Below are 60948 nucleotides of genomic sequence, written 5' to 3'. Positions count from 1 at the left end.
CTATGAGATCATGAAAATGATTTACTGGGGAAACAGGAGCTCAACCACTGGAGGGATGCATCAATGTCTATAATAGTTAAGCCAACCATATATATTATCTTGTTATACTCTCAGATACCTATAGCAATGAAGTTTCTTTATTAAGCAATGTCAATGTCTTCTCTGCTCCCTGAGGAGCAAGAGAAGTGCTAAAAGTCTTTCTTTTGCTTAGACATACGAGTGGTCTGGCCGACTGGGACTGGGGAACGAGTAATATAGGGATACTTCAAAAACAATCGACCTCTGGTTTAATTGAGATACAGTAAACCAAGAGCCAATCCAGGTGAAGGGTGTGGTATATCCCTTTAAATAGGTGGTTCTAATGCGTAGGCACAGAATCGAGGACCATCAGAATACTTTGTCCAGTTCGGATACACAACAAGTATTGGTCCAGGAAGGCCTAGATCTGGACCTGCACCATCCCGTTCTCTGCCTCCCTCTAGTTCAGTCCAAAGTGAGGACAGCAGCTGTGCGTAGACCTTTTCATGTCCTCTGAATGGGCTACACTGTTACTGACACAGAACTCCAACAGTCTCTCCAAGCTTTCTGGCTCTGTTGTGCTTTCAAAAGCATAGACAACGATGTCATGTCTCCTCTATCAAAGTAGCCATCGAGTCCAACACAAGGGCTTCTGGGATTCCGTCCGTGGAGACCGAGGGCGATCATGCCGAACCTGGCATACCTGTAGTTCATGATTCCTTGACGACAAAGAATGGACACTGTCTCCAGCCTGCAAAGGAGACTGTCCGTGAATCCTTTGTGAATGGGAGATGCTTGTACTCTTGTTCAAGTCCTCCACTGATGAACTCGTGACTGTGTACCTTCACCATCTTTGCACGGTGCAGGTACTTCAGTATCTCAAACCCCGTACTGTCTCAAACAGCAATGCAGCATGTAGGTCTCCAAGAACCTGGGATCAACGGATCGGCTCCCTGATCCAGTCCTCTTGGTATATATCTGTGATGTGCACATGGGCCCTTGGACAAACCAGTGTAATATATGCAATAGTTAAGACCTTTACTCCGATGTGTTCCACAGTCTACCATGTTCTTTTAGACAATGACCGACCGCAGTGAACCCTCAGCATTCCCAGCCCCTCATCTCCATCTCTGGTCCAGTAATGGAGCTGTGCCTCACGTGTGGCCTGTGGGGTTGTGGCGCTCACTCGTTAGTACTTGAGCCTGACAAGAGAAAAGTCCTCACTTCAGATTTTGCCTTGGTTCTTTATGGAAACCCTCTGCATGTTCTCCCAGTGTTTGTGTGCGTCAAACACGAGTCAGGTTCATTGGAGACAAGCTCATTTACATGAAGCCCCCTCATGTGTCTTGGGAAGATAGCTCTCTGATCTCAAACAAGCCAAGTATACATGCAACCAAGGAGCATTCCGTTAGAAAGAAGGCTTTGAGGCTCCAGGCTACATTAGCCACCACTAGCATCACACACCCGACTCTCATTGGTGACCTAACCGTAACCAACGCTAACTGCAGTTTATTTGCCATGACGACAATCTTTCCCCAACCTTAACTATACCGTAGTTGCCATGCGTTGATATTGTACGAAATTTCTTTTTTTATGTTGCCATTGGATGTAAAAAAAAATGTTTTTAACATTGTCATTGAACTTATATGGGGTTTGACAGAATCATCCAATATGAACAAGATATGATACACTTGAAATGCCAAGTGTATATCGGGCCTGAATTACAGAGGGTTAAAGCATTTCTCTTTTAACACTGAGAACCTATATTATAGGTTATTCACCCAAGGCATGCTGGGATAGGATCCAGCCCCTGAACCCTGAATAGGACTAGTTGGGTGTAGGGAACAGATAAATGCGACCTCTGAAGATTCTGACACACGACCACATGTTTGACTACAGCAGAACCTTTGTCCCTGGTTCAAAGGTCACATTTTTATTGTTTTTCATTTGAAAGACCCAAATGGTGCTTTATTTACTCGTGAACTACAGAAGTTATCTCAATGGGGGTGCGATCTCAGCAACAGAAATACAGGATTTTACCCTTAAATTCTTGCTGAAGTCTATAAATATATATATATATATATATATATATATATATTCAGATAGTATATAGAGATACCATAAATATATCTATATATACGTATATATATATATATATATATTCAGATAGTAGATAGAGATACCATAAATATATCTATATATACGTATATATAGATATATTTCGTCAGATGAGTAGTACTAGTTATCCTAGGCAGTGACGAGGCCTTATCCACGCATCTCTACAACCACGAGGACAAGGCTGTGATTATGTTGCATCTTCCCTCTCTTTGTTTTCTACAATCTTTTGTACTGTTATTTATACTGTATTGTATTTGTAAGTAAGGGGAAGTCCCGAAGCTTCCCTTGAATGTTTTGTTTGTTTGCGTTATTTCTCTTATTTGTTTGACGATATGATCAGAAGAGTTTCCTTCACTTTTGAAGCCTTTGAGTTTTGATACGCGTGTCTTTTCTATTATCTATTAAGCTCGCTGGTCTGTTTCCATTCATATTTCTCTGTTCTATCCACCACTCTCTGTGGTCACATCGTCTGGTTCATTATTGAGGTTCTGTCAATGTTTTCTGGATTTTTTCTTCCATGTCTCTCTGTCATTGAGCTGCATGTATCCAGAAAATACTCTGTGTTGTATGTAATTTGTTGAAAATGTAAAGACTGTGTATGGAAGTCTTGTTTTTATTGGGTTGATAATGTTGAACACATTATTGTGGAAAAGAATTGGTTACCGACACTACCATAACACTTATATGTAAGTGCATTGATAGCAGCTATAGAAATATTTAAATACGCTTATGGAGAGGTGAAGAATCGTGGGGCGTCGACACAAAGGTGAGGTGTTTGTGTCTTTTCAAGCTATTTATTTGTCTAATTTATTTTTGAAAGGGAATTTAACAAAGGGAATATGTGAATGGATGGATGGATGGTGACACTGAAGCATGCGTATTGTTTTTTGTTTCCTGTTTTGTGTGTGTGGATTAAACACATATGTACATAATGTTGGAAGGTACAGTTCTGAATCTGAACGGGTTGCTAAATACTCAGGCTGTGCTATCGCTCCACCACACCATACAACTGTTTATGAATCTCAATAAAAACGGTCACTTTGTTACTCTGCTGCTGTTACTGTGTGGATATATTCTACTGAATGAAACCAAGGAAAGACATGGATGATCACAAGGTAACTGAGTGGCCATCCGCTCAAAGTGAGCATCCATTCTCATTACTTTTGGGAGAAAGTCATTGGCAAAATTAATCTTAAATGACCTGACTTATTTTCCTCTGGGGCTTTCAGCCTCATCTTGTGACACTCATGAGCTGATAGCTCAGTTGTCAGGGAGATCTACATTAGGCCTCAGCAATTGCTTTGATTAGTACAAAGTTATAACTAAATGGGGGCCAAATTTGTGAAAATAATACACAAGTAGTAATAAACCAAAACCCTTAATCTAAAGGAATCCAGCTGTTTGACTCCAGGCAGGGCGGACTGGGATTGAACATTGACTCAGGACTTCTAACAGAGCCCATGTCCCCCTTCACATGGGTTGTGTGGTGAATAAAGATTGGTTTCCTAGTTTTGCATTCATTTCTGATCATTTTGTGGTCATTTATGTTTGTCTTTATGGTCATTTTACATATCTTTATATTGTTTTACATCTGTGTGTGTTCGCGTTGAACATCTTTCTATTATTTTGCACCTAGTAGCAGTGGTGTATAGTCACGAAGTAGAAATACTTCGTTACTGTACTTAAGTCATTTTTTTTGGATATCTGTACTTTACTTTACGACTTATATTTCTGTTGACTTTTACTTCACTACATTTTGCAAAGAAAACTGATACTTTTACTCCGATACATTTCCCCTGAAACCTTCGTTACTCGCTCCAAAATCAAATCTATCTTTAGAAACAAAATGAATCATGAGAGCAGCGTCGGGGACTGTGGTGGAACACAGACTGCAAGCAAGCAGGTTTGGTGAATCAGTGGTCCTAGCAGCAAGTTAAATCATTGGTTAATCACGTTAATGCACAATTGCAAACAAGTGCTCTCAAAGCCGCGGTGTTTTGATTCCCAGTGATGCCCAGGATGCTACATGCTATAAGCTAGCGGGCGACTACATGAGTAGAGTTCCACTCAGGACGGGTGGGATGAGGAGAGGTGGATGGGTCAAACTAACACTGTGTTTCCTCCAGGAGGCCGCAGTTTGTGCCGTGTGTGAAACGAGAAGCCAATGTTGATTTATTTGTGACGTGACTTCTGTACTTAAGCAACGCCACTTCCGTAGATATTTTAATGCAAACCACGATCTTTTCCTAAACCTAACTAAGTATTTTCATCGCCTAAACCTTAGTTGTTTCCTGTGAAGATGGAAGTTTATTTTGAAAAGACAGTATGCATGTAACAAGCCAAAACAGACTCATGTTGCTGGACTTTTGCAGGAAAAACGCACGAAAAATGAGGAGTAACTTTTCGTAAGATATCAATAAAACGGGGATGAATTTATATCATTGTATAAAGAGAGTGACATGTGAAGATCAATCTCATGTCTGTAAGTTAAATCAGCTATAATCACTCTTTTAAAGTGATTAGTGACTCGTCTAAAACATTTAAAAAATAAATAACTTCAATAGAATCATTCTATACACTGTAGCTTATTTACATTCGATTAGAATGTAACTTCTTTACATTGTAATACAATGTAAAGAAGTTACATTGTATTAGAATGTAACTTCTTTACATTGTAATACAATGTAAAGAAGTTACATTGTATTACAATTTAACTTCTTTACATTATATTAGAATGTAAAGAAGTTACATTGTAATACAATGTAACTTCTTTACATTCTAATAGAATTGTCTTTTGAAGATGAACAGGACATTTTTCACCCCATTGGTCAGCCCGTCTGTCAATCAGCACGAGCTCCCATGGTTACTGAACGCGCAGCACCGGAGCGGTGTGTCAGTGAAGAGCGAGTGGAGGACCGCTGACTACCGAGCAGCCGACAGCAGACCGGACCACATCAAAATGAGCTCGTCAGTGACGGTAATAAATAGAAAGGTAAACTATGCGGAAGCGTTGATGTGCCTTCCCGCCATACAGTGACACTTTTCTGTCGCGCGAATGTTGTTTTAAAGTTGTTGCTCGTTCGGTCGGTCGTGTCCCGTTAGTGCGCTGCTGTTTGTTAAACTTTTCTCCTCGATGTTTGACAACTAACTAACGTCAACTAACTAACTAACCGACGTTAAAACGACGCCATGATCCGCGAATGTCCACGCGCCATGGACTCGAGGAGCCGGACCGGCCTCCAGCACAGTCCGGCAGCGGAACCGAGCCGTGGCTGCGGCATCAGCGGCTTGTTGTCCGAGATCCAGACCAGCATCAGCAGCGAGCCTTTCAGCGACCACTACACCAGTGATTTTCAACCTTTTTTGAGCCGCGGCACACTTTTTACATTTACAAAATCCTGGGGCACACCACCAACCAAAATGACACAAAAAGACACTAACACAGTACATATAATACATATAGTTAATAATATAGTTTCTAAATGTATTTGTACTCACTTAGTGTGAAACCTGGGCCTGTTTCGATGAACACAACATGGATATCCTGGCAGGAATGGTAGAAAGACACACACGAAGCTCTTCCTCAACAGCTCTCAGTCTCTCTCTGTTTTTAGTTTTTATCGCTGTCAAGCTTGAGAAGCTCAGCTCACACAGATATGTGGTTGAAAACGGGAGCAATGTCAAAATAGCTTTGTTGGCCAGAATGGGGAACTCCTTGGCAACAGCTAACCAAAAACTGTCCAAAGGAAGATCAGCAAAGTTTAGCTTTAAACCACGATCTTGTTTCAGTTCAATGAGTTCCTCTTGCTCCTTTAAAGTCATGTCCTTTCCAGCAACGGATGCTGAGCTGTATGGGTCCCTAACCCAGTCAAGGCATTCTGTGAAGGCTGAAGAGAAATAAAATGACAACTTCTCCTCCAGAGTTTTCAAATGTTTGCCAATCACCTCGCACATTGCAGCAGTGTTGCCATCCTGCAGTTTCTCGGTGAGTGGGAACATCTCAAGGTTGCCACGCTGCACATGTTGTTGCCAGAGCTGCACCTTTAAACGGAATCCGTTCATTTTGTCAGTGCTTGTAAGCAGGTTTTCATTTCGGCCTTGCATCCGTGTGTTCAGTTCATTCAGATGATGAAATATATCAGCCAGGTATGCCAGCTTTGCACACCACTGATCACTTGCAAGCAGCTTTGAGAAATCGGGCCTCTCGTCTGTCAGAAACACTTTAAGTTCCTCTCGGAGCTCATACACACGGGTCAGCACTTTGCCGCGCGACAGCCACCGGACCTCCGTGTGGAGCAATAACACTTTATGTTCCGCTCCCATTTCCTCACACAGAGACGCAAATAAGCGAGATTTCAAAGGTCGCGTCTTCACAAAGTTCACTAAGCGCACAACATCATCCAACACAGGACCTAGATCTGCTGGTAAGGTCTTTGCAACGAGGGCCTCGCGGTGCAAAAAAACAGTGCGTAACAGTAACAGCTGGGTTTCTTTCTTTGACCCTACTTACGAAGCCTTTGATGCGCCCGACCATGGCTGCGGGACTTTTTTGTTTTAGCTACAAGTTCAGCAACAAGGTAGCTAGCTTTGAGGGCTCTCTCGTTTACCTTTGTGGTTTTTCTCAAAACAGTTGCCTGTGTCTCATTGTTTGTACGTAAGCGTACAAAATAGTCCATCGACTTGTTTTGAACGGAAGGGTGTTTCGTTTGGAGATGACGTTTAAGCTTGCTTGGCACCATGGCGCTATTGGATAGCTTCTCACCACACACCAAGCACAGCGGACTCGGTGCCGTTGCATCCCCGGTGAACGTAAATCCAAATGAAAGATAGCTTTCGCTGTATTGCCTCGAGCTCACCGTCTTGTCTTTTTTCTTTTGTCGACCACTCATACTTGGGCCTTCATCTGGGTCAGAATTTTGTCCAGGGCCCTGTTCGGCATTTGCATTTTCCCTTCTCAAAAACTTCTCCATCACTGTCACCTTTTTTTGTTTTTGTTTTTCATCACTGTCACTTGCTCGTCTTGCTTTGATCCCAAACTGTCACTGTCACGTGTCGCAGCACTAACTCTATTGTCTTTACAGGTATTTAAATCCCTCTGCTGCCACCCACTGCCATAGAAGAGTATTACATTATCTGCGACACTTTATTACAGCACAGACACCCGACAATGGTTAATTAGGTGATATTAGAAAATTTCCCACGGCACACCTGACGATCTCTCGCGGCACACTAGTGTGCCGCGGCACACCGGTTGAAAATCACTGCACTACACCATCATCCCCGGCAAAGAGCTCGGAAGGTAGGACCGACTGTGCAACCGGTTCAAATCACTTCATAGCATTGTGCTTAAAGTCATAGAAAATTGGTAATTGTGACTTTATTTGAGTTATTTTTTATCTGGACAACATGACACTGCCATGCTATAAAATCCTGCACGTGATTATTTGTTGTACAAATATCATTTCAGCCACATAAGGTAGGTTATTGAGCTCATAGGAGGACAGAATGCCCTTCATTCATTAACGTCAATACATTTACCAAGTTAATGAGATTTGTCTTTGCTTAGTTAAGTTGAAAAAGTATGTTTAGATATGCAAAGTAGACAAAATCTTTAAATATGTGCTCATTTGCATGCAATTCCAGAACAGAAATCTGAACATTGATTTATTTTGTTCGCATATTAAAGTCAAAGGTTTTTATTGAGGGGATTTTGGATATATCATTGTATCAGAATAATGTTCACAGCCATAAAAAAAATCTATTTACTCCATGTTTTTATTAATATAATTTATAAATCAGTCTAATGAATGAATGATATGTGTAGAAAGTCCTCTGTAGAAAGCTTCAGAGTATAGAGAGGAATGAAATGTATAAGAGCTGCTGAAGTGGAGATTTCTGGAGCAGAGTCTGAGAACAAACTCATTCAGAGGAAACGTCCTTTAAAGAGATGTTTTGTTAAATTACAGACATTTAGAGACTCTACAGGAGAATAGGGTCAAAACATGAACTCATAGATATCACCATTAAACTTCACCACTTGATCACTCACATTAAGACGATTATTTTGTATATTATATACATATATAATGTGTAATAGTAACTTTTGGTGAATTTAGGAGAAAACTCATGCAAACGCAAACAGACAACATGTTTTGGAAGCATTATGATTCTTATTGTCAACAGTAACCAGTGCATGAACCCAATGCTGTTGTTGTGGCGTGTCCCCTGTGGAGGGAAAAACTCCTCACGATGAGAGTGGAGCAGGCCAGCACATGTGGTCTGATAGCTTTTCAGACACACGGCGCTAAAAACGTTACCGAAACTGGTTTACCGTCAGAAAGGATTTTAATCCTGCTGTTGCAATTACAGTTATGCAATGGTGTACATTAATCTCATGAAATATTACACAATCAACCCACTTTGGAAAAAACTCTTCCCAGTCCCAGGAGAACACGTCTTCCCCAGGACCGCTACCTAACAGAAGAGAAAAACGCTTTGCTATATCCCTCCCTCATATTCGTTCGCGACTCCTCCCCTTTCGTCTATCTCAATTTTTATTGGCTACCTACACTCACACCTCAGTAAACGCCTGTCTTCACATCTCGCTCTACCTGCAACAAACACATTCAAATCCTGTCAGTTATGACTTACTCCCTTCTATAATCCTACAGCACTTTATGTTTATCTTAATTATGCATCCCCAAAACCATTATGATTATGACTAATTATGAATCTTAATTATGAATTATTAAACACTTTATTATATCTACTAACCACCCCGGTTTTTGCTCAAATTTCTTACACCCCTTGATATATGTTGTTGTTGTTGTTTACTTGTAGCTCGGTCCCTGAGCACAACTGGTAGGGGGTACAGGTACCACAGGGGTACTAACAGTCAGCCAATCGGTGCCGTGGGCGGGACTAAAGCTGCTGTCAGCCTTACGACTGGAACCAAATAGTAATAATAAGAACAATGGAGACTGAGGCTGTTCTAAATAGATTAAAAGTAGCGAACATCACTCTGCTGTCACGTCTGGAAACATTTATTTTCCACCGCTGTGGTTTTGCTGAAAGATGCCGGGTTGAGATTCTTCTCTTCTCCAGCCTTTCTCTCTGTGTTCATAACATCACTCGCAGACACTCGTAACCCTTGTGGATTCTGCAAGCACAAGTCACCCTTTAGCTAGTAGCTAGTAAGCTAATGTAAAACGTACTACTCGTGCTCCCAGAACAGACGGTCTACAATCACCCCACATCTCTGACCGCTCAATGGCGCCTCTTTAGCATTTGGGTTGCTGAATAATAGTTTTAAATTTGAGATTAAAAAATGTTTTTACACTCAACATGGTAGGCTTCTGTTCGTTTAACTCGTTCCACTCTTAAAACACCGGCACAAAGTACGTTGTCATGGCAACACATCAAAATGACGTTACACTGAACTTGAGTTTTGGTTCAAAGCCTTATCAGTATGATGGGATATTACTTTGATCTTCAGCCGTTTATGGCATTATCATTTTGTGATCTTTTTCCCGGTGTGTCATTGAACACATATCTTCATCAATACAGTGAGTGAATGAGGTGATGAGGTGATTTGTCTTTGACATTTAGTTATTTATTCTGTTTTATTGAGATGTTCTGTGTCTTGCACTTTATTTCCTGCCTTTGTCTGTCTCACCCCTGTGAGGGTCTGCCCTTCCCCTAATTAGACACTGCTGCGTTCAATCACCTGCACCTCCTCAGTCTGCTTCACTTCACTTTCTGCCCCTCTCTGTTCCTCTCGTGATCGTCTGCCCCGCCCTTAATTGAAACCTGCTGTGTCTAATCACCTGCACCTTCCCTGTGTATCTAAACCCTGTGTGTCCCTTGGGTCCAGCCCTTTGTTTTCTGCAACCTTACACAAGTGAAATCCAGCCCATCGTCTGATAGCAGGGAACTGGAATCTTTGTTAATGTTTCACAAGGTTTCTTCAAAGGTAATGAGTAGAGGAAATGCCCTCCATCCTGCTGGATAAACTGATCTGGGATCTGTCCCCCTACAGAGTCACAAGGCCAATCCCCGGTTGATTAGAACATGCTTTTACCTCCACTAATAGTCACATTGAACAGGTTCTCCATCAGCTCTTTAATAAAGCTAACCGTGTGTGTGTGTGTGTGTGTGTGTGTGTGTGTGTGTGTGTGTGTGTGTGTGTGTGTGTGTGTGTGTGTGTGTGTGTGTGTGAGTGTGTGTTGACTCAGGTACAGCTTCAGAGATAAGAGCTCAGTTTACACTTCACTACTAAAGTTATTCCAGCCAGCAACCTCTTGTTATACCAGTTGTGTGTGTGTGTGTGTGTGTGTGTGTGTGTGGCTTTGCATTGCATGAGCTGACATTGTGACTGAGATTAGCTTCTACAGAACAACATGAAAGGGTACATTAATCTCAGCAGCAGTGTGATTGCAGTGGGCAGGTCGGCTGACACGCGTTCATGTGCACAACGGTCACCTTGGATCAAACTCTTTCTCCCTCTTGCATAATATTTCTAGATGATCTTATGATCAGGGTTTATCTATCTCTGGTGATGGCCAGCTGTGGACACATTTCTGGTTGATCATGTCTGAGTGTGCTGTTGATGATGTTGATGGTTTGAGCTGAGCTGTAGCGGCATGAGCTAAGATCAGTGGAACAGGCTGACAGCACAGACTGCTTCACACATCCTGGACGTCTCAAGTTGAAACTTTTAAAAGAGGAATTTTTGTCAGGTGGCTTTTTTGTTACAAAAGTCCCTCTTTTGGTTCCGATCCCGGGCTCATGGAAACCCTTTTATTTATTCCACATCCCCCCATTCCACAGAGTCCACCCCTACTTCTTTTTAAAGTTCACTGCTGATAAAGAAGACTGATGGGTCAATAGGTTTAACTGAGATGTGAATGTTTTCATGAAGATGGCAGAATTCTTGTACAGTGCTCTAATAGAAATACATTGTCCTGATTATGGGAGAAAAATGTTTTTTTAATTTTTTTAAACTGCCTATATTGACGGAATAAAATGACAGATCTGTTGGAGAGTTACATTTAGATGTGAGCAGCTGCGGTCCTGGTTTGGTTTCCCACCACAGATCCGTTGGCCTTCAGCATTCAGGTCTTGTATTGTGAGTCCCTTAAGAGACACAGACGTCATCTCTACTTTAACATACAGCTGAAGTTAGATGTTAGTGTGGGCACAGCTCTAAAACATGCATTTAAACAGCACACCACCCTGCTTTGGCAGTAAAGGCCTTCACTTGAATCCAGTTCTCTGGTTCTGCTTCTGACTGTAACAGAAGTTGTTAAATGTCATGAATATTACAACTATGAATACAAGTATTTATTTTGCTGCATGTTTTACTGCTTGCTGTCCCTACTTTATAAATGTTAAAAGGTGGTGTAGAGAATACTGGCTTCCTATTGGTGCGTTGTGAGGCCCTTGTTGTGCTCTAATCAGTGTAATAACAGATGAAGGGGCCGCACCACTTGTTGTTTACTCCAGGCTGACTCCGGCTGAGCCTTGAACTCAGCGCTGCAATTCCATTCATTCATTCAGATTAAAGCCCCAACCCCTCCCGCCCGGTTTGTTGTTTTCACCTGCACTACAAACATCATCGTCTGAAAGTAGATGCACTCGTTCATTCTCGAGGACTCAGTGTTACGTCTATCTGTTGAGCTGACTGTAATGCTCAGGTCTGTGGAGGGTCTGGTCACATTGGGCCTTTGGGTGAAAACTGGAGCAGGATCCTGAAACCAGCGGGCAGAACATTCTGCCCGTTCTGGCAGCGCGTGTGTTCATAAAGTGTGTGAGGGGGAATGTCCCTGCATGTGTGGACTGAACCCACTCAGTGAGGGCCACGTTCATGCTCCAGACAGACACATGACATCACTTCCTCTGAGCAGTAATGACAAGACCCCTTCTTTTTGACTGTAAGAAAAAATACTGAATGCTTTGGACATGGTTTAGTTTGTATGCGTTTTGAATGTCCATTTTGCTGGACAGCCTTCCATTGAGTGGACAGCCCGTCTATACCAGCTCTTACAGCAGGGCTCCTGCTATTTACTGTAGCAGAGGCCTGGGGTGAAGACGGCTCCATGACCATGTACTGAAAGGACTGCTTAGTCTCTGGTCAGACTCCGGGCTGAAGTCAGTTTGATGAGTGTCTGCTGGACACACGTTCAACCCAACTGAGTCTGTGTGGAGTTGAAGTCAGTTAATATAAAGAAGGAAAACCCTCAGCCTGTAGGAGGGGATGCATTTCAAGTTCCCACCCACAGCAACTATCAATTCAATTCACTTCAATATGTCACAACTCACACATTTCTGTTAGAGGGCTAATTTCCAAATCCAAGAAAAATATCAAATCCATGATAGTGCTGTCTGACCGAGACAGTGAGACAGACAAGATGTGTCAATCACGCTAGATCATAGAGGAAAGCTCTATGTATGTTTAAGACGAGGTTTAACCTGAGCAAGACAACAATGATGGCACTTATGTCACATCCATACACAGCTAATGGTGCACAGCTGTTTAAATGATAATAATATATAATATGTGTGTTTGTTTTTAACACACGAGTGTTGGGTAGGTACTCGGTACTCGATACACAAGTTGATGTATTGGAATCGTTGAGAACAATGGAGACGTAACATCATGTCAGCTGCTCACAATAAGGGCTTCTGTCTCACAGATCCTAAAATGCCCTGAACTGTTCGGAAACGTCTGTCTCTCTCTCTCTCACATTTAATCCATTGGTTTTTATAAATGTTTGGACAATTTCCAAAATGTCTCATCCTTATTTTAACAAAACATCAACTGAACAACATGCAACAGGAGTCCAATATTCAGCTACAGTGATAGCAGGATGTCCTCACATCACAGAGACGTGGAATGTTTTTCCATATTTAGCTTGAACAAAGAATGGAACGATTGATTGTTAAAGTATGTGATGACTATTTTTCTGTCAATGAACTAAAAAGGATGAAAAGGTTGAGAATGCGGTTGTTGTTTGACCCCCGTTAGCTGGATACTTTTCACATTTAGGAGTGGAAGTAGTCTGAGGATGGTGGGGGGGTTTAAGGTAATACTCTCCAATAGGTCTCTGCACTGGGAGTCCCAGATGGCCCACAGCCAAGCTCCTTTAGAGACTACCACAATGGAGAAGTCATTGAATTCCATCTGGTTAAGACCCAAAGCTGTTTCCATGAGGGGTCTTAGTGACAGACATGGCAGCTCTCTTATTAGCCCAGATGGTGCTGCCACAGCTCTTTAGTGATTGCCACCAGTCCAACATAGCAGTTACTTCTCTGGGATAAATTAGCTGATTGCTTCCATTTTTGAGGAAGGTTTGAGGTAAAGCTCAAATCAACTCTAGACAATGAAACACTACATCCCTGCAGCGATGATGATGAGATGATGATCATACATGGAGTGTCTTGATATTCAGAAGTAACACAAAAAGGAGAGGCCTCCTTTGTATTTAATTAATTAATGGGTTCCACCCCCATTGGTGAGGTAGGGTGTTTTATCATAATCTGTGTTAAATAGATCTAAACGTCTATTTCCACAATCCAATTATTTGACCAAATACCTCAATGTCAATATTGTGATGATATAGTGTATACACAATGATACTTTTGAGAACAGCTAGAACAGTCCGGTTACTGTAATTCAGCCCAACCAGTAAAAGACAATAGTTATGCCACGTTACGATATTACGGTATCCGACATCTAAGACGATTTCTACTCTGGTACCACGATATTTATATATGGATATACTGATGTCATCCAGCTGTGTCTCAAACATGTTCTCCTTGAGTAGCTGTATAGTCTTTCACTGTATATATGTTGTTGTACACTGTAGGCAGTGATGGAATCAGACTGTCTGAAGACCATAGACTGTATAAGAAGTGGAGGTAGTCATGGTGACATCACTCATTGGTTTCTGGACTGATGTTTTGAAGCGTCGAGGTCAGTGATTTCTCCGTCGCCATCTTGGATTTCGGCCGTTGCCATGTTGTTGTTTTTTGCCACCGATGGACAGAAGTGACCATATTTGGAATGCAGAGGAGTGACGTAGAGACTCTGTATACATTTCTGGTAGCTGCAGCGACCTGTCAATCACAGTATCCCCGCCCTAAAGCATCCCCTGCTTTATGGTCTGTTTGACTCTAAATGGACCATAAGTTACTAAATTAACATCATGCTGTATTGAAGAAGACTTGAAACTAGAGATTGAGACATAAACTCATGTTTACAATGTTTACTGAGGTAATAAATCAAGAGAGAAGTAGAGTCATTTTCTCATAGACTTTGTTTTAAGTTTTAGGACACTTCCACATCAGCTTCACTCAGCCTGGTGCAGACCTGCAGTATATGGTGGCCTCTCCTTGTAGAAGCCACCATGTTGATCAGCTCCTTGGGTTCATCCAGCCTACAGTGTGTCATCGTCCCTGACCTCAGGAGGATGCCCACTGTCAGCGCAGCACATGGGGAATCTGTAGATTTGGCCCCGTGCCACTTTATTTCATTAAATGCCCAGCTATGAGACTGCAGACCGTGTGTGGTCTGTTTCACTGAGACCACTGATAGCTCATACGCTGTTGTGGTAGGAAACACTAGAGCATGGGACACTCAGATTGTCCATCAAAGATGAAGACAAGGAACAGCTTCATCGTTCCAACCATACATCAGTTGTACCATAATATGACTTCAAAGGCATTTGACGACATCATAATCATCATATCGCTGACGGCAACCTCGGAGCGGGCGCAGAAAACAAGTGCAGCGCTCAGAAACAGACCCTGGATCAGCAGCTTTTCTCCAGGCGCTCTCTCCTTATGGGAACATAAAACCTGATAGAACAGGGTTTGAACCTGTGCAACGATATCTAAGCAGGATTACATTTCTCAAGTCACTTCACCTGAGTAATAAAGGCGGTACACACGCTTTTTTTTTTTCTTTTTTCATGCGATTAAGATGTCAGTACATTTTTGTCGTGGATACACAGAATGCAAATGATATGCCGAGGAATCAACCAATCACGTCGTGCGGAACGGGTCGAGTTGCGCCTATGTTTGTGAAACGACAGCATGAAGGCTCCGTAGTCAGAAACCAAGACAACAAACTGTATTACCCTTATAAATGTTGACAAAGCAGCGCAGACCACGTCCACTCCTTCCAGCCTTTCACAATAAAAGCCCTGGACATATAATATTTGCATAGGAATATTTTCAGTTTTAAAGCAGTAGTAGTTTCTGTGGCGATGAAATGGTTGATGCATACATCTTGTCTTTCATGTGGAGCAGCTGGTGCAACCTGCAGCAGCTCTCTACATGTACTTGTTAGTGTGCTAGTGCACACAGAGCACTGTACAGCTTGACCTCAGGCTGGAACAACCACCGCATCCATTAAAGCACTTCTCCACACACACACACACACACACACACACAGAGCCGTCTCTTTCAGGGTGTAGTCTGTGAATGGGGCGGCTGGCTTTGGAAATGTGCTGAGGCTGCTTTAGAATAGGCTGTGGTGGCTCAGTATGGTTTCTAAAGAGCAGGCCCAGACCCCTCAAACCAAACATGGCCACACCCACACACACCGCTGTCAGGTGACCTGGAGAAGGATGCTGAACTATGACAAGTGGAACATTAAAACCCGTTAGAGGACTTGTGAAAAAAAGACCGCTCTGTCCGCCTCAGCACGACAGATCAGACTGGCTTCAATACATGTTCTACTGCCTGTCCCGGCACATCAGCAGACACATTGATTCGTGGGCAAATGTCGAATGGAAAAATCTATTTACAAGAGATTATTTAGTTCTACAGTCAGTGTGTTGTATGTGTGTACGATCGATGCAGGCACGCACGGATCAAACTGTGGCCTGCAGCCATCTCTCTTCTCTTTCCTCACTATAGTCACCAGTCAGTACTCTGAGAGGTCCGCTCCACTTTTACCTTCATTGGTGGAATGTCACCAAATTCAAAAAGGTATATTCCAGAAACTTGATCTGCTGTCCCAAACAGTCTGAATCCAGAAACCTTCTCTTGATCTGATTGGACTGACAAGGCAAATGAGGATACATATTTCATATTATGGTATGATATAGTTCTACACTGTGCAAATAATTGTCATAAATGTCATACCTACATTTACAAAGCTGTGAGAGTTGAGTTTAATGTATCGAGTCATTTTTGGAAGTTATCTAACATGACTGATATTGCTAGAGATGGGAAGTGATACGATATCATCATCATGGATGGCGCTCATCGTTTCCTGATGAATTGTCGGGTAGTAGAAGAGAAGATACAGGCGAGGTGAACTTTACTTTACGTCCCCACACGGTACAGGCCGGGCTCTGTCAAAAAGAATAAAGAAGTCAAAGAGGTTTATTAGCGCCATTCTTTGGAGTATTCCTTAACTCTCCACCATGGCTCTGGTCCAGCTCAAAGACTGTATCTGAGAAGAGGACGTAGTCATTGCAATGCACGCATTCAAATTCATTTTGCAGATGGAGAAATCCGCTCTGATTAGAAAACCTGTCTCAATGTTTGAATGTGTAGCTCCCAGCTGCAGCAGCCCCATGACTGTCACATGAGGCCAGCTGAGGATGAAGCAGCCGGTCCAGAACTCCAGGCCACGGCTGCTGCTCATGCTCCACACTCACACAGTCCTACTGGATCCACACACTCCTAGTGGACCCACACAGTCCGAATGGATCCATACACTCCTAGTGGACCCACACAGTCCTACTGGATCCACACACTCCTAGTGGACCCACACACTCCTAGTGGACCCACACAGTCCGAATGGATCCATACACTCCTAGTGGACCCACACAGTCCGAATGGATCCATACACTCCTAGTGGACCCACACAGTCCTACTGGATCCACACACTCCTAGTGGACCCACACAGTCCGAATGGATCCATACACTCCTAGTGGACCCACACAGTCCTACTGGATCCACACACTCCTAGTGGACCCACACAGTCCGAATGGATACATTTACACCTAGTGGACCCACACAGTCCGAATGGATACATTTACACCTAGTGGACCCACACAGTCCGAATGGATCCATACACTCCTAGTGGACCCACAGAGTCCGAATGGATCCATACACTCCTAGTGGACCCACACAGTCCTACTGGATCCACACACTCCTAGTGGACCCACACAGTCCTACTGGATCCACACACTCCTAGTGGACCCACACAGTCCGAATGGATCCATACACTCCTAGTGGACCCACACAGTCCGAATGGATCCATACACTCCTAGTGGACCCACACAGTCCTACTGGATCCACACACTCCTAGTGGACCCACACAGTCCGAATGGATCCATACACTCCTAGTGGACCCACACAGTCCTACTGGATCCACACACTCCTAGTGGACCCACACAGTCCGAATGGATACATTTACACCTAGTGGACCCACACAGTCCGAATGGATACATTTACACCTAGTGGACCCACACAGTCCGAATGGATCCATACACTCCTAGTGGACCCACACAGTCCGAATGGATCCATACACTCCTAGTGGACCCACACAGTCCGACTGGATCCATACACTCCTAGTGGACCCAGACTGTCCTACTGGATCCACACACTCCTAGTGGACCCACACAGTCCGAATGGATCCATACACTCCTAGTGAACCCACACAGTCCTACTGGATCCACACACTCCTAGTGGACCCACACAGTCTGAATGGACCCACACAATCCTAGTGGACCCACACAGTCCGAATGGATCCATACACTCCTAGTGGACCCACACAGTCCTACTGGATCCACACACTCCTAGTGGACCCACACAGTCCGAATGGATCCATACACTCCTAGTGGACCCACACAGTCCTACTGGATCCACACACTCCTAGTGGACCCACACTGTCCGAATGGATACATTTACACCTAGTGGACCCACACAGTCCGAATGGATACATTTACACCTAGTGGACCCACACAGTCCGAATGGATCCATACACTCCTAGTGGACCCACAGAGTCCGAATGGATCCATACACTCCTAGTGGACCCACACAGTCCTACTGGATCCACACACTCCTAGTGGACCCACACAGTCCTACTGGATCCACACACTCCTAGTGGACCCACACAGTCCGAATGGATCCATACACTCCTAGTGGACCCACACAGTCCGAATGGATCCATACACTCCTAGTGGACCCACACAGTCCTACTGGATCCACACACTCCTAGTGGACCCACACAGTCCGAATGGATCCATACACTCCTAGTGGACCCACACAGTCCTACTGGATCCACACACTCCTAGTGGACCCACACAGTCCGAATGGATACATTTACACCTAGTGGACCCACACAGTCCGAATGGATACATTTACACCTAGTGGACCCACACACTCCGAATGGATCCATACACTCCTAGTGGACCCACACAGTCCGAATGGATCCATACACTCCTAGTGGACCCACACAGTCCGACTGGATCCATACACTCCTAGTGGACCCAGACTGTCCTACTGGATCCACACACTCCTAGTGGACCCACACAGTCCGAATGGATCCATACACTCCTAGTGAACCCACACAGTCCTACTGGATCCACACACTCCTAGTGGACCCACACAGTCTGAATGGACCCACACAATCCTAGTGGACCCACACAGTCCGAATGGATCCATACACTCCTAGTGGACCCACACAGTCCTACTGGATCCACACACTCCTAGTGGACCCACACAGTCCGAATGGATCCATACACTCCTAGTGGACCCACACAGTCCTACTGGATCCACACACTCCTAGTGGACCCACACAGTCCGAATGGATACATTTACACCTAGTGGACCCACACAGTCCGAATGGATCCATACACTCCTAGTGGACCCACAGAGTCCGAATGGATCCATACACTCCTAGTGGACCCACACAGTCCTACTGGATCCACACACTCCTAGTGGACCCACACAGTCCTAATGGATCCACACACTCCTAGTGGACCCACACAGTCCGAATGGATCCATACACTCCTAGTGGACCCACACAGTCCGAATGGATCCATACACTCCTAGTGGACCCACACAGTCCTACTGGATCCACACACTCCTAGTGGACCCACACAGTCCGAATGGATCCATACACTCCTAGTGGACCCACACAGTCCTACTGGATCCACACACTCCTAGTGGACCCACACAGTCCGAATGGATACATTTACACCTAGTGGACCCACACAGTCCGAATGGATACATTTACACCTAGTGGACCCACACAGTCCGAATGGATCCATACACTCCTAGTGGACCCACACAGTCCGAATGGATCCATACACTCCTAGTGGACCCACACAGTCCGACTGGATCCATACACTCCTAGTGGACCCAGACTGTCCTACTGGATCCACACACTCCTAGTGGACCCACACAGTCCGAATGGATCCATACACTCCTAGTGAACCCACACAGTCCTACTGGATCCACACACTCCTAGTGGACCCACACAGTCTGAATGGACCCACACAATCCTAGTGGACCCACACAGTCCGAATGGATCCATACACTCCTAGTGGACCCACACAGTCCTACTGGATCCACACACTCCTAGTGGACCCACACAGTCCGAATGGATCCATACACTCCTAGTGGACCCACACAGTCCTACTGGATCCACACACTCCTAGTGGACCCACACAGTCTGAATGGATACATTTACACCTAGTGGACCCACACAGTCCGAATGGATCCATACACTCCTAGTGGACCCACACAGTCCGAATGGATCCATACACTCCTAGTGGACCCACACAGTCCGAATGGATCCATACACTCCTAGTGGACCCACACAGTCCGAATGGATCCATACACTCCTAGTGGACCCACACAGTCCTACTGGATCCACACACTCCTAGTGGACCCACACAGTCCGAATGGATCCATACACTCCTAGTGGACCCACACAGTCCTACTGGATCCACACACTCCTAGTGGACCCACACAGTCCGAATGGATACATTTACACCTAGTGGACCCACACAGTCCGAATGGATCCATACACTCCTAGTGGACCCACACAGTCCAAATGGATACATTTACACCTAGTGGACCCACACAGTCCGAATGGATCCATACACTCCTAGTGGACCCACACAGTCCGAATGGATCCATACACTCCTAGTGGACCCACACAGTCCGACTGGATCCATACACTCCTAGTGGACCCAGACTGTCCTACTGGATCCACACACTCCTAGTGGACCCACACAGTCTGAATGGATCCATACACTCCTAGTGGACCCACACAGTCCTACTGGATCCACACACTCCTAGTGGACCCACACAGTCTGAATGGACCCACACAATCCTAGTGGACCCACACAGTCCGAATGGATCGATACACTCCTAGTGGACCCACACAGTCCTAATGGATCCACACACTCCTAGTGGACCCACACAGTCCGAATGGATCCATACACTCCTAGTGGACCCACACAGTCCTACTGGATCCACACACTCCTAGTGGACCCACACAGTCCGAATGGATACATTTACACCTAGTGGACCCACACAGTCCGAATGGATCCATACACTCCTAGTGGACCCACACAGTCCGAATGGATCCATACACTCCTAGTGGACCCACACAGTCCAAGTGGACCCAAACAGTCCTAATGGATCCACACAGTCCTAGTGGACCCACACAGTCCGAGTGGACCCAAACAGTCCTAGTGGACCCACACAGTCCTAGTGGACCCACACAGTCCGAATGGATACATTTACACCTAGTGGACCCACACAGTCCGAATGGATCCATACACTCCTAGTGGACCCACAGAGTCCGAATGGATCCATACACTCCTAGTGGACCCACACAGTCCTACTGGATCCACACACTCCTAGTGGACCCACACAGTCCTAATGGATCCACACACTCCTAGTGGACCCACACAGTCCGAATGGATCCATACACTCCTAGTGGACCCACACAGTCCGAATGGATCCATACACTCCTAGTGGACCCACACAGTCCTACTGGATCCACACACTCCTAGTGGACCCACACAGTCCGAATGGATCCATACACTCCTAGTGGACCCACACAGTCCTACTGGATCCACACACTCCTAGTGGACCCACACAGTCCGAATGGATACATTTACACCTAGTGGACCCACACAGTCCGAATGGATACATTTACACCTAGTGGACCCACACAGTCCGAATGGATCCATACACTCCTAGTGGACCCACACAGTCCGAATGGATCCATACACTCCTAGTGGACCCACACAGTCCGACTGGATCCATACACTCCTAGTGGACCCAGACTGTCCTACTGGATCCACACACTCCTAGTGGACCCACACAGTCCGAATGGATCCATACACTCCTAGTGAACCCACACAGTCCTACTGGATCCACACACTCCTAGTGGACCCACACAGTCTGAATGGACCCACACAATCCTAGTGGACCCACACAGTCCGAATGGATCCATACACTCCTAGTGGACCCACACAGTCCTACTGGATCCACACACTCCTAGTGGACCCACACAGTCCGAATGGATCCATACACTCCTAGTGGACCCACACAGTCCTACTGGATCCACACACTCCTAGTGGACCCACACAGTCTGAATGGATACATTTACACCTAGTGGACCCACACAGTCCGAATGGATCCATACACTCCTAGTGGACCCACACAGTCCGAATGGATCCATACACTCCTAGTGGACCCACACAGTCCGAATGGATCCATACACTCCTAGTGGACCCACACAGTCCGAATGGATCCATACACTCCTAGTGGACCCACACAGTCCTACTGGATCCACACACTCCTAGTGGACCCACACAGTCCGAATGGATCCATACACTCCTAGTGGACCCACACAGTCCTACTGGATCCACACACTCCTAGTGGACCCACACAGTCCGAATGGATACATTTACACCTAGTGGACCCACACAGTCCGAATGGATCCATACACTCCTAGTGGACCCACACAGTCCAAATGGATACATTTACACCTAGTGGACCCACACAGTCCGAATGGATCCATACACTCCTAGTGGACCCACACAGTCCGAATGGATCCATACACTCCTAGTGGACCCACACAGTCCGACTGGATCCATACACTCCTAGTGGACCCAGACTGTCCTACTGGATCCACTAACTCCTAGTGGACCCACACAGTCCGAATGGATCCATATACTCCTAGTGGACCCACACAGTCCTACTGGATCCACACACTCCTAGTGGACCCACACAGTCTGAATGGACCCACACAATCCTAGTGGACCCACACAGTCCGAATGGATCGATACACTCCTAGTGGACCCACACAGTCCTAATGGATCCACACACTCCTAGTGGACCCACACAGTCCGAATGGATCCATACACTCCTAGTGGACCCACACAGTCCGAATGGATCCACACACTCCTAGTGGACCCACACAGTCCGAATGGATACATTTACACCTAGTGGACCCACACAGTCCGAATGGATCCATACACTCCTAGTGGACCCACACAGTCCGAATGGATCCATACACTCCTAGTGGACCCACACAGTCCAAGTGGACCCAAACAGTCCTACTGGATCCACACACTCCTAGTGGACCCACACAGTCTGAATGGACCCACACAATCCTAGTGGACCCACACAGTCCGAATGGATCCATACACTCCTAGTGGACCCACACAGTCCTACTGGATCCACACACTCCTAGTGGACCCACACAGTCCGAATGGATCCATACACTCCTAGTGGACCCACACAGTCCTACTGGATCCACACACTCCTAGTGGACCCACACAGTCCGAATGGATACATTTACACCTAGTGGACCCACACAGTCCGAATGGATCCATACACTCCTAGTGGACCCACAGAGTCCGAATGGATCCATACACTCCTAGTGGACCCACACAGTCCTACTGGATCCACACACTCCTAGTGGACCCACACAGTCCTAATGGATCCACACACTCCTAGTGGACCCACACAGTCCGAATGGATCCATACACTCCTAGTGGACCCACACAGTCCGAATGGATCCATACACTCCTAGTGGACCCACACAGTCCTACTGGATCCACACACTCCTAGTGGACCCACACAGTCCGAATGGATCCATACACTCCTAGTGGACCCACACAGTCCTACTGGATCCACACACTCCTAGTGGACCCACACAGTCCGAATGGATACATTTACACCTAGTGGACCCACACAGTCCGAATGGATACATTTACACCTAGTGGACCCACACAGTCCGAATGGATCCATACACTCCTAGTGGACCCACACAGTCCGAATGGATCCATACACTCCTAGTGGACCCACACAGTCCGACTGGATCCATACACTCCTAGTGGACCCAGACTGTCCTACTGGATCCACACACTCCTAGTGGACCCACACAGTCCGAATGGATCCATACACTCCTAGTGAACCCACACAGTCCTACTGGATCCACACACTCCTAGTGGACCCACACAGTCTGAATGGACCCACACAATCCTAGTGGACCCACACAGTCCGAATGGATCCATACACTCCTAGTGGACCCACACAGTCCTACTGGATCCACACACTCCTAGTGGACCCACACAGTCCGAATGGATCCATACACTCCTAGTGGACCCACACAGTCCTACTGGATCCACACACTCCTAGTGGACCCACACAGTCTGAATGGATACATTTACACCTAGTGGACCCACACAGTCCGAATGGATCCATACACTCCTAGTGGACCCACACAGTCCGAATGGATCCATACACTCCTAGTGGACCCACACAGTCCGAATGGATCCATACACTCCTAGTGGACCCACACAGTCCGAATGGATCCATACACTCCTAGTGGACCCACACAGTCCTACTGGATCCACACACTCCTAGTGGACCCACACAGTCCGAATGGATCCATACACTCCTAGTGGACCCACACAGTCCTACTGGATCCACACACTCCTAGTGGACCCACACAGTCCGAATGGATACATTTACACCTAGTGGACCCACACAGTCCGAATGGATCCATACACTCCTAGTGGACCCACACAGTCCAAATGGATACATTTACACCTAGTGGACCCACACAGTCCGAATGGATCCATACACTCCTAGTGGACCCACACAGTCCGAATGGATCCATACACTCCTAGTGGACCCACACAGTCCGACTGGATCCATACACTCCTAGTGGACCCAGACTGTCCTACTGGATCCACACACTCCTAGTGGACCCACACAGTCTGAATGGATCCATACACTCCTAGTGGACCCACACAGTCCTACTGGATCCACACACTCCTAGTGGACCCACACAGTCTGAATGGACCCACACAATCCTAGTGGACCCACACAGTCCGAATGGATCGATACACTCCTAGTGGACCCACACAGTCCTAATGGATCCACACACTCCTAGTGGACCCACACAGTCCGAATGGATCCATACACTCCTAGTGGACCCACACAGTCCTACTGGATCCACACACTCCTAGTGGACCCACACAGTCCGAATGGATACATTTACACCTAGTGGACCCACACAGTCCGAATGGATCCATACACTCCTAGTGGACCCACACAGTCCGAATGGATCCATACACTCCTAGTGGACCCACACAGTCCAAGTGGACCCAAACAGTCCTAATGGATCCACACAGTCCTAGTGGACCCACACAGTCCGAGTGGACCCAAACAGTCCTAGTGGACCCACACAGTCCTAGTGGACCCACACAGTCCGAATGGATACATTTACACCTAGTGGACCCACACAGTCCGAATGGATCCATACACTCCTAGTGGACCCACACAGTCCTACTGGATCCACACACTCCTAGTGGACCCACACAGTCCTAATGGATCCACACACTCCTAGTGGACCCACACAGTCCGAATGGATCCATACACTCCTAGTGGACCCACACAGTCCGAATGGATCCATACACTCCTAGTGGACCCACACAGTCCTACTGGATCCACACACTCCTAGTGGACCCACACAGTCCGAATGGATCCATACACTCCTAGTGGACCCACACAGTCCTACTGGATCCACACACTCCTAGTGGACCCACACAGTCCGAATGGATACATTTACACCTAGTGGACCCACACAGTCCGAATGGATACATTTACACCTAGTGGACCCACACAGTCCGAATGGATCCATACACTCCTAGTGGACCCACACAGTCCGAATGGATCCATACACTCCTAGTGGACCCACACAGTCCGACTGGATCCATACACTCCTAGTGGACCCAGACTGTCCTACTGGATCCACACACTCCTAGTGGACCCACACAGTCCGAATGGATCCATACACTCCTAGTGAACCCACACAGTCCTACTGGATCCACACACTCCTAGTGGACCCACACAGTCTGAATGGACCCACACAATCCTAGTGGACCCACACAGTCCGAATGGATCCATACACTCCTAGTGGACCCACACAGTCCTACTGGATCCACACACTCCTAGTGGACCCACACAGTCCGAATGGATCCATACACTCCTAGTGGACCCACACAGTCCTACTGGATCCACACACTCCTAGTGGACCCACACAGTCTGAATGGATACATTTACACCTAGTGGACCCACACAGTCCGAATGGATCCATACACTCCTAGTGGACCCACACAGTCCGAATGGATCCATACACTCCTAGTGGACCCACACAGTCCGAATGGATCCATACACTCCTAGTGGACCCACACAGTCCGAATGGATCCATACACTCCTAGTGGACCCACACAGTCCTACTGGATCCACACACTCCTAGTGGACCCACACAGTCCGAATGGATCCATACACTCCTAGTGGACCCACACAGTCCTACTGGATCCACACACTCCTAGTGGACCCACACAGTCCGAATGGATACATTTACACCTAGTGGACCCACACAGTCCGAATGGATCCATACACTCCTAGTGGACCCACACAGTCCAAATGGATACATTTACACCTAGTGGACCCACACAGTCCGAATGGATCCATACACTCCTAGTGGACCCACACAGTCCGAATGGATCCATACACTCCTAGTGGACCCACACAGTCCGACTGGATCCATACACTCCTAGTGGACCCAGACTGTCCTACTGGATCCACTAACTCCTAGTGGACCCACACAGTCCGAATGGATCCATATACTCCTAGTGGACCCACACAGTCCTACTGGATCCACACACTCCTAGTGGACCCACACAGTCTGAATGGACCCACACAATCCTAGTGGACCCACACAGTCCGAATGGATCGATACACTCCTAGTGGACCCACACAGTCCTAATGGATCCACACACTCCTAGTGGACCCACACAGTCCGAATGGATCCATACACTCCTAGTGGACCCACACAGTCCGAATGGATCCACACACTCCTAGTGGACCCACACAGTCCGAATGGATACATTTACACCTAGTGGACCCACACAGTCCGAATGGATCCATACACTCCTAGTGGACCCACACAGTCCGAATGGATCCATACACTCCTAGTGGACCCACACAGTCCAAGTGGACCCAAACAGTCCTAATGGATCCACACAGTCCTAGTGGACCCACACAGTCCTAGTGGACCCACACAGTCCGAGTGGACCCAAACAGTCCTAGTGGACCCACACAGTCCTAGTGGACCCACACAGTCCTAATGGACCCACACAGTCCTACTGGACCCACACAGTCCTACTGGACCCACAGTCCTAATGGACCCACACAGTCCTAGTGGACCCACACAGTCCTAATGGACCCACACAGTCCTAATGGACCCACACAGTCCTAGTGGACCCACACAGTCCTAATGGACCCAAACAGTCCTAGTGGGCCCACACAGTCCTAATGGACCCACACAGTCCTAGTGGACCCACACAGTCCTAATGGACCCACACAGTCCTAGTGGACCCAAACAGTCCTAGTGGACCCACACAGTCCTAGTGGACCCAAACAGTCCTAATGGACCCACACAGTCCTACTGGACCCACACAGTCCTAATGGACCCACACAGTCCTAATGGACCCACACAGTCCTAGTCATCCTGGCTTCTCTTCCTGCTCTCAGCAAGAATGATGTGAATTATTCTCAATCTGAGACAGGCCAGCTCGTCACAACTGTAACTACTGTTGTGACGGCCTCAGTATCTGGGGGTTAAATGTGATGAACGCTCTGTTTGGATGCTTTTGATGCCCTCTAGCACCTTGTTTACAGTAAAGTACACGTCTTAATATTGAAAAACGTAAACTGGTCTACTACACTAATACTTTCAGGATTATAGTGAGCTCCACCTTCACCAGCTGCAACATTAAAGGGATTAACATATTAATGCATCCATGGTTATAATCTAGTGATAAAATATATATAATTCTGCATAATGAGTACTTTTACTTTTGGTACTTTAAGTATACTTTGATGCTCGTACTTTTGCTTAAGTAATGTTTTGAATGCTGGACTTTTACTGGTATTTTTACACTGTAGTATTTATCTACTTTTACTTTAAGTGGTGTTCTTCCACCACTATGTTCACATGATATTATTAAAATATGAATAACACAACTTTTCAGATAGAGTTGAGGCACTGTTTCCCTCTCCTGCTGCTCTCAGTGTCTGCTGGCATTGAGGAGCTTCCAGTGGATTGTTTAAGACATGTACAAGCTTCACATGTCATGAGTGGGATATTTACTGACATGTTTTATGTGCCAGGCCAAAACCTTACAATGTTTTAAGACTTGGACCTCATTTCAGGCATCTAACCCAAAAGGTTATTAAAATAAACCACTATATTTCCAACGTTAGATTAACGATGACATGTCAACTGTATTGAAAGTGTATTTTTCAATTATCAGTTGCCCTTTTCCGCCCTGTGAATTCTCACAGCTTGGGTAAAATTTTAACACTTTCTCGCCCAAAGTGTAAAGGAGAGAAAAGATACTCATCATACTGAATGTAAAATGTTCTGAATGTTCCCGCTGGCTAAATGTCTGCTCAGATATGTCCGTGAACTTAATATCAGTGTTATATCGTAGAGGATTTGGGACACAGTGGCCGACAGGAACAGGAGAATGGCTTGGTATCCAGCAGACAACTGTGCTGCTCTACATTAAACTCCCCTGATCATTAATAAGGCTAACATTAGTTGGAACGTAACACTATTTCTCTTTTGGTGGATCCATACCTGATGTAGTTTATTAAATCTGCTCTTTCTGCATCTGGTAAAAGTAAGTTCAATCAGAAGCACATTTGTGCTTCTGACAACATTTAAGACATAGTTGTTGTTTTTTGCAATACTCTTTATATTCCGCCGTTAAAAGAAGAAGGAAAGCTGTTTTTGGTGAGTCTTGGCTGTGGATTGGTCCGGTTCAGTCAGGCTTCTGCTGCTGATTATTGGAGCATTGGCTGCCAACAGTAGCCAGAGGGGGAGTCACAATGTGGGCTTGCCATCTCAATCACCGGCTACATTTCAGAGGATTTCCCCTGGGCAGCATGCACATGTGCACGCACAGCGCCGGGGTCGTCGCACGAGAACACCTTCCAGCCAGAAATAAAAGTGGGTCAGGCCAGGAGAGAGAGAAGAGAAACAGTGCCAGCTACATCCACGAAATGATTGAACGCACCAAATCTCAATTCTCTTCATACATCAATGGTGTAGAGCAGTGATTCTTAACCATAGGGCCGCGGCCCATGATAGGGCCGCGGCCCATGATAGGGCCGCGGCCCATGATAGGGCCGCGGCCCATGATAGGGCCGCGAGCGCCACCTAGAGGGCCGCGAAAAACTTTCAGTTTTGCACCTGTGGGCCGCGAGGGCCGCGGGACCGCATAGGTCAGGGATTCCCAAAGTGGGGTGCGCGAGCTGCCTCTAGGGCAGCGGTTCCCAAACTTTTTAGGCCGCGCACCCCCTTCTACATCCCGACTGGGTTCGCGCACCCCCCCCCCCCCTTAATAAAAAAAAAAAAAGAAGCAACAGAGCCTTTTAAGCCTTCATAGCCGCATAAGAATCGGACCAATGAGAGAACAGTTTGCTCGCGCGTGGCATTTGTTTACAAGATTTAGTCCGCTGTTAAATGTTGCAGTGTGAACACAAACCGAACAAAGGAGCAACTGCAACATTGTATCATATTAATCCCTGAATCAGAACAAAGCAAACGAACTGAAGGTGTGAAAACGCCCTGAAACACTGCAACAAAGTTTCAATAACTTTCAGTGACACAAGGCGTCACTTTTAAAGAGCAATCAGGATGCGAGGGCACAGGCTCAGAGGCAGATTATCACATTTAATTTACAATTAATGAGCGACTAATGTAGCCAGGATGTCTTCGGACAAAGCATCGATGCGGCGCGACACAGTGTTGTTGGACACCGGGATCATGTCCAACTTTTTTGCTTCTTTCTCCCCAATCATACATTCCACCATCTCTCTGGCAGCTGGCAAGCTCACGTCTTCGGCGATTGTGTGCGGTAGCCCCTTTCTCGCTATTCTGTAACCAGATATGAAGCCCGTAGTGCGTAATTTATAGACCCAACATGAATGAGACTGCAGTTGTTTTTGGCTGTTTTGTAACTCCTCCAATTTCGATATTAAAATATGTAAGGGGCTTTTGACTTGCACTGGCATGCTTGGTGTTCAGGTGGCGACGTAAATAAGAGCTTCAGACTGTTAGCCAGAACCTCACTGCACACCACGCACTGTGGCTTTGGGGAATCTGCGTTGCCAATCCAAGTGAAGCCCAGACACACATACTTTTCATCATATTTCCTCTTTTTTTCCCAGTCTGCGCCGTCTCATCTTCCTCTGACTCTGGCTCGATTTCTTCTCCCGGTCTCTCCCCAATAACGCACCTCTCCGTTCCCCTCGCCTCCTCTCTCTCTCTCTCTGTCCCTCTCCTCTTTTACGACTGATAGCTTCAGATGTCCCACCTGACAGTTTTTAAATTAAAATTACATTTTTTTTTTATATTTAATATTATTACACCATCAGACCGCCATTACACTTTTCCTCTCGCGCACCCCCTAGAGGCAGCTCACGCACCCCCAGGGGTGCGCGCACCCCACTTTGGGAATCCCTGCTCTAGGGGGTGCGCGAGAGGAAAAGTGTAATGGCGGTCTGATGGTGTAATAATATTAAATATTTTAAAAAAAATGTAATTTTAATTTAAAAACTGTCAGGTGGGACATCTGAAGCTATCAGTCGTAAAAGAGGAGAGGGACAGAGAGAGAGAGAGGAATCGGAGGCGAGGGGAACGGAGAGGTGCAGCACAGACAAATCGGGAGCACATCGGCCCATCGCGGAGTCAAGGTGAAAAAGAGGAAACGAGAGTGAGCATCAGACTGGGAAAAAAAAGAGGAAATATGATGAACAGTATGTGTGTCTGGGCTTCACTTGGATTGGCAACGCAGATTGCCCAAAGCCACAGTGCGTGGTGTGCAGTGAGGTTCTGGCTAACAGTCTGAAGCTCTTATTTACGTCACCACCTGAACACCAAGCATGCCAGTGCAAGTCAAAAGCCCCTTAATGTTTATATCCAAATTGGAGGAGTTACAAAACAGCCAAAAACAACTGGAGTCTCATTCATGTGTTGGGTCTATAAATGACGCACTACGGGCTTCATATCTGGTTACAGAATAGCGAGAAAGGGGCTACCGCACACAATCGCCGAAGACGTGAGCTTGCCAGCTGCCAGAGAGATGGTGGAATGTATGATTGGGGAGAAAGAAGCAAAAGAGTTGGACATGATCCCGGTGTCCAACAACACTGTGTCGCGCCGCATCGATGCTTTGTCCGAAGACATCCTGGCTACATTAGTCGGTCATTGATTGTAAATTAAATGTGATAATCTGCCTCTGAGCCTGTGCGTGTGTCCTCGCATCCGTATTGCTCTTTAAAAGTGACGCCTTGTGTCACTGAAAGTTATTGAAACTTTGTTGCAGTGTTTCAGGGTGTTTTCACACCTTCAGTTCGTTTGCTTTGTTCTGATTCAGGGATTAATATGATACAATGTTGCAGTTGCTCCTTTGTTCGGTTTGTGTTCACACTGCAACATTTAACAGCGGACTAAATCTTGTAAACAAATGCCACGCGCGAGCAAACTGTTCTCTCATTGGTCCGATTCTTATGCGGCTATGAAGGCTTAAAAGGCTCTGTTGCTTCTTTTTTTTTTTTTTTATTAAGGGGGGGGGGGGGGTGCGCGAACCCAGTCGGGATGTAGAAGGGGGTGCGCGGCCTAAAAAGTTTGGGAACCGCTGGCATAGGTTATCAATTGAAGACACCAGAGATATCACTGTTATCCATGAGACGCTCAGTTACAATATAGCTTCCCGCCACCTGGTGGCGGTAATGCGTCAGTCAGTTGTTTAACAAGCTGCAATAAGCAGAAGAAGACACTCAGCTAGCCGCTAGCCTGTAGCGAAAGTTATGGATAAGTTATTGAAAAGAAAAAATTAAGATGACAGTGGTGCCATACCCCCCAAAAGTCTAAATGTGTGCGCAAGTACAATCCTGACTTTATAAAGTACGGCTTTGTGAACGGAGGTAGTAACGAGGCAGAGCCGAGTGCTCAGTGTGTGGAATGTGGGCTAATGCTGTCAAACTAAGCACTGAAGCCTTCGAAACTAAAGCGACACGTAGCGACGAAACATCCAACGCTCGTGGGAAAGCCGGTGGAATTTTTCAAGAGAAAGGAAAATGGGCTACAAATGCAGAAACGGTCTGTCGTGTTACTGACTGGTAACTCAAAATGTGCTTTGAAAGCCAGCTACCTCGTAGCCAGACGTGTGGCACAAAGTAAGAAAGCATTCACCATAGCGGAGGAGTTGGTTCTGCCTGCCGCTGTGGATATGTGCCGTGAGATGATTGGGGAGGCTGCTGCAAAGAAGCTGCTGACTATCCCACTCTCAAACGACACCGTGAGTCACCGTATCGCGGACATGGCCTCAGACATAAAGCTTCAGCTTCTGGAAAGAATAAAAAGTAGCCCATTTTACTCTTTGCAACTAGACGAGTCCACTGATTTCACGAATGCCGCACTGCTGCTGGTTTTTGTTCGCTATCGCTGGGACAGTAGTTTGCACGAAGACATACTGTTTTGTGGAGAACTACCAACACGAGCTACGGCTCAGGAATGTTTCGGCTGCATGGATAACTACTTCACTGAGAACGGCCTGGACTGGCAGAACTGTGTTGGGGTGTGCAGTGATGGTGCAGCGTCAATGACCGGCAGGCATAACGGCGTCGTCGAGCAGATACTTGATCGTGCACCAGAAGCTAAATGGACCCACTGCTTTCTCCACCGTGAAAGCCTTGCAGCTAAAAATATGTCCCCAGAGTTCCATGAGGTGATGGATGTGAGTGTGAAAACCATCAACTTCATTAAAAGTAGAGCTGTGAACTCCAGATGTTTTGCCAAGCTTTGTGAGGACATGGAAGCAGATCATGTCCAGCTGCTCTAACACAGTGAGGTGAGATGGCTCTCAAGAGGACTGGTCCTCAGTCGTTTGTTTGAGCTGAGGAATGAGGTCTTCTCTTTTCTCACTGAGAAAAAATCTCCTCTGGCACATTACTATGCTGACACAAAGTTCACAGCTAAACCTGCCTACCTCTGTGACATTTTTTCACTGCTGAACCAGCTGAACATCTCACTTCAAGGGAGAAATACCAACATATTTGTTGTTGCAGACAAAGTTCAAGCTTTCCAAAAAAAACTTGCTTTGTGGACAAAGAGGGCCAGGAAAAGAGGATGTACATGTTTCCACTTTTGTCTGACATTTTGGAAAACTCTCCTCAGGTGCAGATCAGTGACTCAGTCTCTCAGCACCTCTCACAACTGGCAGAGAAATTCGATGACTACTTTCCTGAGGATCCCAGAGACGGACACATGTGGATTTTGGACCCATTTTCTATGGATCCTACTGAAGAAGATGTTGCTTTGCCCTCACATCTGGAATCCCAGCTTCTGGAAGTTTCCACCGACAGCACTTTAAAGTTGCAGTGGGACAAACTGGACCTGGGCTCCTTCTGGATTGCTGTCTCAAAGGAGTACCCATGTCTATCACTGAGGGCTGTGAAACACCTTCTCCCATTCACGACCACATACCTGTGTGAATCAGGATTCTCCAGTGTGGCCACAACTAAGACCAAAGCCCGAAACAGACTCAGAGCAACACTGGAGGCTACTCTGAGAGTGAGCCTTTCCCCCATTCCACCCAGACTGGATCTGATCGTGTCTGAGAGGCAGGCCCAAGTGTCTCATTAAGAGGTGGACACATATATGAGTTCACGTGAGGCTATATTTTCATTTGCACTTTATTAAAATTTTATTTATAGTTTAATTTAATTTGAAACTTATTATTTTGAATGTATTTATTTTATTACAACATATTATTTATCAAATTTCCATTTTGTTCTCAGATTTTTTGAGAGTCCCTCTTTTTTTCTGTAGTGAAATCTAATTATTGATTATTTTTGAGTTAATAAGCCTGACTTGAGCCTTTCAATTTGTTCTTGTATTGCTTGATTTGTTCCATGATTTGTTAGCCTGTTGGGCTTCTTGTTGTGTATGCAGGTTTACATACACATGATGAATAAATGTCTTTGTGATCATCACATTGTATCATCTAATTTATTTGACAAGGGTTTTGCTTGTTAAACTGTAAGTGGATTTAATATAGTCATTGAATACAAATCAAACCAAGAGTGACCTCAATTAGTTAAACTCATACAGTGTTAATATTTGAATGGGCCCCGGGCCACTTTGTGCTTGAAAAGTTGGGCCCCGAGGTCAAAAAGGTTAAGAATCCCTGGTGTAGAGTTTTCACGCCTGTGATCCCATTGTGGGATTGTGGGATTTATAAATGAGTGCATAAAGCATTAGTAAAAGGACAATTATCATGGACTCACTGTACGTCTTATTGGTGATTTTCTGTTGTTCCGTTTCAGTCTGGATCAAACCGTAGTTTCCTAATAATTAAGGTGACAGGAACTCATTTGACCAACGAGCCAAAATTGAGAAGAGAAATCTCTGGTGGCTCCATCAGAGGAGGGTAAAGGTCTAGCCCTGGTGTTTACTGCACAGCTGGAGTCCCAGGTCCATCCCTTACAGTGCTGATGGTCCTCTTCTCTTCCAGGGGCAAGTTTGCCGTGGTCAGAAAGTGTGTGGAGAAATGCTCGGGCCACGAGTACGCCGCCAAGTTCATGAGGAAGAGACGGAAAGGCCAAGACTGCCGGATGGAGATCATCCACGAGATCGCGGTGCTGGAGCTGGCCACGGCCAGCCCTCGGGTGGTCAACCTCCACCAGGTCTATGAGATGGCTTCTGAGATGGTGCTGGTCCTGGAGTTGTGAGTATCCAACCTGCACAACTCAAAACGTTCTTTAAATCTTCAACAGAACCATGAGTGGAGGACTTAATAAGGCATGAGGTGAAACAGTGAAAACTTATTGCAAGCAGAAAGTATGATATTCAGCGAGGTAAAATACAATATAATCAGACAATCAAAGGATAATAAGGTGTCCAAACATTAGGAACAATATTCAAATATTAAAAATAAGTGTTGGAATTATGTTATACAGTGCTTTAAATACAGTTGGCAGTTTTGACACACCCATAAGTCTACAGTGAGGAGGAACATAAATGAAATGTTGACATTTGTGTCTTATCTCATGGTGAACCAACTCATTAATAAATGATAATAGTTAAAGGTAAAGAAGGACTGTTAATGCTGCCGAAGCTGAAGATCATTGGAAACCCAGAGTGGACAAAGTGATGCTCAGGATCCATAAAGATGTATGGAATGCTCTCCATTAATCATCACAGCACTACCCAGTCACAACTATTTAGGAATGACGATGCTGCTGACATGTTACCATGGGGATCCATACCTGGGTTTACAATGAGGCACCACAAAACTGAGTTCAACCCAGAGATGGTTGGTGAGGCCACGAACTCCCCTTTTATGGTTTGAAGCGTAAACGCAGTATGACTTCACGTCACCACCACGGAGCTAAAGGTGGACTAGTGTTCAGTCTCAGAAAGCCAAGAGTTCTGCCTCAGAGGGGTATTTACTGACGTATTTAATGTTGTAGAACAAACCTTATTTCATGCTTCTAACTAGAAAGCCATTCAAAGAACCCATTGACTTCCAGACGAGGGAACCAAAATTGGTAGAAAGCGGACTCATTTCTGGGTGTTAGCACTCAGTCCTGAGCTCTCTACTGCTGCCTATAGTAAGTACAAGTAAAAAGCTGCAGTCGTGATTGGTTCACACAGCCATCTTTCACCAGTTCCTTGTGTCTTTGTGTGAGATTATTGGTTTGTAGTTTGCTGTGTAGTTGCTGAGGTGGTGTATATTCTTCATGTCCAGGTCCTTCTTTAGAATACGGCCCATTTGTGTCACAGCTGTTTTCAGTCCTGCACAGCTTCAGGACAAACTTTAATGCTTCAGCAAACACAAGCTATTCCAACAATGTGCCTCACCTTTGTGCATGTATATATATATGTTGGGATCTAAAGGAGCGTGTTTGGGTTATCAGCATTTAAGAAACAGAATTCTTGACATCAATAGAATTATTGATGTATGTAACAATTATTAATGATTATTAATATAAACGGGGCACCACCCTGCGAACAGGGACCAATAACCAAACGATAAAACTAAGTCTCATAATTAGTAGTCACTCATAATGTTAATAGTCTGCGTATGACTATACATTCAGTGACAGTGAAGGGTTTTAAGTTCGAGCACAGGCTACTACATACAGTCTTATCAAATACATATGCACAAGTAATCACAGACGACTGCTCCTTAAAGTATAACAGAGTTTATTAAATCAAAATAATAAATGATCAAATCAATTAATATTGCAACCAACAAACGTTATCATACAATTTATATGCCTAAACTAAAGAATGAATAAAGTGGATGAGGGTGTATGTCTGTGTGTGTATGTGTATGTGTGTGTGTGGGTCTGTGGGTGAACAGGAAGGAGTCTTACAGCTACGCTAAAGACTACAAAGATGGCGGCGTCGAGTGACGCTGGCCAAAGGGGAGGGGCCTTAAGAACTACAGCTAAAAACTACAAAGATGGCGGAGTCGAGTGACGCGGACCAAAATGGCAGTTAGGCTGCTGTATGTAATTCACGTGTGCCTGGGCAGCACGTGATGTGAGGCTCGTTTGAACGAGGTTCCCCAGGGGTAGAACTAGGAGCTGTGTGTGTGTGTGTTTCGTGAAAGGAGGAAAGAGAAAAAAGGAGCGAGAACTCAAAGTGAATCACGCTTCGGCGTGCGATGTGGTAGGGAGCCTGATTGCTGGTTCTATCATGCATAAATATACCGCTGTCGTCTTTGAACTGCCGGTAACTTATGCCGTGATAAACCACGCACCTCAGCTCACTCACCGAGTCGAGTTAATGAAAAGAGAACTTCCACACGGAGTGGAAGACAATGAATGAAAAGAAATCAAATAAATCCCAAGCAAACAGTCATAGTTGATACACAAATACAACGGAACTTCTCTGTTCCGTAATGATTGCGCAATATCTCGATATCACGCGACAGTAATTTAAATACACAAAAACACGGGAATATCAACATATAAATGAATGGCCTGAATTAAACTTAAGTTAATTTAAGCTAAGCTATGCCCAAATGCCAAGAATCTTACTTGTAGATGCTTCATTGCAACGTTGAAGGGTTCGTGAGCAAAGTTGTCCTTTTTCTTCGAGAGGAAGGGGGGGGGGGGGTGCTTCTCAGCGCGGCGTTGAGCTGGCGCTGTTTCGGTCTGTCGTGGCGCAGCTCGCTCTGGAGCAAACGCAGACGTGATCTGTCCTCGCGGCAGGGAGGGTGATCTAACTTCGGCTGACGGCGTGGTCCGTGCGTCTTACCGGGAATCGTCGGTGAAGGAGGGAGGCGTTGTCGTCTTTCCTTCGCCGGAATGTGTGCACCAAAAGAAAAAGGAGCAAAAAGCGCTGAACTGATCGCTGAAGCAGATTCGTTATCGCGGGCTGTTTCATCCAGCGAAACGGCTTGTCAGGGTTTGAGTAGGGTTGAAGGGCCGTTGCTTCCTCGTGGCCTCCGTCGTGCTGGAGGGGGGGGAGGAGAGGCCGATGTGTCTTCATGCGTCCAGGACGAAGGTCCGGGCGAAGAGAGAGTTGTGTGCTCCCTGTCTCAACCGAGGTCGACGGGAAAAAGCAAGGAGGTGTGATCTGCAGGCACTTTTGTTGGACAGTGGTTGAACCACAGGGGTCCTGGGGTCTCTTGGCCTTCGGCCAATGAGATTGCAGCGGTGCATTCAGGTGACTTCAGGAACCATAGTTTTTTGGGGGGAGGGGGAATTCACACCCTAGTGTGACATTCCTTTGCTCTCCTCAAACTACAACTCAGGATGAGACCTTTGCTTGAAACAGTGAAGGCCAGATTCTCTTTGTCCACAGCACATGTTTAAGCCATAGGCCAGAGCCCAACATCCCCCCTTTGTTCTGAAGAGCGAGGTGTTGGCTTCGGTCTTTAGAGCAAACCAAGGGCTGGCATGTGCATCCATGTGGTGGGGAAACCTGAAGAGGTGAGACAGTCCAAGTGTTCCTGAGACCAAAAGCAGTGGTTAAAACAGGCAGTGTTCATTGTTCATAGAGTTCAAGGTTCATAGTGGTCAAGTTCATGGTGTTCAAGTTCAGAGTTCATTGGCATCTGGGCAGATGACTAAGGTGGCATCTGGGCAGATGACTTTAACTACTTCTACCTACATCTACTATCATACACAATTCAAATCATAGGTGAGCAAAACATTATTCCCAAATAATTCAATCGCTATTATGATGTTGTGATAATCTAGCATTGCGGCACAGTGTCAAAGAAAGTAACAACCCAAATAAAACAAAACACAAAACACAAAAGAGAGAGAAGGAAAGAATAGAAAGACAAGAAGCGGGTGAGGGGCAAACAGTGGTTACTGGTTCAACTCCTAGACAGGACTGGAGTCCGTCGGCGGAGCAGTCGTAGGTTGGCTACGTGGTGTTACAAATAGGAGGGAATCCAGTTTAGTCTGTCGCTTCTGGATCTATTGGTACATGATATGTGCGTCTATCTCTCTCTGATCGGTAGATTTAGAGCGAGTCCTGTGTCTAAGTTTTAGAATCTATCGATATTGGAGTTGCGTTGCCAAGACTATAGGCCAGAGGTACCTGTGAGGGTTGCATAACAGTAGTGGTAGCAGATTTACAGATTTCATTAGCACGGCTAGTGTGACTAGCTAGGCTGGTCTTTCGCTGCTCCCGCTGTTGACAGCTGAGCCGTCTCGGATGAGGTCCTGGGTTAAATCGGACTGCTACGGCAGAGGTTATGTCTTCTTTGGTTACTTCTGGTAGAGTCTATAAAGCATGCAAAGGGTTCTCTATGAGAGTGGAGCATCAGTTTACAGTCGCAATGAACGTTTTTCAGGTCATGCAACTGTTCTGGTTCAAGTGGGATGTGTTAGCGGTTAGTGCATGTCTACAGGGTGAGTTGGAGCATGCAGTTAAACGTTAGTAGTCAATAGTAAGCTGCCATTCTGCCGGTTTGTTTCGGCACTGGCGAGATTAGAGTGTACTTCCTGTGACGTACATCTCTCTAAGTTTCTGTTGTCAGAGATCCCACCCCCCTCGCGCTGTTCAAGTGGCGAGGGCGGATATCCCACGTTACCGTCAGCACTCAGGGAAACGTCGCGAACAGTTTCACTCTGGAGTGTGTCATGGCGGGCTGGTGATATCTCCCTCCCCCCACCCTCCTAATTAGAGATGGAGACAGGTCCGGCGCACAGGTCAAGTTCAGTTACCTACGGCACTGGCGACTTGACAGGCCCGGGCGATGACTCGGCTGAAAGAAGGCGGTGGCTTCGTTGAACAAGCTGGAGGTGGCTCATGCTGAGAGAGCAGGAGAAGAAGGCTTAGTTGACGAAAGATTTTACGAGCTAGGGTGCTCGAAGGGCCTCTAAGGTTGTGGCACCCTAGAGGTGTATGCGAAAAGGTGGGGGAACACATGAGGCTCGTTTCTGACCCGGAGTCGGGTCGAGCAAGAGTGTTATGACCCCCCAGTAAGACTGAAGAATATGTATAGAGATATACATAACGGGCATTGCCTTTGCGAACAAGGTCGCCCAAGAAGGTTGAAGAACGAGGTGCGAGAATGGGAGTGGTAGTTTCCGGAAGTGTGCTGAGTTCTCTTCCCCCCCCCTACCATGTCGACTTGGCAGCAGGGGGAAAGGTCACTTGGCTTAGTCAGGTGGGCTACGAGTCAGCGTTACCTGATGGGTTGCCCTTGAGGGTGTCTTTCACCCCCCTGGTTCCGTTGGTCTTTCGACCGCCAGGGTCGTTTGTTCCTCGGGGGTGACCAGGGCTCGCTAGGCCAAGTCCTCTCGTCGTCTTCCGACGCTAGGTCGGAGTCGCTCGACTGTTGGATGCCTAAGACTATGGCGGTGTCTTCGTACCGATTTGTCGGCCGTCCGCATGTCTTCCATGCAAGTTGCGCGTACTTCCTAATCTCTGGCATGGTGAGGTTACTCGTTCTGCAGTGCATAGTAACAGCGTATCTCACGTTGTCGTGGAGATTGTGCAAGAATAGCGACTTGAAGGCATGGTCTTCTTCTAGACCTGGGGCGTTACGTCCTTGGAAGTACGCAGATCTCAAGCGCCTGAAGTAGTCTCTCGGAGACTGTAGCCTTTCCTGGGAAATGGCAAAGGCGCAGAGGGTGGCAGAAGCTGGGTTAGAGTACAGGGAGTACTCCTCCCTAAGGGCGTGACAAAGGGATGAATAGCAGTCGCGGATGCTCGGCTGGAGCGTTTCAATGAAAGCGTGGACGCTTCGCGCTGTGGTTTTCCACACTAGCTTTAGCTTTTCGCGCGATGAGGGGCGCGATAGGTCGAGGAGGCAGCAATCGATCTCCCTTAGGTAGTCATCGATGCTCGAGTCGTGATTATCGGGATTGAAGCGCTCTACGTCTTTTGCCAGAGACTCAATCTGTCGAGTACGCAGGCCTCCAAGGTTGATGGGGCCTGGGCCGTCCGAGTCTCCATACTCGCGATGGTGGTAACGACTATCATCCTCCCTCCCTGAGGGGGATGGGGTCAGTTCTTGTCGCGCACGTGAACTGCGTGGAGGATTGCGTTCGCCTGAGGTGGTTTTGAAGCCACCTGGGCCGACTAGGACCTGGTGTTGGTCCTCTCTCCTCCTGGTTGGGGAAAGCGTCTTCAAGAAATGCAAGGTGGTTCGGGTCTCGGGGAATGAAGGAGCCGAGACCAAGAAATGACTGGGCTGAAAGGCTCGGTAGGGGGTAGCAGTACCTACCGGGGTTGCTGGAACACCTTGAAGCGCTTTCAGTTTGTCATCACTCTCTGATGCTTTAGAGAGTTCTAGGTTGACCTCTCTGAGGTCACTGCGCAGGCTACTATTTTCTGACTGTAGGGCTCTACAGTCACGTGACAACTCCTGAACCTCTGTTCGGAGTGTCCAGATCTCGCGTTGCTGCTCGTCGCTCTGTGCCCGGGTTCGGGCAGCTTGCAGCTGCATTTTCTGATGGTAGATGAGCAGTATTTCGCCGATTACGTTCTGAATCAGGCGCTCTCTGTTACCTGCTGGGTTATTTACATAAGCCACCAGCTGCTCTAATTGCTCGTCGCATAGGACAGCAGTGTATTTTGCAAAGTACTCTCTTTCCTTTGCTGTGAGTCCGAGGACATCAGCCACCGCATCTCGTAATGCGGTGTCTTCTGGAGCTACAGCTCCAGGAATGGGGGATTTCTCGTTGCTCATTCTCTCTAATGAGCACGACTCCCAGTAGTTGTTAATTCCCTAGTGTTAGAACGGAAACTGTTAGTGTTTACGGTTCTCAGTGAAATGTCTAGTTCTGTAACTTAGGATTTCTACTGTTAGATGTTTATTACTGTTAGTGTTACGGTTCATGCAGGCGCACAGTGAAATGTCTAGCTCTGTGACTTACGTTTCTACTGTTGCTGCTCTGAGGTATCACTACTGCTTTGCAGCCAGAGGTGCAAAAATGCTAATGTGGTTTAGCACTTTGGGCCTGTGACAGCTGTGTGTAACTTCTTTGGAGGGATTTAAGAAAACAAGCAAGGTATTACAAATAAACGATCAAATCTACTACACAGCTGGCTGTTAGTTTAAGAAATGAAACGAATAATTAAACCTGGAAACGAAATAAAATTTCGAGAAGGGAATTAAAGATTAAGATTAAAAATCTGGATTTAAAATCAAAAATTTAATTACAATAAGACAAGATTTTGAAGATCAAAGCCTACCTATTTTGGGAAATAAGTTTCAGGAATTTGGATCATTCAAAAGAAGAAAAAAAATAATTTTTCGAAAAAAATATTTTTTTGGAAAATTAATTATTCAAAAATAATTATGGATTAATGTGCATATATACTGTAACAAAACTGGAATAACGTACCCTCACACGGGGCACCATTATGTTGGGATCTAAAGGAGCGTGTTTGGGTTATCAGCATTTAAGAAACAGAATTCTTGACATCAATAGAATTATTGATGTATGTAACAATTATTAATGATTATTAATATAAACGGGGCACCACCCTGCGAACAGGGACCAATAACCAAACGATAAAACTAAGTCTCATAATTAGTAGTCACTCATAATGTTAATAGTCTGCGTATGACTATACATTCAGTGACAGTGAAGGGTTTTAAGTTCGAGCACAGGCTACTACATACAGTCTTATCAAATACATATGCACAAGTAATCACAGACGACTGCTCCTTAAAGTATAACAGAGTTTATTAAATCAAAATAATAAATGATCAAATCAATTAATATTGCAACCAACAAACGTTATCATACAATTTATATGCCTAAACTAAAGAATGAATAAAGTGGATGAGGGTGTATGTCTGTGTGTGTATGTGTATGTGTGTGTGTGGGTCTGTGGGTGAACAGGAAGGAGTCTTACAGCTACGCTAAAGACTACAAAGATGGCGGCGTCGAGTGACGCTGGCCAAAGGGGAGGGGCCTTAAGAACTACAGCTAAAAACTACAAAGATGGCGGAGTCGAGTGACGCGGACCAAAATGGCAGTTAGGCTGCTGTATGTAATTCACGTGTGCCTGGGCAGCACGTGATGTGAGGCTCGTTTGAACGAGGTTCCCCAGGGGTAGAACTAGGAGCTGTGTGTGTGTGTGTTTCGTGAAAGGAGGAAAGAGAAAAAAGGAGCGAGAACTCGAAGTGAATCACGCTTCGGCGTGCGATGTGGTAGGGAGCCTGATTGCTGGTTCTATCATGCATAAATATACCGCTGTCGTCTTTGAACTGCCGGTAACTTATGCCGTGATAAACCACGCACCTCAGCTCACTCACCGAGTCGAGTTAATGAAAAGAGAACTTCCACACGGAGTGGAAGACAATGAATGAAAAGAAATCAAATAAATCCCAAGCAAACAGTCATAGTTGATACACAAATACAACGGAACTTCTCTGTTCCGTAATGATTGCGCAATATCTCGATATCACGCGACAGTAATTTAAATACACAAAAACACGGGAATATCAACATATAAATGAATGGCCTGAATTCAACTTAAGTTAATTTAAGCTAAGCTATGCCCAAATGCCAAGAATCTTACTTGTAGATGCTTCGTTGCAACGTTGAAGGGTTCGTCAGCAAAGTTGTCCTTTTTCTTCGAGAGGAAGGGGGGGGGGTGCTTCTCAGCGCGGCGTTGAGCTGGCGCTGTTTCGGTCTGTCGTGGCGCAGCTCGCTCTGGAGCAAACGCAGACGTGATCTGTCCTCGCGGCAGGGAGGGTGATCTAACTTCGGCTGACGGCGTGGTCCGTGCGTCTTACCGGGAATCGTCGGTGAAGGAGGGAGGCGTTGTCGTCTTTCCTTCGCCGGAATGTGTGCACCAAAAGAAAAAGGAGCAAAAAGCGCTGAACTGATCGCTGAAGCAGATTCGTTATCGCGGGCTGTTTCATCCAGCGAAACGGCTTGTCAGGGTTTGAGTAGGGTTGAAGGGCCGTTGCTTCCTCGTGGCCTCCGTCGTGCTGGAGGGGGGGGAGGAGAGGCCGATGTGTCTTCATGCGTCCAGGACGAAGGTCCGGGCGAAGAGAGAGTTGTGTGCTCCCTGTCTCAACCGAGGTCGACGGGAAAAAGCAAGGAGGTGTGATCTGCAGGCACTTTTGTTGGACAGTGGTTGAACCACAGGGGTCCTGGGGTCTCTTGGCCTTCGGCCAATGAGATTGCAGCGGTGCATTCAGGTGACTTCAGGAACCATAGTTTTTTGGGGGGAGGGGGAATTCACACCCTAGTGTGACATTCCTTTGCTCTCCTCAAACTACAACTCAGGATGAGACCTTTGCTTGAAACAGTGAAGGCCAGATTCTCTTTGTCCACAGCACATGTTTAAGCCATAGGCCAGAGCCCAACATATATATATATATATATATATATACACATACATACAGCCACACACACAGATTGTGCTGTAGGACATGGGTGGATTGGGTTTCCTGTGTCCCAGGCTTATGGCTGAGAGGTGAAGGGGCCAAACCCACCCGTCAGAAGTACTGAATAATGCACAACTGGGGCACAGCTTAGTTTGACCCAGTATGTGGGATTCACACACACACACACACACACACACACACACACACACACACACACACACGTGATACTACATGGTATTGACGACAGTAGCCGGACCAGTAGATGTTGGTCTCATCCCTCTGGTCTCAATGCCTGGGCCATGACCTGGTTCTGTGTGTGTGTGTGTGCCAGTCTGATGAAGAAGGTCTCTCTCACTTTCCTTCTCTCTGTCTCTTTCTGTCCTGTCCCTCCCTCCACATGCCATATTGGATTTTGCCTGCGTCCCTCACCATAGTGACTCCCGTAGTTTGTGTTCTACAGCAGGGATTCCCAAAGTGGGGTGCGCGCACCTCTGGGGGTGCGCGAGCTGCCTCTAGGGGGTGCGCGAGAGGAAAAGTGTAATGGCGGTCTGATGGTGTAATAATATTAAATATAAAAAACTTATAAATTTATATAACTTATAAATTTAAAAACTGTCAGGCGGGACATCTGAAGCTATCAGTCGTAAAAGAGGAGAGGGACAGAGAGAGAGAGAGGAATCGGAGGCGAGGGGAACGGAGAGGTGCAGTTGGGGAGAGACCGGGAGAAGAACTCGAGCCAGAGTCAGAGGAAGATGAGACGGAGGAGACCGGAAAGGAGGAAGGGATAGCACAGACAAATCGGGAGCACATCGGCCCATCGCGGAGTCAAGGTGAAAAAAGAGGAAACGAGAGTGAGCATCAGACTGGGAAAAAAAGAGGAAATATGATGAAAAGTATCTGTGTCTGGGCTTCACTTGGATTGGCAACGCAGATTCCCCCAAAGCCACAGTGCGTGGTGTGCAGTGAGGTTCTGGCTAATAGTCTGAAGCTCTTATTTACGTCGCCACCTGAACACCAAGCATGCCAGTGCAAGTCAAAAGCCCCTTACATATGTTGGGAACTAAAGGAGCGTGTTTGGGTTATCAGCATTTAAGAAACTGAATTCTTGACATCAATAGAATTATTAATGTATGTAACAATTATTAATGATTATTAATAAAAACGGGGCACCACCCTGCGAACAGGGACCAATAACCAAACGATAAAACTAAGTCTCATAATTAGTAGTCACTCATAATGTTAATAGTCTGCGTAGGACTATACATTCAGTGACAGTGAAGGTTTTTAAGTTCGAGCACAGGCTACTACATAGTCTCATCGAATACATATGCACAAGTAATCACAGACGACTGCTCCTTAAAGTATAACAGAGTTTATTAAATCAAAATAATAAATGATCAAATCAATTAATATTGCAACCAACAAACGTTATCATACAATTTTATATGCCTAAACTAAAGAATGAATAAAATGGATGAGGGTGTATGTCTGTGTGTGTGTGTGGGTCTGTGGGTGAAAAGGAAGGGGGAGTCTTACAGCTACCGCTAAAGACTACAAAGATGGCGGCGTCGAGTGACGCGGGCCAAAAGGGGAGGGGCCTTAAGATACTACAGCTAAAAACTACAAAGATGGCGGAGTCGAGTGACGCGGGCCAAAATGGCAGTGAGACTGCTGTACGTAATCACGTGTGCCTGGGCAGCACGTGATGTGAGGCGATCGTTTGAGCGGGGTTTCCCCAGGGGCAGAGATAAGAAAGAGAGCAAAGGTGAGGGTCATGAATCAAACTTCTGCGTGCGGTCCGCGTTGTAGTGAGCCTGAGTTCGATGGTTCTATCACGCATAAGTATACCGCTGTCGTCTTTGAACTGCCGGTAACATATGCCGTGATAAGCCAAGCACCTCAGCTCACTCACAGAGTTGATTTAATGAGGAGAGAATACTACACGAAGTGTAATAAAACAAATGAAAAGAAATCAAATAAATCCCAAGCAAACAGTCATAGTTAATACACGAATACAGCGGAGCTTCTCTCGTCCGCGAGGAGTTGCGCAATATCTCGATATCACGCGACAGTAACTTAAACACACAAAAACACGGGAATATCAACATATAAATGAATGACCTGAATTAAATTTACGTTAATTTAAGCTAAGCTGTGCCCAGATGCCAAGAATCTTACTTGTCGATGCTTCGTTGCAACGTTGAAGTGTGTTCGTGGAAGAGTTGTCCTTTTTCCGCGAGAGGAAGGGGGGGGGCTGCTTCTCAGCGCGGTGTTTGAGCTGGCGCTGTTTCGGTCCGTCGTGGCGCAGCTCGCTCTGGAGCAAACGCAGACGTGATCAATCCTCGCTGCAGGGAGGACAGTTTAACTTCGGCTGAGACGACGTGGTCCGTACGTCTCCCGGAAATCATCGGTCAGGAGAGGACTAGGCGTCTTCCTGCCGGAGTGTGCACAAAAAGAAAAAGAAGCAAAAAGCGGAGAACGGATCGCTGAAGCGGATTCGTTACCGTGGGCTGAGGAGCCTTACTCGAAGTGGAACACTGTCGTTTCGTCCAGCGAAATGGCTTGTGACCTGTCAGGGTTTGAGGAGGGGAGAAGGGTATGGAGCTAAATCCAGGTCAAAGGTTTCGTTCACTTGAAAAACAAATGTGAACCTGAAAGTCCAAAAATACAGCAATGTATTCAAAATAAAAATAAGTGAATGAAAAGTTTTTTTGGCTTGAATATAATTTTGATTCAGTTCTGGAATTTTTTCGAATACATTTTTTTTTCAGTTTTCACGTTCATATATATTTTGATATTTGAGTTCTTATATTTTTCAGTTTCAGATTTTATATTTTCAGATTCAAATCTTTTTTTTTTGGGTTTCAAATCTTTTTTTCACGTTCAGGTTTTTTTTTTCAGTTCAGGTTTTTTTTTTCAGTTGAGGAACTCCTCAGCCCTCGTTGTTATGCTGTCACTCATGATGACACGCCCCTCTCAGTTGATACCACGCCCCCCACGTTAGATCTGGGTCAAAAGTCTGAACTGAAAAAAACGACCTGAACTGAAAAAAAACCTGAACTGAAAAAAAAACCTGAACGTGAAAAAAAGATTTGAAACCCAAAAAAAAGATTTGAATCTGAAAATATAAAATCTGAAACTGAAAAATATAAGAACTCAAATATCAAAATATATATGAACGTGAAAACTGAAAAAAAAAAATGTATTCGAAAAAATTCCAGAACTGAATCAAAATTATATTCAACCCAAAAAAACTTTTCATTCACTTATTTTTATTTTGAATACATTGCTGTATTTTTGGACTTTCAGGTTCACATTTTTTTTTCAAGTGAACGAAACTTTTGACCTGGATTTAGCTCCATAGAAGGGCCGTTGTTTCCTCGTGGCCAGCGTCGCGCTGGCGGGGAAAGCTGGTTCTTCTGTGGCCTGGACGGGGGTGTCCGAGCGAAGAGAGCGTTGTGTGCTCCCTGTTCGACGGATGTCGAAGGGAAAAAGCCCTGAGGTGGGGGCTGCAGACAGTTTTATAGAACAGTGGCTGAACCACAGGGGGTCCCGAAGCCCCTTGGCTCTCGGCCAATGAGACTGCAGCGGTGCACCCAGGTGACTTCAGGAACCATAGTTTTTTTGGGGGGGGGGGGGGGGGGGATTCACACCCTAGTGTGACATTCCTTTGCTCTCCTCAAACTACAAATCAGGATGAAACCTTTGCTTGAAACAGTGGAGGCCTGATTCTCTTTGTCCACAGCACATATTGAAGCCATTTGGTCAGACCCCAACACATATTTTAAATCGAAATTGGAGGAGTTACAAAACAGCCAAAAACAACTGGAGTCTCATTCATGTGTTGGGTCTATAAATAACGCACTACGGGCTTCATATCTGGTTACAGAATAGCGAGAAAGGGGCTACCGCACACAATCGCCGAAGACGTGAGCTTGCCAGCTGCCAGAGAGATGGTGGAATGTATGATTGGGGAGAAAGAAGCAAAAAAGTTGGACATGATCCCGGTGTCCAACAACACTGTGTCGCGCCGCATCGATGCTTTGTCCGAAGACATCCTGGCTTCATTAGTCGGTCATTAATTGTAAATTAAATGTGATAATCTGCCTCTGAGCCTGTGCGTGTGTGCTCGCCATCCATATTGCTCTTTAAAAGTGACGCCTTGTGTCACTGAAAGTTATTGAAACTTTGTTGCAGTGTTTCAGGGCGTTTTCACACCTTCAGTTTGTTTGCTTTGTTCTGATTCAGGGATTAATATGATACAATGTCGCAGTTGCCCCTTTGTTCGGTTTGTGTTCACACTGCAACATTTAACAGCGGACTAAATATTGTAAACAAATGCCACGCGCGAGCAAACTGTTCTCTCATTGGTCCGATTCTTATGCGGCTATAAAGGCTTAAAAGACTCTGTTGCTTTTTTTTTTCATTATTAAGGGGGGGGGGGTGCGCGAACCCGGTCGGGATGTAGAAGGGGGTGCGCGGCCTAAAAAGTTTGGGAACCGCTGCTCTACAGGATCCTAGTGCTCTACAGGATCCTAGTGCTCTACAGGATCCTAGTGCTCTACAGGATCCTAGTATTCTACAGGATCCTAGTGTTGTACAGGATCCGAGTGTTGTACAGGATCCGAGTGTTCTACAGGATCGTAGTTTGTGTTCTACAGGATCCTTGTGTTCTTCAGGATCGTAGTTTGTGTTCTATAGGATCCTAGTGTTCTACAGGAGTCTAGTGTTCTACAGGATCCTAGTGTTCTACAGGATTGTAGTTTGTGTTCTACAGGATCCTTGTGTTCTTCAGGATCGTAGTTTGTGTTCTATAGGATCCTAGTGTTCTACAGGAGCCTAGTGTTCTTCAGGATCGTAGTTTGTGTTCTATAGGATCCTAGTGTTCTACATGATCCTAGTGTTCTACAGGAGCCTAGTGTTCTACAGGATCCTAGTGTTCTACAGGATCCTAGTGTTCTACAGGATCGTAGTTTGTGTTCTACAGGATCCTTGTGTTCTTCAGGATCGTAGTTTGTGTTCTACAGGATCCTAGTGTTCTACAGGAGCCTAGTGTTCTACAGGATCCTAGTTTGTGTTCTACAGGATCCTAGTGTTCTACAGGATTGTAGTTTGTGTTCTACAGGATCCTTGTGTTCTTCAGGATCGTAGTTTTTGTTCTATAGGAGCCTAGTGTTCTACAGGAGCCTAGTGTTCTACAGGATCCTAGTGTTCTACAGGATCCTTGTGTTCTACAGGATCCTAGTGTTCTACATGATCCTAGTGTTCTACAGGATCGTAGTTTGTGTTCTACAGGATCGTAGTTTGTGTTCTACAGGATCGTAGTTTGTGTTCTATAGGAGCCTAGTGTTCTACAGGATTAGGTGCCACACAATGCAATCTGTCCTGTTTAGGAGATCCCATAAATGCCCCTTTAAATGCTCCAGTCGGCCCGATCCTCCCCCGCCTCGGCCCATAATCCCAATCCCAGCCATTGTTCGTAAAAAGGATAATCCCAGAATTAACTGTTCCCCTGAATGAGGATAGTGCTCCCTGTCACGGACACACACACACACACAGATCAAGCTACATTAACACAGAAATACCCCTCAGTTTTGTTGTGTGTTGTAAAGGAAATGTGTTTGCACTGTATGAATGTTAATTGCCACATTGCTCACTCACTAATAGGCATGTGTAACATACTGTGCATGTGACTCAGCACTGCATCTTTTAACATACAGTGTGTGTGTGACCGAACCTTCCTTAATCCCTGAATTCCTTAAAAACATGGAGGATTATCCAATATTTGGGCTTTTTTTCTGAATGACTGGAAGTCTTCCATTAACCAGAACAGCAAGCACTCAACAAGATGTCCAGTAACTCCTTCAACTCATTCAACAGTGACCACACAGCATCCTCCAGCCTCATGAACTCAACATGCTGTTCTCTTCTCTGTCTGTCTGAGTAGGCGGCAACCTCCGGTTCTGCCGAGTGAAGCCAATGCTGAAGAGTCTTAAAGCTGCATTCTCTCTAGTGTCCACCAGGGGGCGACTCCTCTGGTTGTATAGAAGTCTATGAGAAAATGACTTTAATTCTCTCTTGATTTATTACCTCAGTAAACATTGTAAACATGAGTTTATGGTCTCAATCTCTAGTTTCAAGTCTTCTTCAATACAGCATGATGTTCATTTAGTACATTATGGTCCATTTAGAGTCACACAGACAATAAAGCAGGGGATGCTTTAGGGCGGGGCGTATTGTGAGTGACAGGTCGCTATCGCTACCAGAGCCGTATACGACGTCTCTACGTCACTCCTCCACATTCCAAATATGGTAACTTTCATTCATTGGTTGCAAAAAAAAAGTAACATGGCCACGGACTCAAGGCTTCATAACATCGGTCCACACACCAATGGGTGACATCACGATAACTACCTCCACTTCTTACATACAGTCTGTCTCTGGTCAGTGGGACACTTGAAAAACGTCCTCTCAATTACCTCAATGTTGTCCTTTGAGATAGAGCAGATAAATGCTCCAAACATTTCAGTCAGTGGCCCCCAGGACACTCTAGGTTCCCCCCTGAGGTCAGGTCAGGTCAATCTAGCCTCATTACACGTAGAGTGTCTTTTCAAAATAAACTTCCCTCTTCACAGGAAATTAGGTTGAAGCAATAAAACCACTTTGTTAGGTTTAGATGGGCTTGGTTAACGTTAACTTAATTGACTCATGTGACGAGCAAGTCACACATGTGGTCATGTGTCCAGCCAGGGACTTAACAAGTCACGTGACTGTGCATGAATAATGTGAAATAAATACATATATCAAAACAATGTCTGCAATTTTTCAGCACCATAGTCCTTTGGCAGTTCATGAGCAATTACTTTTGAAACTGTATTTTCAAATGCTCCTCAGTCTTGAACTACAGTGGAATTCTAGAATACTTTTTGACTCGTGCTACAAAATGTTGAACCTCTTTAGCAAATGAAATACAAAAGTAGCTCAATAGGAGCTCAATACACTCAGTTTATTGTTATATTGATCAGACTAATACACCTTTATAAACATCGCAAGGAAGGAAAATATGATCTGAAGATATGAATGATAAGAATGGAGAGATGAGATGATCCTGTGTGGCGGCACCATTCAGTCCATCTGAACACACAATTTATTTTCTACACATCAGAGGGGAAATGGAGCAGAATGCTTTCATTCTTTCTTAGAGGCATGCTGACAACATCGCCCGTCTTTTATCGAGCCGACGGCTGACGGATATTTCGGGCAGTGGGGCAAACGGTGATGACAGAGGACTGATGGAGGAGTAGATGGAGAGAGGGTTCAGATATTTTATGAATAAGGCTCAACAAGTTCGTTGCTGGTTGAGCTCCAGCTGGGAGGTCATTATGTCAGTTGAGCCGCACGTGACCAGTCAAAGCAAGGCCGCTCGCCCAGAGAGCGAGAGAGACTCGTTGATGTGGGTCCTGTATAGATTGTATGATTGAACATTTCTGTGGATGTACATAAAGGATCAGAGTTGTAGAGAACTGAGGATATCCTTAAGAATGGGTCACACATTTATAGTTTCATTTTGAGGATGAAGGGCCGCTGTGAGGTGTTCACTTGACCTCGCTCTGACTGAACCGTCCCCCCTTCTCCCTCTGTCACACACATCTTGTCTGTCTCTCTCCTCTCCTCCACCCATCCACTTCTGTCGGTGCCTCCATTATTTGTGCTAGAACCAGAGTGTAAGGGGCTGAGGTCCAGGGTAGTGAGAGGAACCTACATTCCAGCCAGAGGGCTCCACCCACTCCCTCAGGAGAGCATTGGGATCAGGTGTGGGAGGAGACACACCTGGAGCTGATCTCCTCATCAGAGAGATGAATAAAGGTGAAGCAGGTCAGATATGAAGCATTATTAGTATTTAGGTCAGCTAATGAGTTCTATATTTTTTTCCTAACTGAATCAATCTTTTTCCCACAGCACTGATTTCATTCATTGCATTACCAACTGGCCAATCACGAGTCTTCACTGGGCTCACAGACAGCAGGCCCAGCTGCTTCTGTTTGAGATGGTATCAATGGAGGGTTTTTAGGGCTTTTGTTGGTCACTGCGGTCTTTCTTTAAAAGTGTATTCTTTTCTAAAAACTGTATCCCTTAAAACCACCCGGCCTCAGAGAAATGAGCTTCTTACGGAAACTACTTTCGAAGAATTATCAACATCTTCTAGATCACTTCAAAAACATTTCAAAATTTTAAAAAAGCCTTTTTTAATCTACAATATTAGGATTTTCACAGAGCGACTCCTGAATGGATTTCGCATTTAACACTGCATGAATTAGCCTAGCAGCTAGCAGGCATTAGTAATTGGGCCCATTCCCAACCTCCACACCCTCAGACTTTGAGGTGCGATCCCTTAAAGTCTGAGGGTTTACTTCTGTCCCACTGTGTTTGAGTCTCTCTCGCAGACATTTTGAGCCCTTCATGAACTCTTTCCAGCAGTGTGATGTTAAACAGTATTTAGCCTTCTCAACTCCCATTGACTTCAAGACAGGACAGTTTAAATACAATGCCAACATTACAGATACTTATCCTGCTGGTGGTGTAACGGGCCACAGTTGGGTCTGTGACCTGTACGGATCCCCTCACGGTTCAGCATGCGTGTGGACCGCGGATTAATCACACAGTTTAACGTTTACCATCACAGTGTGGGATACAGTTTTACTGACATGGTTATCCACCAATATTCAGTCAAATATGGAAACGTTTGTAAACAACCAATCCGTGTTTAAACTGACAGGAGGAGCACTAGTAACGTTAGCAGCATGGCTAACGGAGGAAGGTTACCTTCAGTTCCATTATGATGCGTTCAGGCTCTGTTCAGTGAAGATGAGTATTGACTGAGGTGAATTTATAACGTTAGGATGTGTTCACATGTGATCTTGGTGAAATGATCTGTTGCACCACTATCTCCAGGTGAAGACATGTAGCCGCTTTATGCCTATTCTAAGCGGGTCGATTGCTCGACAAGAACCGCTCACCATTTGTCGTCTCACGTGTTTGTTTACTAGAAAGCTAACGTGTTTCTTGGGGAGACAAGTCATGGCAGAGTTGGTCTCACAAAACTGCACCAATACGGCAACATCTTTGACAACCAAAATGGAATGGGCTCTTCCTTAGTCCATGCTACACCCTTCTACCTAGTTCCATGAAAATCAGACGAGTACACATTCTATAATCCTGCTGACAAGCCAAACCAGAGACATAACCTCCAGCGGCTTGGCGGAGTGAATAAACCAGAACTATCTTCAAAAGTTTGACGAGGCTGTTTGTAGGTACCATGCATCAGGTCCAGTGTTTTCATTCTCTCTAGCTGGGTTAAAGACCTTTTCTTCTCACCTTGAAAGACCCAAAACACGCCCCCCCCCCTCTGAGATAAAGCCTAATTCAGCATCGCCCCCCCGAGGGGACGCCTCATCTATTCCTGACTGCCCTCCTGTCTTTTTCTGTTCCGTCATGCGCCCAGTCTAATTGAGTTTATCCGCCCGAGTTTATCTCAGGTCGGAGGACTTCACCGTTACTTTACGGAGGCAGTGGGCGGAGACGTTACAGCCACAGCCCTGTTTCCTCAGTCAACACTACCGGCCCTGTTCAAGTGAAGCTCACCATAATTCGTTTGCTCTGCTATTCCTGCCGCCGCCTCCAGCAAGTCGTCACGCACACATTCACACACAGATCAGTGTCTTGTGGGATCCACCATACAGAGCCTGGCGTGTCAAACGGTCCGTAATGGATCTGGTGAGGTTGTGGACAAGGAACACAGACTGTAGTTTGGGTTTCTTCCCACAGTCACAAACTCTACAATCACTGACCAACGTGTTTGCCTCTTGCCTGGTGCATGCTGGGATATGCTGCAGTCACCCTGACCCTGCTCAGGTCAAGCAGAGGGAATGCATAGACTCTAGAAAGCCCCGATGACCTACAGTGCTTTTACACTGAATCATTTCAAGGTGGAGAGGGAACATTCCTGATCTGATGTACTGTGTGTGTGTGTGTGTGTGTGTGTGTGTGCGTGTGCGTGCGCGTGCGTGTGCGTGTGTGTGCAGTGCTGCTGGAGGTGAGATCTTCAACCAGTGCGTGTCAGATGAGGAAGACGAGGCCTTCAGCGAGGAGGACGTGAAGAGGCTCATGAGGCAGATCCTGGAGGGCGTGTCCTTCCTCCACCAGAACAACGTGGTCCACCTAGACCTGAAGGTCAGTGGAACATGAAGCACCTGAGATTTTGCATTTCTTGTATTTCATTCCTACTCTCATCTCTCCATGATGTCTAAAAGGAGTGAGTTGAGATGAAACCGCAGTCATTCACATTAGAACAGTGAAATAATCCGGTGGTGTGTACACTGGAATCAGCTGTAAGAGGATTTCAAGTTATTATCTAACATGATGTCATAATAGGTAAATGGCCGGGCTATAGTGATTGTTATGTATTATTGGTGAAACTAAGAAGACACTCACCTCCATGAAGGAGAGAGTGTCTGAGGACACAATGAGACAGATGTGTGTGTGCTGTGCCTCAGCCTCAGAACGTCCTGCTGACTAGCAGCTCTCCTCTGGGGGACATCAAGATCGTGGACTTTGGTCTGTCCAGGATGGTCAGCAGCCACCAGGAGCTCAGGGAGATCATGGGGACTCCGGAGTACGTCGGTGAGTTGCATCGCCTCTACCACCACACCGCACTCATGTCTGCACAGGTTTCCTTCAGCATGATTAACGGGTGTGTTTGTGTTCTTGTTTCCAGCTCCTGAGATTCTAAATTATGAGCCCATAAGCACAGCAACAGATATGTGGTAAGAGAAGGTCACAAGCGGTATGAAAGTGTCCGCCCTGTGGTGTTATAAAAACACACGGTCCTGTTTACTGATACCAAGAGTCTGCAGCCAGTGGGGTGGGAACTTAATAATGACATAATACATTACCAGAAGGAGTCTGAACCATATGTATCCAATGGTTGGTGCGTCCTGCTGGCACTAGACATGAAGTCTGAGGATCACTGAAGACGGCAGGGTTCGTCCTCTGGGGACCCTGCATGTCACTCCATTACAATCCATTGAAGATTTACAGACCAACCAACAGACTCATGTCATTGTCTGAAGATGTGTTTCATCTGCTGCCTTCAGGTCCAGTTGGGAATATAAATCTACTATATTGTGAACAACACAACTCATATGATAATAAATCAGTCTTCTTTTAAAAGTTACAAGAACAAAAGGAAAGACGAAACCTCTCCATAAACACCAGAGACAAGAGGGAGAGGAGGTGGAGGAGAACACACCATGTCTGTTAATGTAATGTAGCTTCCACATTGTATTGATACTTTCAAGTCATTTGAAGTAATAAAACCATCATAACTAGAACATTCATTATTTTGCTGTGAAAGTTGAAGTTTCTGTCTTTCCCGTCATCACGATGTACGCTCGTGACGACGTCATTACCAAACATCAGAATGTACTAGAACAAGACTATGGACACGATTGCACTCTGCTCATTAAAACCAAAAAACATGTAAATAGTTCAAACAATGTTAGTGTAGCGGTGCACAGAATGATGTCACACAGGCTCCATCTGGTGCAAAATACAAAAGTATGTGTTTAGGTCTACAGTTGCTCCACAACTCATGTCGCAACACTGACACCTACTGGCAATCCGCTGGATCTACTGCCTACAAATGTAGCTGGTGATGAATAACGCTGTACCCCACATTTTACCTACAGCCAACACTTCCTCCTTATAAACACAGGAAACATAACAAACTCTCTGAACTTACATTACACCCATGAAATGATTGTACTTACTGAACTACACATGATTCATTGTGCCACATTAGGTGTATAGAGACATTTTCTGTCAATTTATCTACATTTAGCATTGTTCAGGAAAAATATGTTTGTGTGTTTATTTCTTCAAATTTGATGAAACCACTTTTATATTTATGGCGCCATCACTTATAAAGGTTTATTGACTTCCATCTCCATGTAGCTTAGGTTCTACTGTTTCAGGGACACTAATGAATGACATCGCAGGAAGCACAATGACCACTGAAGGCACAGGATCACCTCAAATGTTGTGAAAAAAATAGCCGGGAAATGTAACTCAACAGAGTATGAAATACAGATTTTACGTGTTTAATTAGGGCCCGAGCCACTGACAACGTCGGCCTGGCGAAGGCCCTATTGAAATTGTAGGAATCCGTTATTATTAGGGCCCGAGCCACCGACAACGTCGGGCCTGCGAAGGCCCTATTGAAATTGTAAGGATTATTATTGTTCTGATCTATATTTTTCTCGGGATGGAGCTTGTAGGGGCACTTGGAATTCATGAAAACTCACCATTTTTGCACCCCTCTCACATCTGCTGGAGAAACTCTGCTGCCCAAATTTGCATATGCGTGTGTAAAAAAATGGCTCTCTAGCGCCCCCTACAAATCGGACCGGCCACGCCCCTCGGCCAGTATGTCCGATTGACTTGAAATTTGACCCACATGTCCGAATCCGCTAGACCCCTAAGCTCCGGCTCCTTAGATTTTCCGCCATTTTGAATTTAGTGTGAAACCCATTTTTACTATCTCCTCCTACATGCTGGGTGCGATTGCTACCAAATTTTCTGTGGATCATTAATGGATCTACCTCATCTAAAGTTACTCAAAGCTTTCTGATACCTCTTAGCGTTTAGAAGATATGGACCAATACACTTCTTAGGGGCGTGGCTAAATATCAAAACACAACTTCTCAACCGTTTGTCCTAAAATTCCAAAACTTGCAGCATATGTGCACATCGCATGCTGTAACATACCCTGAGAATTGTTTTTCATTCGACCACTAGGGGGCGCTACAGAAAACTCGCAAAGTTGGCATTTTTGCCACTTTTTGCAGATTTCAGCCTTCGCATTTTAACGAACTCCTCCGAGAGAATTTATGCGATCAACTTCTCCTTTGGTCAGGGTGCTCTTAAGACCTTTGTGATTAAAAGTTACTCAAATTTCGCGCTTTCATCGAAGAACCTTGACGTGGCATGCCGGCCATTTTGCCTCATTGTTTTGGAAAAAATAAATTCTTGTAAGTAGTTATAACTCCAAGGTACATTATCCAATCCGCACAAAACTTCTTATGCATGATAATAATTCAAGCTTGAACATATTTCAATTGAAAAAAATGCAATAACTCATAGCACCGCGTACTGGCTAAAGGAAATGTGATATTTTATACTTTTCTTTATACCTCCTAGCCAGGTGACCTGATGAGTTTCAAATTTGGTAAGGATAGCCTTAAGACATTGATGATGCATGATCATGAATATTGTGCGCTTTCGTTGAACGCTGTTGCCGTGGCGATGCATCGTATTCATGAAAAAGGAAGCTGATGGTTGAGTGTGTTGGGATGCTCAAAAACTCATGAAACTTTGTACATGTTTCGTAGGTCATAGGAAGACATAGTGTATATGGGTTTTAGGCTTGTCCGTTTTAAATTGCCTCTATAGCGCCCCCTACAATATTTCAAAACAGCAGCCCCAGCGCTACGTTTGAGCTACATGTATGAAAGTTGGTACGTACATGTATCCTATCGAGACTTAAATATAAGTATCTTGGGACCATGCTCTAAACCCGACCGGAAGTCGGGAATTTTGATTTATGTGTCATTGTTCCATCGATTTCGGCCTATTTCTTGTCGCTATACTTTAACGAACTCCTCCTAGGGACTTCATCAGATCCACTTTAAATTTTGCCAGTACCATGTCAAGACCGTTGTGATTAAAATTTACTCAAAGCTTTACGTTTGACCTCATCGTTTAGCCGTAGCGGGCGTTTACTTTACGTGATTCCCCGTGAAAAAAGCTGACTTAACTCAGCTGCACTTGTTCCAAACAGTCTCAAACTTCACATGGTTGATACCACTCACGGCCTGAGGATGTCTACAAGCTTATTTTCACTAGTACTCACAGCGCCACCTGCTGGCGAAAGGAAATCTGCGTTTTCTGACAAACTGCATCCCATTTACGTGACTTTTACACTACGTGGTTCACACTTGACACAGAGCAACACGACGCACGCGTTCTGTAGCGCCAGGCAGAGGACGCAGGAAGCGTCGGACTGTTTGCAAAGCGTCAATTCCGGCACCAGGCGGTCCACGCGGGATTAAACACGTCTCGCTCGCGGACGCGCCGTCCGACGGTCGCGGACGTTCTCGGACGCGCAGGCCGGAGTCCCGCCGGCACCCCGACGCGCGCATGGCGAGGGCCCGTTCATCGCTGCTCGCATCTTTCATTTTATATGACTTTGTTTATTGTTTCCTATGAATGTGTAGCTGCTAATGGGTGGCGGTGCATCTTTCAGTGTATCTGATCTCATGTATGCAGTATGCATCTTGTGTTTAGGAGTGCTGGCGTTCTGGCCTACGTGATGCTGACGGGAATCTCTCCGTTCCTGGGCGAGAACAAGCAGGAGACCTTTCTCAACATCGCCCAGCTCAACGTGAGCTACAGCAAGGAGGAGCTGCAGCAGCTGGACCGCAGCGCCCTGTCCTTCATCCAGACGCTGCTCCGCAAGCAGCCACAGTCAGTCCACTCCACCCCGGGGCTGGTCATGGGAGAGGGGTGGGGGACGGGTATCCGTACTAGTGCTCGTATCCGTTCTTTCTGATTCAGTTGTGGGACAAATGAATTAAGCTTGCTTTATTATTCTTGTATGTAAACAAATAGTCTTTCTTCAGCAGCAATTCAAGAAGTTCAAAAATCTTTCAAATATTGTCGCAGCTAAACAATGATCTCAGTTATTATTTCATTCATGATCCTGTTCTTGTGATCAAACTCTGTATGACATCACTAATGTATGACATCACTACCGTTACCTGACGGCTGCTCCACAAACAGATGTCCTGTTCTGCTTGTTGGTCACATGTTGTGATGAAACCTACTTGTGAGGGTTTTATTGTGTTTGAGACGACTTCTCTCTGATCCTGATGTGAGTCTCACGCTGTACTGAGGGAGACGGAGACAGAGAGAGGACATCTCAGTCCACAACTAAGAAAGAACCGATAGCAGAACCGTTAACTCAGGACCGCATCAATACTTTAGCTTAGAACTGGGTTTCGGGGGAGGGGCATACCTACCGATGACGTAGCACTGGAAAGGAGAAACAGAACAGGAAACTCACAACATACGACTATTTGATTGGTCAGTTTGCGTCATGTCACCGGCTTCCATTGAACATGACTCGTAGCCTGCTGTGCTGTTGTGTTGCTGGTAGTGTGAACGCAGCATTACTGTCCTCACAGCGGGACCGCTAGATGATAAAGAAGTTAAAGTGATAAAACCACGTATTCAATGCAGAACATAAAGCAGAATGTACCATATCCAGCTGTATTCATCTGTGTGTGTGTGTGTGCAGGGAGCGGGCCACAGCCGAGCAGTGTCTCAAACACCCCTGGCTTCAGATGTCAGAGCTTCAGGAACCCCAGACGGAGGAGGAGGCCCTCCCAGTGGAGGAAAAGGAGGCATCCAGCTCCACCAGTAGTTCCACCAGCAGCCCTGAACCTCCCAGCGGCACCACCACGGCTGAGGATGAGGATGGGGGGAGGGTTCCGTTGGCGGAGGAGCTGATAGTGGTGGCCGCCTACACGCTGGGTCAGTGCCGCCAGTCCTCCTCGGAGAAGGAGGCGCTGGTTGCCGATCAGAAGGCCATCTCCAAACGCTTCAAGTTTGAGGAGCCTTTCAGTTCACTGCAGGAGGTCCTTGGAGAGTTCATCTACTGACCCCGCCCTCCGATTAAACGTTAGTGTTGTCACGGTAACAAGAAGAAACCTGGTTATACAAGTTCCCCTCCATATATATATATATATATATATATATATACACACACACATACTGTATGTGTGTACTAAGATCCTTATTTAAGCAGTTGGATTTTAAGCGCTTTTTTTAATACCGACCTACTCAAATGTTTCTCCCATAATGCATCACTTTGCTTGACAGCCTCCCCCTCCACCGTGTGAAACAGCTGCAGATGTTTGTCTCTTGTTTTTTTCTGTTCTCTGTCAACAACTGGCCAAATGTAAACAGGGTGACGATAAGATAGGTTTGTAAGTCCAACTTCCAACAATCAAACTGGGACAGAGGCGGAATCGAAATCTGCACCTTGTGGACCAGGACCAGGTCTTTACATGTGTCGGGGTGCAGGACTTCAGGTCCCAGCAGAGCCCATGGATGTGACCTCTCAAAGTATCTCTATGAACACAAGTCTCACATGTTGTGCTCTGTAAAGCACCAATAGACTTAACAAACGTGAACACTGATCGTTCTTTTTTAACCTTAATGACAAAACAATCTTACTACAAGGTCCATGTGGTACTTCTTCCTGAGCTTTCGATCATATTGCTGGAGCTTCCTCAGTTTGACCAGTTTTCATAAAAAGAACGAGCAGCGTGAGAGAAAAGGGACTTTAACAGTTTGAACTACAAGTTTCTGGCAAGTGTCCAGTGAGCGTCTCAGTTACTCGCTGTTCTGCATGTGCCAGTGTGCACATGCAGAACAGTAAGGACATCTGGAATGAACAGGACACAAACCCAGAGGGGCAGGACATAGTCCACATGTTCTTCCTCAGACACTCACAGACGGTAAATATCTCAGCACGGTGAGCACTTATGTTCTGTCCTGATCTCAGCCTGACTGATGCTACATGAGGACAGAACAGGAATATTAGGCGGCAAGCTTTTCGAAAAAGATAGATTTTTCTGAGCTTTCGCAAATCAAAGCATCAACCAATCACGTTGCATATTGGAAACGTATACTAGACTGTACAACAACACGGGGCTCCGTAGTCTGAACCAACACAGCAAACTATCACTCCCTAAACCTCGACAAAGGCAGACCAGATCCTCTCCTTGTGTTCTTACCTTTCACAATAAAAGTGCTAGACATGTAGAGTAACTGTTTACCAGACGGAACTCTAGTTCACTCAGAGCACAAGTCAATTCAATAGAATAGCACACCGTCCGTAGTTTAGACGATACGACCTCCGACAGAATGTGTGAAGGATCCTGGTAGTCGGTCTCTGCCCGGGCGAATCTATTCAAACTGCAGCTGTCACACATGTGCTGTTGTATGAATAGTTTGAATGCGAAACATTCCCAACCAAACGTTTAGCATCTTCATTGTCACGTCCCGGTGTGTAGAAGCCTTTAGTGGCATGGGCTCAGTCAGCCTCTGGTTCTAGTGCACTTCATCTGGCCTCAGTGCTCTTTATGACGTCATTGAACCCTCATGTTGCGATCACGGGCCAAAAAGCATGCTGGGAAAAGAGACGTCACTGACTAAC

General features: G+C 45.8%; 1 protein-coding gene across 1 annotated transcript; it reads left to right on the top strand.

Annotated features, from left to right (window-relative positions):
* Positions 1 to 5325: 5325 nt before the first annotated feature.
* stk17a (serine/threonine kinase 17a) lies at positions 5326 to 59386 on the top strand (the record flags this gene model as incomplete). Its single annotated transcript, XM_079292516.1, has 7 exons — positions 5326 to 5482; positions 34268 to 34505; positions 53690 to 53837; positions 54161 to 54287; positions 54382 to 54430; positions 58011 to 58190; positions 59023 to 59386. The coding sequence occupies 7 exons, from the start codon at positions 5326 to 5328 to the stop codon at positions 59384 to 59386; spliced, it is 1263 nt and encodes a 420-aa protein (XP_079148642.1).
* Between the last annotated feature and the right edge of the window lie 1562 nt (positions 59387 to 60948).

This window comes from Melanostigma gelatinosum, assembly GCF_949748355.1.
Source record: "Melanostigma gelatinosum genome assembly, chromosome: 20".
Lineage (NCBI taxonomy): Eukaryota > Metazoa > Chordata > Actinopteri > Perciformes > Zoarcidae > Melanostigma > Melanostigma gelatinosum.
Note: the sequence above shows the minus strand (reverse complement) of the source record. Positions and strands in the feature narration are given on the sequence as shown.